At 44.3% G+C, this 72,089-nt stretch overlaps 1 protein-coding gene across 2 annotated transcripts; it reads right to left on the reverse strand.

Moving 5' to 3' along the window:
* Window positions 1–523: 523 nt before the first annotated feature.
* LOC139244624 (N-acylethanolamine-hydrolyzing acid amidase-like) lies at window positions 524–45,985 on the reverse strand. Of its 2 annotated transcripts, XM_070871044.1 has the most exons (11): window positions 45,618–45,982; window positions 38,585–38,749; window positions 37,030–37,156; window positions 35,351–35,441; window positions 20,290–20,366; window positions 18,390–18,562; window positions 11,678–11,740; window positions 11,495–11,561; window positions 5,829–5,857; window positions 1,249–1,339; window positions 524–1,164 (listed from the first exon to the last, which is right to left on the reverse strand). In XM_070871044.1, the coding sequence occupies exons 1-10, from the start codon at window positions 45,788–45,790 to the stop codon at window positions 1,270–1,272; spliced, it is 1,035 nt and encodes a 344-aa protein (XP_070727145.1). In that variant the 5' UTR covers window positions 45,791–45,982; the 3' UTR covers window positions 524–1,164; window positions 1,249–1,269. The 2 variants fall into 2 exon arrangements, with proteins under 2 accessions (XP_070727145.1, XP_070727146.1); XM_070871045.1 differs by lacking the exon at window positions 5,829–5,857 and having other exon boundaries at window positions 45,618–45,985.
* Between the last annotated feature and the right edge of the window lie 26,104 nt (window positions 45,986–72,089).

The following is a 72,089-nucleotide window of genomic DNA, read 5'->3' on the forward strand; positions in this document are numbered from 1 at the left end:
TGGATAGCTCTGGTGCACCAGCCTTCAACATTAAAGCTATGCTGTTGTCAGCACCCAGTGTCCAGTGCACTCAACGGCATCTTAATGGCACGTGAAGTGAATCAAATTGGCCGGACACTGGAATCTATGGTGGGGATCTCAGGAGAAGACCGAGTAAAGTTGCCCACTCTGTACTTGTGTCACGTGCTGGACTTCACCAGAGTTGAGGTTGGGGTAGCTCCTCCTCCTGTTAGTTGCCTGGTTATCCACCACCATTCTTGCTGTTTGACAGCTGCAATTACACTGCAGCTAGAGCCAAGCCAAAGCAGTACAAGACTACCTCATGAAGGTGGTCTTTGCATCACAAACTGTGTAATTTAACCGGGCTGACAGATAGTTCTAAAAGGTGAGTGTGGTCTTGAGTGCATGGGCTGATAAAATTGGGTCCACAGGCAGGTAATGTTCAGCATGTTAACTTTCCACCTGTAATGTGGAATTGAACGTTGCAATGATTGTTCTTCTGTAAATCACTTCTGGAAAAAACTATTTTTTTTTAATAAATTAAAATTTTATTCACTACAGTTTGACTAAAATTTTATACAAAAAATTTCCTCTTGTTTTACAAACATTTACTGGGTTAATAGATTTATGACCTGAAAGTTGTCACTTCCATTTCCCTGCATATCTTGTAGGAACTAAAGTGTACTCACAGTATATGTAATATTCTTTAGAGATTCAGATTTATCAAAAATTATTTATAGAAATTCTACATCTTCCAGCTGATTTGACTTTGTTGAGTCTGTGTGAATTGCTGTCAATAATCAGGTAGCATTAAAATTACATTTCAAATATGGCTCTAAAACATGTGAATTAGTAAAAAAAATTAATCATGTTATTTTTCAACAAGTCACTTCTATTAAATAGATAAAAATAGAAATCTCTTGGATCATAAAATTAGTATGAATTTAACTTGAAATTAATGAGTTGATCTGTTAATTTTTCAAACCAAAAGCTTTGGAAAAGGTCTGGTAGTGAGCAGCGTAAACTCAACTGCATCCAGGTGTGATATTTGTAAAAGAGCATTACATTCAGCAGAAAAATGGACAAATATCCTCAGATATTCCTCAATTGCCTTGTCTTCTAATTCAGTGCAGCAGTGTAATTGTTTTGACTGTTGCCGTCAGCCTATCAATAGCAACAGAAAGATTAAAATACACAACACATTTGGGAAGAATACCCAAAGTAAAATTAGATCTCAATTTTACTTACCAACTTCCAGAGTATTATGCTTTAAGTCCGAACCAATGTTCTGTAGTCATGCGGCTGAGCAGCGCACATTAATGTTGTATAGACAGTCAAACTAAAATTGAAATGTAATTTTAGAAAACATCACTAGTGGTTTCATCTTATAGGCTCAATTTTCCCCAGTATTTGCTCCGGTTTTTTTTTTGGAGTAGGCTGCTTTTTCTGGCCTAACTTAAAAATCCCCAGTTTCCCCAATCAATTTGCACCAGCGTAACTGACTTAGTTAAGTTTTTTTTAAAAGGTAAGATTTTTTTTCCTCAAAAGGGGGCGTTATCAGCCACCTACGCCAATTCTGGCCATTTAGGCAACTTTGACCAGCTAATAGTTATTCCAGTTCTACTTAGGCCAGCGTATGTGGCCACTCGCGAAAACCCTTGCGGAGAGTTAAAGAAGTTGGCGCAGGTAAGGAAATCGACGCAGATAAGTGCAGCAGATGCCCGGACAGCAGCAGCAGGAAAGGTAAGAGAGAGGGGGAGTGAGAGGTGGGGGAGGAAGAGAGAGGTGGGGGGAGGGAGAGGGGGAGCCTTACGGCTATAGTTAGGTGCGGGGACTGGGAGGTCACTCGGCCAGGGCTAGGGGCGGGAGAACACACTGGCAAGCCCTTCGGCCAAGGCTTGGGAGCAGACCGGGAGGCTGGCGGGGGGGAGGGGTGGGGGAGGAGGGAGCGAACTGGCCGACATCGGGGGTCACAGAGCGTCGGGAAGGCACTGGAGAGGCTCGGGGCGGGAGAGACTGTGTATTATAATCTACAGCTTCTTGAAATCTATTGCACTGTTACCTAACCATTACTTGTTGACATACCTCGAAGGTTACTCACTATATGAAGCTGAAGGAAGTCTCCCAGGAAGGAAGGAAAACTCCGAGCTCTACTGCGCATGCGCGGCCATTTCAGCGACGTCAAGAACATCACTTTTTCCCCCCACGTATGTGCAGAAGGCCCGGCTCCTTTTTGCAGTGCAGATTGCAGGCTCCACCCCCCACCCCCCCACCGCCCCCGAGGTGACTGGCCACGCTGCACGGCTGTAGATTAGAGGCCAAACATCGAGGAAACTACGAAGACTTTTTCCTGGCACATCTATTCATCAAATTAAGCAGCGCAACTTGGGCAAGTACGCCAGAAAACAGGTTCTGGGAAAATTGAGCCCTTAATAACTACAACATAGTGTCCAGTTCATAGATATGATAATAATTAGGTTTAGTAATTTTCTATCTATTGTAAAGGCGATCACACAAGAGCCGATTCTAACTATTGTATAATAGTAAGTTAATACAATCTTGAAAAAGAGATTGTTGGGAGCTTTGGAGAAGCTATACAATGGTGCATGCATGTAACTGATTATCTGCAGCCTAATATACACTTCAACAAGTTAACTCTGCAATAAAAAGTCTATATGCAAGGAACAAAAGATGTGTGTGTGTGTGTGTGCGTGCGTGTAGTCAGAAGGTTGCAGGTTCAAATCCTACTCCAGAGGCTTGAGCACAAAAATCTAGGCTGACACTCCAGTGCAGTACTGAGGGAATGGCCACACTATTGGAGGTGTATTTTTCAGATGAGACATTAAACTGGGGCCCTGTCTGCTCTCTCAGGGGGACGAAAAGATCCCATGGCACTATTTCAAAGAACAGCAAAGGAGTTATCCTTGGTGTCCTGGCCATTATTTACCCCTAAATCAACATTACTGAGACAGATTATCTGGTCATTATCACATTGGAGTTTGTCGGAGTTTGTGTGTGCAAATTGGCTGCCACATTTCCTACATTACAACAGTAACTACACTTCAAAAGTACTTCATTGGCTATAAATCACTTTGGGATGTTTTAAGGTCGTGAAAGGCGCTATATAAATGCAAGTTTTTCAAGTCGTTCTTTGACAGAAATTAATATGCAGCACAAGTGTTTGCTCTTATGTAGGTTAAGTTTGTAAAATGTTCTACAGCAAATCAAAAAAGAACTGCAGCTGTTAAATAGATTTTATTTAACACATATACTGCAGGGTACGATAACCAAGCATCTATCACCGTATGTTGGGACTAGATAAAATGAATTACATATACCCTTTGCTCATTTACATAAAACCTATGCAAAATATCAGTAAAACTGTGTGGGGGGGGGGGAAAAGGGTGGAATTAAAAGCCTGCAGCACTTAAAGCAGCAGTGGGCAAGTGTTTCCTCCTCCAGCTTTTGTCAGTATGTAGCCGTGTGCTGAATTCTTATCAAGGTATTAGTCGACCTCCTGTGACATTGTGCACGAGGAGTGAAAAGTAAGACTTGCATTTATATAGCGTCTTTCACAACCACTGGACGCCCCAAAGTGCTTTACAGCCAATGAAGTACTTTTTGAAGTCATCATTGTTGTATTGTAGGAAATGTGCTAGCCAATTTTGCACACAGCAAGCTCCCACAAACAATAATGTGATAATGACTAGATAATCTTTTTTTTTTTTTTAAACGCATCCCGTCTCTACCTCCTCCCGGTCTCTGCCCCTCTCGCCCCCAGTCTCTCTCTACCACCCCCCCACCCCCCTCTCTCTCTCTCCCACCTCCGATTTCCTCGCTCTCTCTCAGAAGGCTGCGAAAATGTTTGTGTAGATAATCACAGCGATATTCTAGGCAAAAGTCCTGGAGATAACCAAAAGTCCCAGGAATAGACTCAGGCTCGAGCAGCAGCTCCACGCGGTTCGGCCCCACTTCCGGCTTCCTCATATATTGCACTGCACATGCGCAACCAGGGCGAGTGCACATACGCAAAAAAGCCCGGGGTTCAGAAGGACACAAAAATGTTTGTGCACATAATCAATCCATTTTTTTTTGTGATGTTGATTGAGGATAAATATTGCCCAGGACACGGGGATGACTCCCCTGCTCTTCTTCGAAATGGGATCTTTTACGTTCACCCGAGAGAGCAGACGGGACCTCAGTTTAACGTCTCATCCGAAAGACGGCACCTCGGACAGTGCAGCACTCCCTCAGCACTGCACTGGATTATTAGCCTAGATTTTTGTGCTCAAGTCTCTGGAGTGAGACTTGAACCCACAACCATCTGACTCAGGCGAGAGCGCTACCAACTGAGCCACTGCTGCCAAGACCAAGTCTAGTCTTCAGGTGAAGTAGGAATAGAGGCCAGGGACAATTGGACCACGGCTGCAGATATAATTCAGTCCCAACTTTAGCATACATTGTTGTTCTTTTTATATTTTCCTTATAAATTTCCATGATAATATTTATAATGGAAACTGCCAATGTAAACTTATCACACTGTAATTACAGTCTCTTGCCAGTTGTGGGCTTGTAGTAGCTTCACTGGGGGAGGGTATAATTACACTGTGACAAGTTAAAATAGGCAGTTGCCATTACAAATGTGAACATAGGAATTTATAATCAAAAATTGACATAAAATACACCCAGATGCAAGATTTTTAATATATTACTAACGTATGGCATGATAAGTTGGAGAATATGGTTATCTGCTGCCTGTTTTGCTGTTCTTCTCCCTTTCTCTTCTCTTCTGCTACTCTTCCTTACACTTCTCTTTTTCTTCTTTTGTTTCAGGTCAGAGGTGGTGGGTGGTAGTATGTCTTGGTGTGGCGGGAAAAGGAGCCAACAACAGCTGCAGGCTGCATTGGAGTGGGGAGGTTCCAAACCATGTTTTGTTTTTCAAAATTATCACCATAACATATTTGTACACTTCATGTATCAGCTTGTTTAATGGACCTTCTGAGTAACTGGAAAAATGTCCTTCAGTTGGGAGCCCAATGGGCTTTGTTTAAAGCATTCATCATCATCATCAGAGGCAGTCCCTCAGAATCGAGGAAGACTTGCTTCCACTCTTAAAATTAGGTGGCTGAACAGTCCAATACGAGAACCACAGTCCCTGTCACAGGTGGGACAGATAGTCGTTGAAGGAAGGGGTGGGTGGGACAGGTTTGCCGCACGCTCTTTCCGCTGCCTGCGCTTGATTTCTGCATGCTCTCGGTGATGAGACTCGAGGTGCTCAGCGCCCTCCCAGATGCACTTCCTCCACTTAGGGCAGTCTTTGGCCAGGGACTCCCAGGTGTCAGTAGGGATGTTGTACTTTATCAGGGCATTCACACAATGGTCGAATACCGGTGTAGTAAAAATACACTTTTAAAGAAATCAGCTGGCCCAGGATGTATAAAGTGGAGGCCGGCAGTCAAGTTGCTGCTAGCAATAACAATGCAGAATGTAGACAATAATACACAATATATATGAAGCAGCCCAATAAATACCTGCCACTTGCGTCTAGTCATTACCAAAAGTGCTTACCCCCTGCCTCCCCCCATTGAGTATGATCTCCTAAATAATTCTGTGTATGTTGAACCCCAATTCCTTATGACCTACAAAAAAAGTGGCTCCCGAAAGGCTTAGAAAGCTAGATTTTACAAATCTTTGTAATGGGGACACAAATTTGTAAATGTTATCCTGTCATAACATTCTAAATGCCATTCAGTGCCATGGGCAGCATTCCCTTCAACATTATCCAAATCAAATATATTTAAAAATATACAATTAAGAGCAATACTCACTGATTTAATACTGGTTTAATAGAGAGAACCTACAACATAAATAACGCACTGTTAGAACACAAATAAAAAAAGCAAAAGGCTGCAGGTGCTGGAAATCTAAAATGAAAGGCTGGAAGTACATAAGAACATAAGAACATAAGAAATAGGAGCAGGAGTAGGCCATACGGCCCCTCGAGCCTGCATCGCCATTCAATAAGATCATGGACTCAGCTCCACTTCCCTGCCCGCTCCCCATAACCCCTTATTCCCTTATCATTTAAGGAACTGTCTATTTCTGTCTTAAATTTATTCAATGTCCCAGCTTCCACAGCTCTCTGAGGCAGAGAATTCCACAGATTTACAACCCTGTGAGAGAAGATCATGCCTCCTAGTTCTAGTCTCCCCCATCAGTGGAAACATCCTCTCTGCATCCACCTTGTCAAGCTCCCTCATAATCTTATACGTTTCGATAAGATCACCTCTCATTCTTCTGAATTCCTATGGTAGAGGCCCAACCTACTCAACCTTTCCTCATAAGTCAACCCCCTCATCTCCAGAATCAACGTAGTGAACCATCTCTGAACTGCCTCCAAAGCAAGTATATCCTTTCGTAAATATGGAAACCAAAACTGCACGCAGTATTCCAGGTGTGACCTCACTAATACCCTGTATAGCTATAGCAAGACTTCCCTGCTTTTATACTCCATCCCCTTTGCAATAAAGGCCAAGATTCCATTGGCCTTCCTGATCACTTGCTGTACCTGCATACTATCCCCTTTTGTGTTTCATGCACAAGTACCCCCGGGTCCCGCTGTACCGCATCACTTTGCAATTTTTCTCCATTTAAATAATAATTTGCTCTTTGATTTTTTTCTGCCAAAGTGCATGACCTCACACTTTCCAATATTATACTCCATCTGCCAAATTTTGTCCACTCACTCAGCCAGTCTATGTCCTTTTGCAGATGTTTTGTGTCCTCCTCACACATTGCTTTTCCTCCCATCTTTTTATCGTCAGCAAACTTGGCTACGTTATATTCAGTCCCTTCTTCCAAGTCATTAATATAGATTGTAAATAGTTGGGGTCCCAGCACTGATCCCTGCGGCACCCCACTAGTTACTGGTTGCCAACCAGAGAATGAACCATTTATCCCGACTCTCTGTTTTCTGTTAGTTAGCCAATCCTCTATCCATGCTAATAAATTACCCCCAACCCCATGAACTTTTATATTGTACAGTAACCTTTTATGTGACACCTTGTCAATTGCCTTCTGGATGTCCAAATACACCACATCCACTGGTTCCCCTTTATTCACCCTGTTCGTTACATCCTCAAAGAATTCCAGCAAATTTGTCAAACATGACTTCCCCTTCATAAATCCATGCTGACTCTCTCTGCCTGACCGAATTTTGCTTTTCCAAATTTCCTGCTACAGCTTCTTTAATAATGGACTCCAACATTTTCCCAACCACAGATGTTAGGCTAACTGGTCTATAGTTTCCTGCTTTTTGTCTGCCTCCTTTTTTAAATAGGCCAGGTCCAGTTAGTATCTATGGACTGGAGAGCATGTTTTGGATACTGATCCTTCAGAACTAATAAACAAGGTATATTAATACCATCAGACAGAGGGGGGCAAATTATATTACAATAAAAGTATAACACTGGAAAAATTATAAATGAGATGTAGCAAATGATCTCAGTCAAGTAAAAGACTGAAACAAAGGATGTGCAAATCACCAAGGAAATGGCGGGCTTGGGCTGTGAAATTAAAAGTAGTGTAAAAATACGAATGTAGCTAAAGTCTGAAGATTCCTAAAGTCAGCGTTCGGCCCAGCAGGTTGCAGGGTAACTAGGAGAAAGGTGAGATATTTTTCTTTAAGCTTGTATTGAGCTTTGTTGGAACAGTATTATGAGGTACAATGACAGAGAGTGGGAATGAGTTAGTGGCAAGCCACAGGTAGCTCAAGGTTGCATAGAACAGAGGTGTTCGGCAAAGCAGTCACCTAATCTGCATTTGGTTTTTCCCCAATGTAGAGGAGACCGTAGCATGAGCACCGAATACAGTTTATTTGTTCACGCGAAGTACACATAAATTGCTGTTTCACACGGATTTAATGTTTGCGGCCCTGGCAACTTTGTGGGAGGAGGTGAATTGGTAGGTGTTGTTTCTCCTGATTGTGATTGGGAAGGAAAGCTGGAAGAGGTGGTGTGGGAAGAATGAATTCGGGTGTCAGAGAGAATGGTTCTCCAGGAAGTGGAGATGAGAGGGGAGGGGAAGATGCGTTTGCTGGTCAGATTGTGTTGCAGGTGGTGGAAATGGAGGAAGATGATCTGACAAATGTGGAGGCTGGTGGGATGGAAGGTGAGGACCCTGGTGTTTATATCACAATTGAAAGATGAGGGAAGAGGGTCAGGGCAGCAGCATGGGAAATGCAACTAGCTCAGTTACGAGTCTTGTTCCCAACATCAGAGGGGAATCCTTGGCTGAGGAAAACGGAGGACGCTGCCAAAGTTCTGGTGCGGAAATTAGAGATCTGCCATTTTCATAACCTACAACATGATCTCACCAGCAAACAGATCTCCTCCTACCCTCCCCTCCCTGTTTTCCAGAGGAACTGTTTACTCCAGGGCATCCTTGTTCACTCTTCCACATCTCTATTTCCAGCTGCCTTTCCATTGCAAATGAATGAGATGCAGCACCTGCCCATTCACCTCCTCTCACAACACAATCCAGGGCCCCAAACATTTCTTCCATATGAGGTAGTGATTAACACATACTTCCTCTAATCTATTATACCATATTTGCTGTTCTCGGTGTGGTCTCCTCTACATTGGTGAAACCTAATCCAGATTAGCCAACCACTATGAGAAGCATTTCAGTTGTCTGTAACCTAGCGTTACATGTGGCTGATCACTTGAACTTTCCCCTCCCCTTCTCACTCAGACTTCTCTTTATCACTGGCTTTGTACACTGTTGCAATAAAGCTCAATATAAGCTTCAGGAACACTATCAAGTCTTTCTACTACACAGCAACAACCCTCTGGTCTGAACACCAATTTCAGACTTGAGTCATATCCTCATTTTCAAACCTCTTTTATTTCATATCCCAGGCTATTTACACATACATTGTTTCTTTAAAGTCTTAATGCTTCAGCCTATGTCTTGAGATGACATATTATGTCGTTCCACTCATGTTTCCTCTCTGCATTGTCTGTTTATTTTTTATTCTCCATCCCCATTTTCTGATTGGACTAACGCGCCCGTCTGCCTCTTTATTTTTCAGTTCTGAAGAAGGAGCCGCAACTGAAAACAAACTTGTCTATTCTTTCCACAATGCTAACTGATATGCTGTGCACTTCTGATATCTGATTTGTTTCAGGACACACGAATCACTGGTTAAAATCACTAGTGTGTAGAAACGACTTAAAAATAACAACCTCCTTTTTGTCCCCCCATAGAGCTGCAGTTTTTAAATTGTAGTTTTCACATTCATCAATCCTTTCTGCTATGCCTGACTGTAAACATCAATCCTCTGGTTCTGGTTTCAGGTAATTGTGACTAAATTCAATAAATATTTTCCACAAGTATTGTGTAGAAACATTTTTCAATATGATCTCACAAATTCAAAGTATCTGATAAAAGCTCAGGAAATAGTTTAGAATCTACCTGAAATCTTATTACTTAATTTTGTAAATTTATTTGCAGTATAAACAGCAGTGATTATTAGAGGTGTGCTACAATTGGTAAAGGAGAAAAAGAAATTGGCCAGGGTTGTGATCCTGATCCCTATTGCACTACCCTTGCTAGAAGTATTTGTGGACAGATAGGGGCATGGTAGTTATGTTACTGAACGAGTAACCCAGCAGCCCGGACTAATGATCCAGAGAATGTAGCAGTTTGAGAATTTGAGTTCAGTTTGAAAGAAAATCTGTCACAAAAATCTGGTACATAGAAACATAGAAAATAGGTGCAGGAGTAGGCCATTCGGCCCATCTAGCCTGCACCACCATTCAATAAAATCATGGCTGATCATTCACCTCAGTACCCCTTTCCTGCTTTCTCTCCATACCCCTTGACCCCTTTAGCCGTAAGGGCCCTATCTAACTCTCTCTTGAATATATCCAATGAACTGGCATCAACAACTTTCTGCGGTAGGGAATTCCACAGGTTAACAACTCTCTGAGTGAAGAAGTTTCTCCTCATCTCAGTCCTAAATGGTTTACCCCTTATCCTTAGACTATGTCCCCTGGTTCTGGACTTCCCCAACATTGGGAACATTCTTCCTGCATCTAACCCGTCAAGTGCCATCAGAATTTTATATATTTCTATGAGATCCCCTCTCAACCTTCTAAACTCCAGTGAATACGGGCCCAGTCGATCCAGTCTCTCTTCATATGTCAGTCCTGCCATCCCGGGAATTAGTTTGGTGAACCTTTGCGGCACTCCCTCAATAGCAAGAACGTTATTCCTCAGATTAGGAGACCAAAACTGAACACAATATTACAGGTGAGGCCTCACTAAGGCCCTGTACAACTGCAGTGAGACCTCCCTGCTCCTATACTCAAATTCCCTAGCTATGAAGGCCAACATACCATTTGCCTTCTTCACCACCTGCTGTACCTGCATGCCAACTTTCAATGACTGATGTATCATGACACCCAGGTCTCGTTGCACCTCCCCTTTTCCTAACCTGCCTACAGGTGCAACGTCCCGAATCCGGAACTCCGAAATTGTCCGAAAACCGGACAATTTCCGCATAGCTGATGGAGTTGTCCCGAATCCAGAGTTATTGTCCGAAAACCGGACATTTTGAGGCAAAACCCAAAATCCGGCACAGATTTCGTCGATGATTCTGGATTTCACTCAAGAAAATCAGGTCTGAAATCCGGAATCCTTGACTGAATCCGTGTCGGATTTCGTGCTTTGCCAGATTTCGCACTTTGCCGCTCAATACCCGGCACGGATTTGGTCGGGGATTCTGGATTTCAGACTATTGATTTTCTTGTGTGAAATCTGAAAATATCCAAAAACCAGAATGGACTCAGTCTCGAGGATTCCAGACATTGTACCTGTATCATAAAAGTGACCGTGAAGTTTTCAAATTGTTGTTAAAAATCCAACTGGTTCACTTTAGGGAAAGAAACCTGCCGTCCTTACCTGGTCTGGCCTTTATGTGACTCCAGTCCCATACCAACATGGTTACTCTTAACTGCCTTCTGAAGTGGCCTAGAAAGCCACTTAGTAGTATCAAACCACTGCAGCAGTTCAAGAAAAAGGCCTAACACCACTTTCTCAGGGCAACTAGGGATGGGCAATAAGTGCCAGTCTTGCCATCGACGTCCACATGCCAAGAATTATTATTTTTTTTTTTAAATTGGTCTCGGCTCTGAAGTTCACCGTAAATAATGGCCACTTGGATAAGGTACCAGAGGATGCTTGGTGCCTGTGGAACAGTAGGCCAGCGTGCAGTTAATGCCTTTCATAGAGGGAAAAGTAAAAACAATTGTCAAAAAGAAAATTATACAGATAGGAGAGTAATTTGTACCACAAGTATGCTCATTGCCCCTCCCTCATTTTCTTTCTCCTTGAACTGACATTTACACATTATCTTTAGCGTCCATTGCAGCTATTGTTAACAGTGTTAATAAAATACATTAAGTAGCAGTCAGATTCCACTGGCACTCACCTTAAACAGTGCCTGTAGATTGATGTTGTTTTGTCCTGTAGCATTGAGAGCACGAATAGCTGGTGTTCTTGAGAAAAGAACGCAACATATAAAAACGAAAGCATTATGAAAAGCAGAAGTACAAATTCTATTTTTTGTTAAAAGCAAACAATTGTATAGTTTTAAAGATGTGAGAATGTTCACCTTCGGTCATCGAATGGTGGCGGAGTTGTCCAGTGGTCATAATTTGTCTCCACTCTGTACCACCTATGTTAATGAGGAAAAAGCACAATTTGCCACAATATATGCATTCAGGATTAAGTTAAATGAAATTAAAGCAGCACACCTGTCAACCTACCTAGAAATAGAACATGAGCATATAATTATCTAAATACTACTATCTAAACCCTTTATTCAACATTTATGTTTCAGCCAGAACAATGAAAAACATAATCCTGATCCAAGCATACATTATTCCTCATGTATTGATATTTTACAACATTTGGTACTGTTGTAGGAGGTAGGCACCTTTAGAACATACCAGAATACTAGGCATTAGGCACCTGCTAGATATATCTAAACGCATATAAGTTTAAAGTGGACACACACATAAAATGGCTGCCCATGCATGATGGGAAATCAGGTAGTCAAGCTGTGAACTGTTGAACGTTCAATGACCAAGCAATAACCCTGTGAGGCCCACTGTAGGAATGCCTGGGATGTGGGAAGACAGAGATAAGAAGGAAACCATCTCCTGTGAACAAGGTCATAAACCAATTAATTCCCCAGGAAGAAAGATAAGAGGGAAACCATCTCCTGTAAACAAGGTTATAAACCAATTATTTCTCCCAGATGAAAGAACTAGGGAGAGAACCTATAAAGTCATCGATCAGCCCAAGCTGACAATAACCGAACATATGGTTCCCGGGATAATAGGGGAATTCTATTGGGTTAAAAGAACCTATATGTAATCTATAATCGTTGTGATTGGCTTGTGTCCAGCCGTGATGGGCTGTGTAGCTGTAGTAAACTGTTTTGTAACTGTTGTGAAACATATAAAGGTGCATGTAACCCTTTGTTCTGTGGAGAGAAACCTGGATACGGTCCTGAGTTTTTCCTCCCCGCTGAGCGTAATAAAAGCTGCATCAGCATTGGAACCGACTCTGAGTGTTGAGTGATTCTTCTACGAAAACACTAACGCTAACAATGGCGTAGTCGACGGGATTTCCCGGAGTCGCTGGACGCCCTTGGAAAAAACCCGGGTGAGTAAAAAAAAACAATTTTTAAGTATAAAGGGTGCGGAAGGTGGAAGCTGGTTGATCGACATGAGGAGACGGTCTAATATCTCAAACGCCTAGCCTGAGCCTGAATTAAGAGGACTTTTGTCCCACGTGACGGCCAGGAACCAAGTAGGCGTAGGGAACACATTTAGACCGTGGGATCGTGATACCGAGAGACATCTTCCGGACCCAGTAGTGTAATTTGAAATACCCCGGGGTAGAACCAAGCGGTGTACAGCGGCTAACGGAATCCAAACCTGTGAACAGGGTCGGACCAACGGGCTGAGCGGTGGTAGGTAGTCGTTAAGGATACGTAGAGCACTGCGGGAATTGCTTAAACGCGTTTTTAAGAATTGTATAAGTTTGTGTAACAGCAGAACTTGTGACCTGACAGTAGCCAAGAGACAGTTTACTACAAGTCGCGCTAGAAAGAAAGCGGACCTCTGAGAGTAGATTCCTAACGGTACTAGTCCTACCCAGGAATGGCCATGAAAACAAGTAAACTCGAGTGGGGACCAGAAGGGTCGCTTACCCGCCACCTGGCGGAAAAACAAAAGAAGCTAATTGAAAAAATGATTAAAGCAGGGTGGAATCCTCAGGAACTAGTTATGTGAGGAATTATTTAGATAAAACTTCGAATTCCCTGAAAGGTCATGGATCCAAAAATAGAGCCGGCCAAAACAAGAAGAGAGACTGTTGTAAATGTATGATCGTTGAGTGAGAAGTGTCTGTGTGATTTTTGACTGCAGAATGAATTTTTTTATGTTTTCATGTTCCGAAAGCCTGGTTGGAAGAGGAATGCAAGTGTCTGTTTATTTTAGAAACAGAGTGAAAGTCTTTTTTTAACCCTTTGTAATGTTGTCCTGTATGTGGGAAGTTTTAAGACATTTAAGTTAGAAACGCAGGTGTGGATTTATTCGGATGATAAGTTACGGAGCTAGGAAAATAAACAAATAAAGAATAGGTTTGTTGAGCAAAATATTTATTTGACATGCTCACTTACTTGCCGAAAGAAAACATGCAATGATTGATTGGGTTGAAAGACATAAATTTAGTCTCGGAATGAGATAAAGAATGCTTTAAAAAAAAAGAGCTTCTAAAAAAAAAAGTTTTAAATAAAGATTGAAATTACAAAGTTTGAATTGGGATTTTGAGATATTCAGAGAAGGCACAGGAAATACTGAGGTGGATTTAAAAAAAAAGAAAAAGATTAAATTAAATCTGATCAGGTCAAACTCCTGGGCAAGTGGCGAGCTATCTGCGAAGGTGTAAAAGGAACTTTTGGAAAATGTTAAAAAACAGCAAGCTTTAGTAACGACTTTGAAACTGGAGCATTTTGAGATAACGAAAGGCAGCACTCAAACTCTCAAAGCTGGACTCCATTCCAGTTATGGAGAAAAAGAAAAAGATAAAGACGCCACTTTGAAAGTAAACAAATGATTTTAAATTAACAACTTTATGGAGTTACGAACCCTCCGTGTAAAATACAAAACCTAATTTGAAGAAAGGAAAAAAAAGATGTAACGGACTAAATGGAAAAAGACATAACTTACTAAATACTAGTTGATGTTTGCTGTGAAAAAGATATTGGTTTAATTAGAAGAAAAAAAAACTGGAATAAGTAAAAAACACTCTACATGGATTCGAATTTTCAATTATGAAAAAGTTTCAATGCAGTTTGAAAAGATTTCCAAAATGGACAGTGTTTATCAAAAATGTCCCGAACAGTCTAAACAAGCAGGAGGGTTTTGAAGATAACGAGGAGAAAGAGAGAAATAAAAAAAAAACAGAATTGAATTTCAGTAAACAAAATTGCTATTGTATGTGTGGTCTTGTTTTAAAACAATTTAAAAAAAAATTCTTTGGCAAGTACTTGAATTAGAAGTTAAGAAAATATTGGAGTTTACTCTAATGATTTATGCTGTTTTTAACGGATTCCTAATTTCGAAGCCAGTTTTGAAGGCACAAAGACTTTTCTTTCAGATGATTACGTGAAGTCACGTAATGACATCATGTCTTCTTACAAACCTGGAAAGGAGTTAACCCTTTCCATTGACAGCCGTTTTATACTGAACATTATTAATTTGGATTTCTTAATAGGAAAAAAAAGACTCACCTAACAGAGGAAACAAAAATAAAAACAGAACTAGCTTATGTAATAATACTTGCCTGATACAATAAAGAAATAGATATTCAATAAAACAAATTGAAGAGTTAAAAGCTAAGATAAACAGGCTGGAAGAGATAACGGGACTAGACGGATAGTGCAGTGCGCAGCCATAGCACCATCACCTCTGGCAATAGAGCCAATGTACCCCACGGTGGGTAGGTGTAGTCCACAAACCCAACCTAACGGTAAAGCAGACAGCGATGTTTGGAGGAATATCTTTGGCCTTGGTCATAGGAGTTTGGGTAATATTTAAGTGGGTAAAGACACGGGCGCACGCCCTACAGATTCAGCTCGAAATGGTTCGATTATAACCTTGTGCTTCTGATTTTGCAGGGTGACAGGGACACTCGTAGAGCAAAAAACTTAACCCCTGGTGACGACCAGGCCGTCTGTTTAAAATTACAGATAATACTTACCGGAATGGGAATACGAAAGGCGCTACTCGTAATATGGATAGCCCTGCGACATGCACGTACCCTGGGCAACACCGACGGACAGCAGAGCACGCTGGAAATAAACAACTACCTGAACTATGGAGTCTTGTTTAATTTAACGGACGGAATGTGCATCCCAGCAGCCAAGGACTGGAGCAAGGACAGGACTTATTTTAATGCATGGTTACAAGTGAATCCTAATAAGAATCCTAATAAGAATAAGAGTATGTGTACAGTGCTCCACGGGTATAAGGAGCAGATGCATTAAACGGAGGGATGTCAAAGGGCCTGATGAATGTACTTTCGGCATAATTTGCGCGCCTCCGGGACAATCCCAGCAATCAGTCATCCGCAAGAAGGGAATGGGGCTGTGTGGGTATTACGAGGAGGCGGGGGCGGCTGCAATATCATTGTATGTATGTTTCTCACCCCCTCCGACACCGCGCCCCATAAGAATCACTACATTGCCCGAGGAACTGCCTTGCCCCATAACTACGAAGGGACCAGAGAATGGGATTGTAATGTACAGCGAGGGGGAACTGTTGTATGATAATGTTAGACATGAAATTGTGCCTGTTCTGATCAATATTTCAGGCATCCAGATGCCGGAATACTGTACAGAACAGTCAAGGAAGATGTACAATGTATTAAGTAAAGTTGTAATGCAGCAGGCTGCCGATGCAATGGGTGCCAGTAGGTTCCGGGGACAGGGGTTAGCCCCCAGGATGAAGAGGGAAATAGTTAATGATGTTGCTACCGTTTTCAATACAGGGACCTCCGTAGTGAACTCGATAGACATACAAGGATTAAATGAGAGGGTGGAACAGCTTAGAGGGGTGATGAAGGGGTTATTGGAGAGGGTGGAGCAAAACCAGGAAGACCAAGCCAACCTAGGAAAGGAGGGTGCCAAAAATCCAGCTGGATGGCATCTCAGTCCTGGAAGCTCACGCCAGAACCATCAATCACCTCATTGATAGAGAACAGGAAGATTTAGCTCAGTTGGCTAACCAAAGGGGGACACTGGATAATTGTACTCTGAAGGGACTGACCAGAGTATACCCAGCAATTCCAGATTGCCAGATGGGTAGGACTACCGGGATAGGGATAGTCCTGATGATCCCTATAGCCACGCCGGACTCAGGGCCGTTCCCCCTATACCAACGAGAGAATATCGGAATAATCCGGGAAAATGTCTCCATACGCTACTACCTGACCACCACCTCTGCCGTTCGTCGAAACAACATACTTACCGGGATTTCCCTAGCAGATTGCAAGCAAAAGGGGGAAATCACAGTATGCCCTCACCCGGTGGGCAGAGGGGAGCGAGACGAGTGCGGGTTTAACCGAACCGACGGGTGTGTACTAGAAATAGTGCCCGCACACATGCACTTCGCGAGGGCAGGCTACGGAGGGAAGGGAAGATACTGCGTCTCTACTACTGAGCGTTCATTCCAGTATAATGACCTGCAGTGCCCTATACCACAGCCAAACTTTTGCTTTACACCACTACGACCTGTCGCGATCGGGCAAGCGCATATCACCCAGGTTAGGCGCCGGAAGTCCGAAGTTATTGAGGTAACCGATCAGCTCCATGATCATTTACAGGCTTATGATGAACCAGATCAGGTCCTTATCCCACATCTAACCGAAGTATTACGAGAGTTGAGGCTCAGAGTGGGTCAATCTGTAAAACTATATCACCAACTGCAAACTAAAATCAAAGTACTGGAAGAAGATACCGAGGTAGACTTACAAAGTCAGAGTTGGTGGAGAAAGGTCTGGGACTGGGGAATAAATGTGAACATCCACCCATGGATTCGAATAATTTCACATATACTGGTCGGGATACAATTGATCTTAGCAATAACATGGGGCGTAATGGCCTGCCAGGCATGCAGACACCACGCACAACGAAGACGGACAAATCACCGTTCCCCGGATACTAAACAAGCCTGTTTTATAAGGGGGCAGGAGGATTTGGCCTTTGTCAATTCGATTTAAGCAACCGGGACTCCTGAAACCGCGTGACTGGCCAGCACGTTGAGGCAGGGAGTACCGGGCCGTGCACAAAATCTAATAAAGGTCAAATGGTCGGTTAAAAGGGGACTAGGACTAGTCCCTTTACCGAAAGGGGGAGTTGTTGTAGGAGGTAGGCACCTTTAGAACATACCAGAATACTAGGCATTAGGCACCTGCTAGATATATCTAAACGCATATAAGTTTAAAGTGGACACACACATAAAATGGCTGCCCAGGCATGATGGGAAATCAGGTAGTCAAGCTGTGAACTGTTGAACGTTCAATGACCAAGCAATAACCCTGTGAGGCCCACTGTAGGAATGCCTGGGATGCGGGAAGACAGAGATAAGAAGGAAACCATCTCCTGTGAACAAGGTCATAAACCAATTAATTCCCCAGGAAGAAAGATAAGAGGGAAACCATCTCCTGTAAACAAGGTTATAAACCAATTATTTCTCCCAGATGAAAGAACTAGGGAGAGAACCTATAAAGTCATCGATCAGCCCAAGCTGACAATAACCGAACATATGGTTCCCGGGATAATAGGGGAATTCTATTGGGTTAAAAGAACCTATATGTAATCTATAATCGTTGTGATTGGCTTGTGTCCAGCCGTGATGGGCTGTGTAGCTGTAGTAAACTGTTTTGTAACTGTTGTGAAACATATAAAGGTGCATGTAACCCTTTGTTCTGTGGAGAGAAACCTGGATACGGTCCTGAGTTTTTCCTCCCCGCTGAGCGTAATAAAAGCTGCATCAGCATTGGAACCGACCCTGAGTGTTGAGTGATTCTTCTAAGAAAACACTAACGCTAACAGGTACATTGGATAATGAGTGCTAATCCTACTTAATTAATTCTGATTCCCTTTAAAATATTGCCAAAAAATATGGCATCTCTAGCATTTATTTTTAGAAAAACATTACAGGCTGAAATATTACATTTTACTAGTGGCTGTTTTCACTGGTAAATAAACAATTTTAAAAAGGAGCGTTATTTATACATTCTGTACTTACTGTCCTTTCATAGGTATCAAAGGCCAGATGTCAACAGGCCCGCTGAGGTTTCTTGTTATAATCACGCCTTCATTTGATTTGACTCCACCTAAAATGTAGTACACGTTTGCAGTGATTGGATTATTGGCCAACATTTTCAAAGCTGCTTGAAAATCCGCAGCTTGTAGGAGAGTCTGAGGAAATGGGAAACATTGATTGTTCTTTATTAGTTTAGAGTTTGACATTTCCCTTTTACTGCCATTTCATTTCCTTTCTCTCTACTACCATCCCCCACCCCCAACAGTCCTGGAGCAATAGTCCAGATTTTGGGCCCAACTTTGCCCAACCCTGTTTTTCAGTGTACTTACCTTAAGTGCGCCGACTTTGCACGCTGGAAAGGGCGCTGGAAAAAAAGGGCCCCATCCTGGCCGCTCTTTGGAGTCCCCGAAGTCCCAGCGTGGCGTGCAGTCTGAAGTGGGGGGGGGGGGGGGGCGGAGCAACAGGCCAGTGCCGAAAACAGTGCCGGCACCTGCACGCATGCGCAGTGAAGTCCTCCCAGCGTGTCCTGCGAGCTGTGAGCTGGACCCGATGCTCGCAGCCCCTATCCCCGGCCGAAGGGAAGCCCCGATCTCGCCGCACCCTATCCCCGGCCGAGTGGCCTTCCGCACCGGCCGGCCGGCCCTGAGTTCCAGGTGAGGTAGGACTTTGGTTTTATTTTTTATTTATTGGTCGTGCTTGAGAATTTTGATTGGGGGGGGGGGAAGAGAAAGTGTGTATTGGGGTGGGGAGGGGGGGGCGGAGGAGAGTTTTGGGAGGGTCGGGGGGGGGGGGGGGGGGGAGAGAAAGTGTGTTTTTGGGGGAGGGGTGAAAGTGTTTTGGGGGGGGGGGGATTGTATACCAGCATCTCTCTCTCTCTGGCTACCCCCCCACCCCTCCCCTCTGTGACATCGCGGCCAGCTGTTCGCATTTCTCCGGTAGGATTTACTTCATTTTTATTAGTATTTTAATTGTTTGAGCTTTTCCTTGCAATGTTTGGTGCTTGGTTGTTGAGGTCCTCTCCAGTTCTCTTCACTCCCCTAACCCTGCCCTAATGTCTGCCGACTGTCTTCACTGCCCGCAAGGTTTTTCAGAGCTGGCCACATACGCTGATCTAAGTCGATTTGGAGTAAGTTTTTGCTGGCCAAAGTGGCATAAATGGCCAAAACTGGCACAAGTGTCTGGAAAAAAAAAAACTGACCTAAAAGAAAATCGTACCTAACTGACTTACTCTGGAGCAAATTTTGGGGGAAAATGGCATTTTTTAAACTTAAGCCAGAAAAAACAACTTACTCTAAAAAAAATTGATGCAAGTCATGGCAAAAGTTCGGCCAATAGTGAGTGGATAGTTGGAAAGTCTAAAATGTAAACTGGACATTAAAATGCTTGATTTCTAAAATACAAGTCAACTTCTTCCCTTTTACTTTGGTTGTCTTATGTTGTTTAGGTTTCGTAACATAAATCTTCAATAAATTTTCACCCTCACTAAAACAAATATCAGAACTTAAGCCATAGGTAGCAGCCTTGGCTCAATGGGGGCACTCTCACCTCTGCGTCAGAAGGTTGTTGGTTCAAGTCCGCCTACAGAGATTTGAGAGCATAATCTAGGCTGACATTTCAGTGCAGTACTGAGGAAGTGCTGTTAGAGGTGCCATTTTTTGGATGAAATGTTAAACCGAGGCCGTCTGCCCTCTCATGTGGATGTAAAAGATCCTATGGTGCTATTCACAGAAGAGTAAGGGAGTTCTCCTGGTGTCCTGGCTAATATTTATTCCTCAACCAATATCATTAAACAGTTTATCTGATTGTTAATATCAGTGCTGTTTGTGTGATCTTGCTGTGCGCAAATTGGCTGATAGACAAAAAAATAACAAAAATTACTTACATCTCTTATCAGCCAGCTGGGAGGAGGATTTCTCTTCAGAAGGGCAGCAATCATAGTTTTCCACCATTCTCCTCTAACTTTAATAAAAAGACAATGATAAACACATATGACTCTGGATTATGTATAAACGAGTCCTTTTTGAACCATACAGCAAGTACACCAGACTAATACATACTGAAGTGCTGGCAAGTTGCAAGAGATTTACACCAGGTCCTCTGGTATTAGATAACTTGTTCCGTGCTTCTGTAAAAATTACATAGGATATACAACACAGAAACAGGCTATTCGGCTCAACCAGTCCATGCCGGCGTTTATGCTCCACTCGAGCCTCCTCTCGTTTTTCCTCATCGAACTCTTTTCGCATAACCCTTTATTAACTTCTCCCTCTTACGCTTATTTAAACTCCCTGTGGTAATGAGTTCCACATTCTCACCACACTCTGGGTAAAGAAGTTTCTGAATGCCCTATTGAATATCTTGGTCACTATCTTATATTGATGGCCTCTAGTTTTGCTCTTCCCCACAAGTGGAAACATTCTCTCTGTCATCATCATAGGCGGTCCCTTGAAACGAGGATGACTTGCTTCCATGCCAAAAAAAAAGGGTGAGTTCATAGGTGTTTCGAATGAAGAACCTAAACTACATCCTCAAGGGTGGAAGATGCCTGTGCTTGGAATTTTTAATGTGTGGTGGCCGATGCACACCAGCCACCAGCATGTGTATCCACTCTATCAAAACCTATCAATTTTAAAGACCTCTATTAAGTCACCCTCAGCCTTCTCTTTTCAAGAGAAAAGAGACCCAGTCTGTTCATCCTTTTCTGGTATGTATACCCTTGCATTTCTTGTATCATCCTTGTAAATCTTTTTTGCATCCTCTCCAGTGCCTCTATATCCTTTTTATAATGTGGCGCCAAATTTTATGCAGTACTCCAAGTGTGGTCTAACTAAGGTTTGATACAAGTTTAGCTAACTTCTCTACTTTTCAATTCAATCCCTCTAGAAATAAACCCTAATGCATGGTTTGCTTTTTTTATGCCCTTGTTAACCTGTGTCGCTACTTTAAGTGATTTGTGTATTTGTACTCCCAGATGCCTTTGCTCTACCCCATTTAGATTTGAATTTTCCAATATATGATCTCCATAATTTTTCATACCAAAATGTAATACCTCACATTTATCTGTGTTGAAATTCATTTGGCAATTATATGCCCAATCTGCAGGTTTATTAATGTCTTCTTGTAATTTGTTGCAGTCTTCCTCAGTATTGACTATTCCTTCCCCACCCCGAATTTGGTATAATCTGGAAATTTAGAAATTGTGTTTTTGATTACAAAGTATAAGTTGTTAATATAAATTGTGAACAACAGGGTCCCAGCACTGATCCTTGTGGAACACCACTTCCCACCTTCTGCCACTCTGAATAGCTACCCTTTACTCCTACTTGCTGCTTTCTGTCTTGAAGCCAGCTAGTCATCCATTCTGCAATTTTGACTTTATTCATTCGCCTAAAATCTAGATAAATTACATGTACTGCATTACCCTTGTTTACTCTCTCTGTTACCTCTCCAAATGGATTCAATGAGGTTGGTCAAGTAAAACTTTCCCTTTTGAAATCCATGCTTACTATTCATTATTATATTTTTGGTTTCGAGATGTTCTTACATTTTCTCCTTTAGTAGGGATTCATTATTTTTCCTACCACCAATGGTAAGCTGACTGGTCTATAGTTCCTTGGACATAGAAAGAAACATAGAAATTTACAGCGCAGAAGGAAGCCATTTCGGCCCATCGTGTCTGCGCCGGCCAACAAAGAGTCGCACGGCCCTTGGTCAGCTGACCTGAAGGTTATATATACACACTAATGAACAATGGTAGAAAGGTAAAGAGCACCCAGCCCAATCAGTCCGCCTCACACAACTGCGACACCCCTTACACTGAAACTTTCTACACTCCATACCAACTGGAGCCATGTGATCTCCTGGGAGAAGCAAAAGCCAGATAAAAACCCAGGCTAATTTAGGGGGAAAAAATCTGGGAAAATTCCTCTATGTCCCATCCAAACGATTGAAACTAGTCCAGGAGATCACCCTGGCTGTATTCGATTCCCTGCAGTACTTACCATCATATTTGCGCCAGCCAACAAGAGGTCATCCAGTCTAATCCCAATTACCAGCTCTAGGTCCCTGCAGGTTACGGCGCTTTAAGTGACCATCCAACCATCTCTTAAAAGTGGTGAGGGTTTCTGCGTCCACCACTCTTCCAGGCAGCGAGTTCCAGATCCCCACAACCCTCTGCATAAAGAAGCCCCCCCTCAAATCCCCTCTAAACTTTCCACTAACCACCTTGAAACTATGCCCCCTCGTAATAGACCCCTCCACCAATGGAAATAGGCCCTTATTATCCACTATGTCCAGGACCCTCAATATTTTGTACAACCTCTTCTGTTCCAATGAGAACAAACCCAGCCTATCTAATCTGTCCTCAAAACTAAGATTCTCCATTCCAGGCAGCATCCTCGTAAATCTCCTCTGTACCCTCTCTAGTGCAATCACGTCCTTCCTATAATACAGCGACCAGAACTGCATGCAGTGCTCCAGCTGTGGCTTAACCAAAGTATTATACAATTTAAGCATATCCTCCCTGCTCTTATAGTCGATGCCTCGGCCAATAAAGGCAAACATTCCATATGCCTTCTTAACCACCTTATCCACCTGGGCTGCTACTTTCAGGGATCTGTGAACAAGCACTCCAAGGTCCCTTTGTTTATCTACACTATTAAGTGGCCTACCGCTTAATGTGTATACCCTTTCCTTATTAGCCCTCCCAAAATGCATTACCTCACACTTCTCTGAATTAAATTCCATTTGCCACTGCTCTGTCCACCTGACCAGTAAATTGATATCCTCCTGCAGCCCATGACTGTCCTCTTCATTATCAACCAGACAGCCAATTTTAGTGTCGTCTGCAAACTTCTTAATCATACTTCCTATATTCAAATCTAAATTGTAGATATAACACAAAAACAAAGGATCCAGTACTGAGCCCTGCAGAAACCCACTGGAAATATCCTTCCAGTCACAAAAACATCCATCAACCATTACCCTTTGCTTTCTATCTCTAAGCCAATTTTGGATCCAACTTGCCACTTTGCACTGGAGATCCCATGGACTTTAACCTTCATGACCAGTCTACCACGTAGGACCTTATCAAAAGCTTTGCTAAAGTCTATATAAACTACATTGTACACTACCCTCATCAACCCCTCTTGGTTACCTCCTCAAAAAATTGACATGTTCTATTTCCCTTCTTAAATATAGGTATTACGTTAGCTATCTGCCAGTCCTCTGGTACTACATCTTTCTCTAATGAATTATTAAATATGTGTACTAATGCCTCTGCTTTCTCTTCGTTAAATTATTTTAAAATATGCCAATGCAATCCATCCGGACCAGGGGTTTTATCCTGAGTCTGATTAGTTTATTTAATATTTTTCCTTTTTTATTTTAAATGCAGTTATCTAATTTCTAATCTCATCCAATGTCATGCTCACCTGTTCTGTCTCCCTGGTAAATACTGAAGCAAAGTAATTATTTAATATTTCTGCCATCTCTCAATCGCTGCCTGTGATATTATCCATCCCTTAGTGGCCGTATTCCCATCCTGACTTAACTTTTTTTTATTGATGTGCATGACAAATATTTAACTATTTTGTTTTATGTTATGTGATAATTTAATTTCATAGTTCCTTTTTGCCTTTTCTTTTGACTTCTCTCCACACTCTTTTTATTCTTCCTTGTCATGCTCTCCCCTGTCCATGTACGTAGTGAATGCCTCTTTCAGTGCTCTCAATTTTTCCCTTATGTCTTTATTCATCCATGATGTCTCATTAGTTTTTAGCGTGTTCTTGTTTTTAGTGGAATATATTTTTCCTGGATTGTTGAACATCATTTCTAATGTTTCCCCACTGCTATCCTACATTATTGTTTGCCAATATCGTTGTCCATTTTATTTTCCCAAATTCTATTCTCAACCCCTCAAAATCGGCTTTTCTCCAATCTAATACCTTGGTCTGCATCATACTTATGCCCTCCTCAATGATTATCTTAAAGCGTATTATATTATGGTCACTATTACCTAGATGTTCCCCAATTTTCAATTCTTTTATCTGCTCTGGTTCATTCCTAGCTCCAATAGCAAATCCTCCCTTTTTGGGCTTCTTACTTATTGGGTTAGAAAGATGTCCTGTACACATTGTAGGAACTCCATTCACTTTTCCTCTTTACTTACTTCTTTTGTCCAATTAATACCGGGGTAGTTGAAATGCCCGATGATTATTATTCTATGTTTTTTACTTATCTCCCGAATTTGTTTGCACATTTCTTCCCCCACCTCCCTTCCATGGGGCCGAAGTTTCGGCATCTGGTGAAAACGGCGCACCTCCGAGACTTACATGACCTGCCTGGGCTCGAAGGTGCGCCGGAATATTCTGCAGCAATTCTCCGGGTCCTCCTGGATCATGGCGTGGAGTGGCGCGGCGCACCTTCGTGGGGAGGAGACTGCCTGCAGGGGGGCGGGGCTAGGGATCATGCCTTCTTCTCAGAGCTGGCAGCGTTGCGCAGGCACGCTGGAGCATGTGCGCCTGCGCAATGGCTCAGGAGAGCGTGGATACAGGGGGGGAGAGAGTGTGATTACCGGGGGGGGAGAGAGCGTGATTACCGGGGGGGGAGAGAGCGTGGATACCCGGGGGGGGGGGGGGGGGGGGGGGGACGTGGATACCGGGAGGGGAGGGAGGGGGCACACGTGGATACCGGGAGGGGAGGGGGGGGGGCACACATGGATACCGGGAGGAGGGGGGGGTGGCACGTGGATACCGGGAGGGGAGGGGGGGGGGGACGTGGATACCAGGAGGGGAGGGGGGGGGGGACGTGGATACCGGGAGGGGAGGGGGGGGGGGACGTGGATACCAGGAGGGGAGGGGGGGGGGGACGTGGATACCGGGAGGGGAGGGGACGTTGGTACCGGAAGGGGAGGAGATGTGGATACCGGGAGGGGGTGGGGGGGACATGGATACCGGGAGGGGAGGGGGGGGGGGGGACGTGGATACCGGGAGGGGAGGGGGGGGGCACACATGGATACCGGGAGGGGAGGGGGGGGGGGGGACGTGGATACCGGGAGGGGAGGGGGGGGGGGGACGTGGATACCAGGAGGGGAGGGGGGGGGGGGACGTGGATACCGGGAGGGGAGGGGGGGGGCACACATAGATACCGGGAGGGGAGGGGAGGGGGGACGTGGATACCGGGAGGGGAGGGGACGTTGGTACTGGAAGGGGAGGAGATGTGGATACCGGGAGGGGGTGGGGGGGACATGGATACCGGGAGGGGAGGGGGGGGGGGGACGTGGATACCAGGAGGGGAGGGGGGGGGGGGACGTGGATACCGGGAGGGGAGGGGGGGGGCACACATGGATACCGGGAGGGGAGGGGAGGGGGGACGTGGATACCGGGAGGGGAGGGGACGTTGGTACTGGAAGGGGAGGAGATGTGGATACCGGGAGGGGGTGGGGGGGACATGGATACCGGGAGGGGGTGGGGGGCGCGTGGCAACCGGGGTGGAGGAGCATGGGTTGGGGGGCACTCAATGATCGAAGGGCCGGAGGAGAGAGCAGGGGTGCCTCCTTCCAGCCTCTCCCTCACACCCCCCACCCACATCCTCCCACACACACACCCCACCCCCACCACACACACACCGCCCCCCCCCCCCCCCCCGCACCCGTCACTGTCAGATACAGAGAGAGAGAGAGAGACACTACAGAGAGAGACACTGACAGAGACACCTTCCCTTTCACATAAAGATAGGACTTCTATTTTTTATTGATTGATTACTTATTACTTTGGTCTTGGTGCTTTAGGTGCAGGGTTCCTTCTATTTTTTATTAATTAATTGCTTATTACTTTTTGTGCTTCATTTAGTGCTTGGTGCTTTAAATGTACTTTGCTTCTTTAATGTTGTTGTGAAGGTGTTTATGGAAAATCCTCTAACTTCCCTTACCCACCGCTGTTGTGATGTTGATGTGTCCTTTGTGTTTAATGCTTCCCACCCCCCTGTCTCTGGCTGTGCCTGCACTAAACTTAACTCTAGGTAAGGTTTTTCAGAACTTACAAAAGTGGACACTTACTCCATCCTAAGTTAGTTTGTAGTAAGTTTTCACTGCTGAAACTTGCAAAACTGGCCTGAGTGGCTGGACACACCCACTTTTGAAAAAAATGTACCTTACCTAAAGCCAACCTAAACTAACTCACTAGAACTGGAGAAAACTAATATCCGAGAATTGCAATTTCTAACATACTCCAAACTAAACTAGTTGCTCCAAAACACTAGGAGCAACTCCACCCAAAACTTGGGCCCATGATGATATGTAAACCACCCCTATTAGTCTGATTGATCATTTATTATCTTTTATCTCTATCCACAGGAATGTTATTTTTGTCTTGCTGATAGCTGTGTCATTTTTTTTTCCTGCCATTATGTTATCCCGAATAAGTAGTTACCCCACCTCCACTTTTTAACCTCTCTATCTTTTCTAAATATGTTATACCCTACAATGTTTAATTCCCACTCCTGATTTTCCGATAGCCATATCTCAGTAATCCCGAGTATATCTGGTTCCTCGCAACGTATTATTGCCTGCAGTTGCCCTGTTTTATTGAGGACACTGTGTGCATTTCTATACAGATAGTTTAACTCATTTTTAATACCAGTTCCTCACACTTTAGTTTTAACCATCTTTTTACACTCCTGTTCTTTAACTCTATTTATTTCCTGACCATTAATGTCCTCCGTTACTTTATTCTTTCCAATGCTCTCCTTTCCATACAGGCATACAGGTACAGCAGGCGGTGAAGAAGGCAAATGGCATGTTGGCCTTCATAGCGTGAGGATTTGAGAATAGGAGCAGGGAGGTCTTACTGCAGTTGTACAGGGCCTTGGTAAGGCCACACCTTGAATATTGTGTACAGTTTTAGTCTCCTAATCTGAGGAAGGACATTCTTGCTATTGAGGGAGTGCAGCGAAGGTTCACCAGACTGATTCCCAGGATGGCAGGACTGACATATGAAGAAAGACTGGATCGACTAGGCTTATATTCACTGGAATTTAGAAGAATGAGAGGGGATCTCATAGAAACATATAACATTCTAACGGTATTGGACAGTTATATGCAGGAAGAATGTTGCCGATGTTGGGGAAGTCCAGAACCAGGGGTCACAGTCTAAGGATAAGGAGTAAGCCATTTAGGACCGAGATGAGGAGAAACTTCTTCACTCAGAGAGTTGTGAGCAGGTGGAATTCTCTACCACAGAAAGTTGTTGAGGCTGGTTCGTAAGATATATTCAAAAGGGAGTTAGATGTGGCCCTTATGGCTAAAGGGATTAAGCGGTATGGAGAGAAAGCAGGAATGGGGTAGTGAAGTGCATGATCAGCCATGATCGTATTGAATGGTGGTGCAGGCTCGAGGGGCCGAATGGCCTACTCCTGCACCTATTTTCTATGTTTCTATGTTTCATGCTTTGTTTCTATTTAGGCTTGTTTCATTTCTTATAGATCCATTGTAATTACCCACAGCCAAGTACTAAAATATGATTCAAATATCAGCAGCTGATAAGAGTGCAAAAAGCATTAAACTGGGTTGTGATGCCACACAGGGTTCTATTCTGGGACTGCTTTCCTTCACGGTGTACATTGAATTCAGTATTAGTCAGTGTAAGCTGGAATGTTTTGATTAAAAAAAGTAATACGAACATATGAACAATGACGCACAGGTAAAGATCCTCTGGTCCATTGAGCCTGTCCCACACAATTGCGATAACTTGCTTTTCACCATGTATACACTCCCCCCAAAACCATGTGATCTCCTGGGAGAGGCAAAAAAAAACATACATAGGCTTATTTGGGGGGAAAAAATATGGGAAATTCCTCTCCGACCCATCTAGACAAACAAAACTAGTCCAGAAGATCCGCATTTAATATAATGATATTTTAAATAGGAAAAGGTTGGAGGATGTAGAAAAGCAGAAAGATTTGGGGCTTCAGGTTCACAAGACATTAAAAGTAATACCTCAAGTAACATTTAAAAAATCTAATGGAATCCTGGCTAATCATGGCACATCTACGACGTTGGCTCCTCCAAATGAGCATAGTATGTTGTAAAAATACCCACTAAATACACTTGATTGGTTTGCTGACATTTTTGACACGGTTATAATTAAAGACAATTGTGATTTTAGCCGAGTTCATGAGACCTTTTTATGGCAACCATAACTACCAAAGTAATTATGATTGGTTGCTTTATAATTATATTTTTCTGGGAAACAGAATTGTTCCAAACAAATAAGTAAATTCAAGCACAGAGATATAGAATATAAAAATAGAGATGCAATGGTGAGGCTAGCTGGTGCAGCGGCAGGGGCAGAAGGTAAACAAAGAAGTAGAAAGAAATCGAAAGGTGACGTCACAGCCAAGTGGGTAAGTGATTGGCTGGTGGATTAGTGAGTATTTAATCTTTTTTTCTTCTTTTTATTTCGTTATCAGTAGGTAACCTTTGACATTGTTGTCAAATTAAGTAATTTGAGGGTTAAGTCATGGCAGGAGAGCCCAGACACGTCATGCTCCTCCAGTGCTATGTGGGAACTCAGGGATGCTTCCAGTGTCCCTGGCGACTACATGTGCAGGAAGTGTATCCTGCTACAGCACCTGACAGACCGCATTGCGGCACTGGAGCTGCGGGTGAATTCACTCTGGAGCATCCGCGATGCTGAGGATGCCGTGAATAGCACGTTTAGTGAGTTGGTCTTACCGCAGATAAAGGTTACACAGACAGATAGGAAATGGGAGACCAACAGGAAGAGCAGTGGAAGGAAGGTAGTGCAGGGGTCCCATGCGGCCATCTCCCTCCAAAACAAATACACCGTTTTGGGTACTGTAGGGGGGGGGATGACTCATCAGGGGAGAGCAGCAGCAGCAAAGTTCATGGCACCATGGGTGGCTCTGCTGCACAGGAGGGCAGGAAGAAGAGTGGGAGAGCAATACTGGTAGGGGATTCTACTGTAAGGGGAATAGATAGGCGTTTCTGCGGCCGCAACCGAGACTCCAGGATGGTATGTTGCCTCCCTGGTGCAAGGGTCAAGGATGTCTCGGAACGGCTGCAGGACATTTAGAAGGGAGACGGTAAACAGCCAGTTGTCATAGTGCATATAGGTACCAACGATATAGGTAAAAAACGGGATGAGGTCCTACAAGCTGAATTTAGGGAGCTAGGAATTAAATTAAAAAGTAAGACCTCAGGAGGTAGTAATCTCAGGATTGCTACCAGTGCCACGTGCTAGTCAGAGTAGGAATTGCAGGATAGTTCAGATGAATACGTGGCTTGAGGAGTGGTGCAGAAGGGAGGGATTCAATTTCCTGGGACATTGCAACCGGTTCTGGGGGAGGTAGGACCAGTACAAATCGGCCGGTCTGCACCTGGGCAGGACCGGAACCAATGTCCGAGAGGGAGTGTTTGCTAGTGCTGTTGGGAGGGTTTAAACTAATATGGCAGGGGGATGGAAACCTATGCAGGGAGACAGAGGGAAGTAGAATGGGGGCAGAAGCAAAAGATAAAGAGAAGAAAAGTAAAAGTGGAGGGCAGAGAAACCCAAAGCAAAAATCAAAAAGGGCCTCATTACAGCAAAATTCTAAAGGAGCAAAGTGTGTTAAAAAGACAAGTCTCAAGGCTTGTGCCTTAATGCGAGGAGTATTCGTAATAAGGTGGACGAATTAACTGCGCAGGCAGCAATTAACGAATATGATATAATTGGCATCATGGAGACATGGTTCCATGGTGACCAAGGTTGGGAACTCAACATCCAGGGGTATTCAACATTCAGGAAGGATAGACAGAAAGGAAAAGGAGGTGGGGTAGCGTTGCCGGTTAAAGAGGAAATTAATGCAATAGTAAGAAAGGACATTAGCTTGGATGATGTGGAATCTGTATGTGTGGAGCTGCGGAATACCAAAGGGCAGAAAACGCTAGTGGAAGTTGTGTACAGACTACCAAACAGTAGTAGTGAGGTTGGGGACAGCATCAAACAAGAAATTCGGGACGCGTGCAATAAAAGGTACAGCAGTTATCATGGGCGACTTTAATCTACATATTGATTGGCGTAACCAAACTGGTAGCAATACGGTGGAGGAAGATTTCCTGGAGTGTATTAGGGATGGTTTTCTAGACCAATATGTCGAGGAACCAACTAGAGGGCTGGCCATCCTAGACTTGGTGATGTGTAATGAGAAAGGACTAATTAGCAATCTTGTTGTGAGAGGTCCATTGGGGAAGAGTGACCATAATATGGTAGAATTCTTTATTAAAATGGAGAGTGACACAGTTAATTCAGAGAATAGGGTCCTGAATTTAAGGAAAGGTAACTTCGATAGTATGAGACATGAATTGGCTAGAAGACTGGCGAATGATACTTAAAGGGTTGATGGAGGATAGGCAATGGCAAACATTTAAAGATCACATAGATGAACTTCAACAATTGTACATCCCTATCTGGAGTAAAAATAAAACGGGGAAGATGGCTCAACCGTGGCTAACAAGGGAAATTAAGGATAGTGTTAAATCCAAGGAAGAGGCATATAAATTGGCCAGAAAAAGCAGCAAACCTGAGGACTGGGAGAAATTTAGAATTCAGCAGAGGAGGACAAAGGGTTTAATTAGGAGGGGGAAAATAGAGTATAAGAGGAAGCTTGCTGGGAACATAAAAACTGACTGCAAAAGCTTCTATAGATACGTGAAGAGAAAAAGATTAGTGAAGGCAAACGTAGGTCCCTTGCAGTCAGAATCAGGTGAATTTATAATGGGGAACAAAGAAATGGCATACCAATTGAACAAATACTTTGGTTCTGTCTTTACGAAGGAAGACACAAATAACCTTCCGGAAATACTAGGGGACCGAGGATCTAGTGAGAAGGAGGAATTGAATGAAATCCGTATTAGGCGAGAAATTGTGTTCGGAAAATTGATGGGATTGAAGGCCGATAAATACCCGGGGCCTGATAGTCTGCATCCCAGAGTACTTAGGGAAGTGGCTCCAGAAATAGTGAATGCTTTGGTGATCATTTTCCAACAGTTTATCGACTCTGGATCAGTTCCTATGGACTGGAGGGTAGCTAATGTAACACCACTTTTTAAAAAAGGAGGGAAAGAGAAAACGGGTAATTATAGACCGGTTAGCCTGACATCAGTAGTGGGGAAAATGTTGGAATCGATTATTAAGGATGAAATAGCAGCGCATTTGGAAAGCAGTGACAGGATCGGTCCAAGTCAGCATGGATTTATGAAGGGGAAATCATGCTTGACAAATCTTCCAGAACTTTTTGAGGATGCAACTTGTAGAGTGGACAAGGGAGAACCAGTGGATGTGGTGTATTTGGACTTTCAAAAGGCTTTTGACAAGGTCCCACAGAAGACATTGGTGTGCAAAATTAAAGCACATGGTATTGGGGGTAATCTACTGATGTGGATAGAGAACTGGTTGGCAGACAGGAAGCAGAGAGTAGGGATAAACGGGTCCTTTTCAGAATGGCAGGCAGTGACTAGTGGGGTGCTGCAGGGCTCAGTGCTGGGACCCCAGCTATTTACAATATACATTAATGATTTAGATGAAGGAATTGAGTGCAATATCTCCAAGTTTGCAGATGACACTAAGCTGGGTGGCGGTGTGATCTGTGAGGACACTAAGAGGCTGCAGGGTGACTTGGACAGGTTAGGTGAGTGGGCAAATGCAGTATAATGTGGATAAATGTGAGGTTATCCACTTTGGTGGCAAAAACAGGAAGGCAGAATATTATCTGAATGGTGGCAGATTAGGAAAAGGGGAGGTGCAACGAGACCTGGGTGTCATGGTACATCAGTCATTGAAAGTTGGCATGCAGGTACAGCAGGCGATGAAGGCGGCAAATGGTATGTTGGCCTTCATAGCTAGGGGATTTGAGTATAGGAGCAGAGAGGTCTTACTGCAGTTGTACAGGGCCTTGGTGAGGCCTCACCTGGAACATTGTGTTCAGTTTGAGGAAGGATGTTCTTGCTATTGAGGGAGTGCAGTGAAGGCTCACCAGACTGATTCCCGGGATGGCAGGACTGACATGTGAGGAGAGACTGGATCGACTGGGCCTGTATTCACTGGAGTTTAGAAGGATGAGAGAGGATCTCATAGAAACATATAAAATTCTGACAGAATTGGGCAGGTTAGATGCAGGAAGAATGTTCCCGATGTTGGGGAAGTCCAGAACCAGGGAACACAGTCTAAGGATAAGGGGTAAGCCATTTAGGACTGAGATGAGGAGAAACTTCTTCACCCAGAGAGCTGTTAACCTGTGGAATTATCTACCGCAGAGGGTTGTTGATACCAGTTCATTGGATATATTGAAGAGGGAGTCAGATATGGCCCTTACGACTAAAGGAATCAAGGGGTATGGAGAGAAAGCAGGAAAGAGGCACTGAGGTGAATGATCAGCCATGATCTTAATGAATGGTGGTGCAGGCTCGAAGGGCCTACTCCTGCACCTATTTTCTATGTTTCTATGTTACATCAGTAAGTAAACTTCAAGAAGACCACAATGGAGTACGGTATGCATCATTTGGAGTTTTGAGCTCCATGTTATAGAAAGCATGTTGAGGCACAGTGCAGAGAGGATAGAGCGCAAATACATTAGAGTTCTGCCTGATGTCAAGAAATACAAAAATGAAGATAAGTGATTGAAGGAAAGGGAGATAGAATGTTATGGGAGCAGGGCAGGCATGTGGACTAGAACAACTACTCGTGTGAAGGATAAATACCAACACTGACTGGTTCTGGCGATTGTCCAGTTTCTGTGTTGTACTATTTAATTGTATATTACCACATATAGTATAATATTGCTCCAATAATATGCAGTGGAAAGAACAAGGAGATCACTGGAGCTAAATCACAGTTGAACACCACTCGAGTTCAAATTATGATGTAATCAAACAAAACTTCTGCCTGCAAAACAAACAAAAACTTGTTAATATTGGGCCAATAATTGCAGTTGCCGGTTTCCTGTAGACGGATGCCTCCAACCAAAATGTTTTTTAATGAAAGTAGCTGTTGGTCCTGGAGGGAACGAACACTTCTGGTCCTAGGCCTAGATGCACAGCCCGGCGCAGAGGCCCACGCATTTTGCATGCAGGAACATTCATTTCTCAGTGTGTTTCTGCCTTGAAAAACACCCAGCCTATGTGCTACTTGTTTTGTAAGATGCCTGTAGGGTTAGTGTGACTTGAATCACAAGGATAAAACCGGATGTCTGCATAGTTATCAGATATGCACATTTTTGGCCATATGTTGCAATGCACACATTGCATAAATAAGTAGAATCATGGGGCAGAAGGAAATTCATGGGGCAAATTTACACGTTAGCAAATGCTAATGAGCTGCATTTAAAATGGGTCACTCTAATTTTCAAATAGTGTGTACCAGGCCTTGTTTAGTCACATATGACACAGCTGTGCTGCTAACAATGTTGTACATAGTCTCAATGGTATACCTTAACTAAACTTTTGACATGGTTCTGATTTTAACTCCAAGTAGTTTCCCTGCTCAGGCCTGAGTTAAAATTACAGTCGGGTCTCAAGGATGTCATCAGACCGCAGCATGCACATGTAAAGAAGGACCCTGTTGGCACGAGTCCTTGCTGCCTGCTCAGGAGAGGTTAAAAATTGCAGATGTTGCGATCATGATGGCTTTCGGACAGGCAAGAGCCAGGACGATTTTAACTGCCCACCCACCAGGTTTCTGTTGAGCAAGTAAGGTTGAAATTGCCCCCATCCTCTTTCCTAGTGGAGCACTGCCTTGCTTGTACTATCTACCATATGTTGTAGTGTCTGGGAGTAGCCCATCGTTCGTATTTTGAGCAATGCTACTAATATTGTCATGACCTGGTATGATTCTGTTAAGTTAGAAGCTGTGGAATTCCTCCCAAGCTATGGTGGAACAAAAGCAGACATGTTTTTGTAATATAATGTAATTACATTTGTTTTACAGTCTGAGGGGCTAACTCACATCACTCCAAACATTTGAAAATTAACATCTTGTCATATTTATCAAGTCCAAAAGCTAGATTGCAGAGTCAGGTTTAAAATATTATAATTGGCAATATGACTAAAGAGTAGCACAGGTATATTGGGCTAGAGTTTCCCTAACCTGCTTGTCTGGCGCCCTCACTTGAGGTGCGCCGTTTTTGTCCGCCTCCAAGCGCGCCGAAAAAAGATGTCGGTATTCTGGCCACTCCCCAGCCTCTCTTCGGTCGTGAACAGTGCCGGGACCTCTGCACATGCGCGTTAGAATCTGCGCGCATATGCAATAGCTCCTGTCATTCCGAATCTGTGAGTGTGCGCTGCAGGCTGTGTGGGAGGGGCCCGAAGCACGCCGTCCCTAGTCCTGGCCGAATGGGCTCCCCGCCCGCTGCGTTCCCTAAGGTAGGACTTCTATTTTTTATTTGTTATTTACTGATTGATTTTGGTGCTTTAGGTGCAGGGTTCCTTCTATTTTTTTATTTTTATTTATCGATTGCTTATTACTTTGGTCTTGGTGCTTTAGGTGCAGGGTTCCTTCTATTTTATTTGTTAATTCATTGCTTTTTACTTTTTGTGCTTTGTTTGATGCTTGGTGGTGCTTTAAATGTGGTTACTTGCACCGATTCCTTAACTCCTTAACTGAAGGTTTTTCTGTGCGGACAGAAGTGGCAACACACGCTGGCCTAAGTTAGTTTGGAGCAACTATCTGCTGGCCAAACGCCTAAAACAGGAGTAAGTGGCTGGGAATGCCCTCTTTTGAAAAAAAAACGTAACTAAAAAAAAATCTAACTAATTCACACACTGGCGCAAATTAAATGGCCAGAATTGCAACTAAAAAGATAGTCCAGAAAAATCAAGTTGCTCCTAAAAAGAAGAGCAACTCCTGGGGAAACTTAGGCCCATTAACTCAGAGAAACAAAGTTCAACATACCTCTTGCATTTCCAGAAATGGTAAACTTGTTTGGACTTTGCCCAGTCCATAAACCTACAAAACCAATGAATGTTGTTCCTCTGTAGACAACCTGAATGAAAAATGTAAATAAAAATAGATACACAGTTTAGATTTCAGTAGTGGAAAAACAGCATTTCTCTGCAAAATATGAGCAACCAGTTCAACAAAAAAACTGAACAGCTCATCAGCAAGGAGATAAATGTTCTAATGCAGTGAATGACTATTGGCAAGGGAGAAGAAGTCTAAATTAAGTCAAAATAGTTAACATGTTTGGTTTTGCATTGTCTTGGAAAGTGTGTTCGTTGTATTAATTCCATCTCTGCCTGCTATGAAACTACTAAATACATTTTCCAGTAAGAAAAAAAAAATCATATTTCAGAGCATTTTCACAACAAAGAACATTTCAATGTTATATGCACATTATATATTATTTGTAAGAATACTAGAGTTAGCCATGCAAAACAGGTAAAATAAACACGAGATGATCATGGATATAAAAGAAATAACAGATTACCAAATGAACAACAATGCGATATTGTGCACTGGGATAATTAGATAAATGCAGGTTAACAATTTAGATATTATTTAGGATTTTCAAAATTACACTCACTCAAGCCCACATGGAATTCAGTTTTCTGACTTAAGTACATATCCAGATTAAAGTCTAGCATGTTTTAGGCTATTCCAAAATGTTGATTCAAAAGAAACCTCAGCCTTTCCATTATAGGAATAGATGTGCAACTTGTTTTCAGAGGCCTGAATTTAAAGCCAGTTCAGACTGATGATTGAAATCCTCTCATCTCTGCTGGATCCCAGTGAAATAACTCAGTTACTGGAGGGCATTGACCGCAAAGCTGCCCAGAATTCAGCAGAAATTGCCACTAAAATGTCAACCGCACTCAGCGATACCATAAGGGTGTTTGATGTAGGAAGTGGAAAACTTCACACTGATGCATTACAGAATGTTGTTCTAAAGTTGGAATGTAGGCACATTGCTGGGCAAGGATAAAAATAGCTTTACCCTTAATCTAGATATAGTACACCTAACCTTGAGGTGTTCAATTCCCCAGCACTCACAATTGCACAGAAACAAGCCATTCAGCCCATCAAGTCTGCACCAGTGATTTTTCTCCACTTCAACCACCTCTAATCCCACCCTCCTGCTCACTGCCTCTACGCTTGAATATTCCTCTTTTTTCAAGCAACTATCTAATTCCCTTTTAAAATTACTGATAGACCAGTATTGAAACAGAGTCTATCACAAAGAATTCCATGTTCTAAACACCTCCATACAAAGAAGCTTTTTTCTAACTTCCCCATTAATTCTTTCATTTGTGGCTTCTAGTTTGCCATCTCACTGACCAATGGAACAATCTATCATGATTTACCTCATCATGGCCCTTCATAAACTTGAAGATCTCTTTCAGATCACCCTTTAACCTTCTCAGCTTTAAGAGAAAGCTCTAATTTATTTTAAGTCTCGTCTGTGGTAATAATACTATCTCTTACATTGATGAACTCAGAAATTCTCAAAATTTATCTGAAAAGTGTAAACATATATTTTATTCCTAATGTACCAAACGGAGATATTCCACTATATTTTTAAAACAATTTTTCTTTTTAAAGTCCACATATTGTAATTTTAATGCATCACCTACCTGACCATTCTTTACAAATTGTAGGTCAACTGTGAAAGATCTTAAAATATCACTGAATTCATAGTCCAGATTTCTACCGTGGTAAATATTTCCTCTCGAGTCTTGAGCAACAATGCTAGTGCAAAAGCTGAGAGCAGTGACATGAGTTACACATCAATTCAGAAACCAAACCGAGCAGTAGTGACACAACAATTTGCATTTATATGTCTTTCATGTAGGAAAATGCCCAAAACCCTTCATAGAGATGCAATAAAAAAATAATTGATGCACAAGCAAATTATGGAGATGTTATGATGGGTGGCTAGAAACTTGCTTAAAGAGGTGGGTTTTGAAAATGGTCTTAAAGGAGGAGCGGGAGGTGGAGAGTAGAAATGTTTGGGCCGAGTGTGGGTCCTAGGCGTCACTAATAGTGGGGCAAAGAGAGGGGATAATGTAAAACAGGCTAGAGTCAGAGGGATAGTGTGTCAATTTTATTCAGAGTGCTCAGAGTCCATTTTATACAGGGAGCTTAGAAGTATTTTCCTACAAACAGGGTGATACAAGGAGAAAGTGAGGAAGAGATAGTAGCCTAAATTTTCCAATAGGTATTGTTTTAACACTGGTGTTAATCCATTTATATGAAATGGGTTAATACTGGAATTAATATCCCAACTGAAAAATCGAGGTCAACGTAACCTACCTCTACAGGACTCTGCTTGTTCATATCACACTTTTTTTCTTAACCTTTATTCAGGTTGGACGTCCTTTATCCAGGACTCCCTTATCTGGCACCACCCCTCGTCCAGCATGATTCCGGCAGCAGAACACGGCCGACCCCCCACCCCAACTTTGGGGCCGCGGCGACACCCACTGGGGCCGTGGCGACACCGGCTGGGGCCGCACCGACACCTCCTTCGCGGCCCGCTGACCCCCTCCTCCTGCCCCCAACCCCCTCCCCAACCTCAGGCCGCTGACCTCCCCTCATCCGGCAAAATCCCTTATTCGGCACAGGCCAGGATCCGAGGGTGCTGGATAAAGGAGGTTCAACCTGTACTGTAAGGTATTTGCTATCAGGCCATTATTATTATCTGACATCCTATAGTTTTTTTTATATCTGGGAAGAAGGCTTCAATGGAAAAAAATGTGAATGTTCCAAAGTAAATTATTCCTATGCAAATATAGTTTCAACTCCTGGTCTATTTGGATAACAGCTTGACTTTCTTTATAAAAAAAACTGAGGTAGTTAAGGTGTAAAATGTAACAACATTTCACAGCTTTGACTGTTACTACTACTACTAGGCAGTCCCTCATGATGAGGATGACGCTCTTCACACCAAAAAAAGGATGGGCACACAGGTGTTACAATGAGTTACATCTTAATGGGTGGAAGATGCCTGTGCGTGGATGTTTTTTAACGTGTGGTGACCGAGAAGCGGTGCAGCATATAACAAGAGGGGTCGGGGCTCAGGAGCAGCGCAGCATTTAACAGCAGTGGGGTCGGGGCCTGGGGAGGCGCAACAGAGCTTGATCTTCAGTCGTCTGACTGTTAAGTCATTATGTGTCAAAGTACACTTACCCAGAAATTTCATAAACAAGATTGATAAGAAGTCCATCTCCAAGGCTTAAACCAAGGGCTTTACTTATTCCCTGAATTTCTGCTTCATAGGGCTGTGGTATTATCAGGCCTAGCTGGGCTGCTAGCTGTTCAATAATGGGAATCACCCACTTCGGAGCGACAGAACTGTAACACAAAGATTCAATTGTTTCATGGGTATTTTTCATTATTTGTCTTAAAACACAGTTGAAAAATAAACCTGTACGAACAATTGCATTTGTTAAATAGAACAGCTTGCTCAATGAATAGTATTAACAGTGATTTACATAAACAGACTTTGTCCCTGACAATACAAAAGCTGATCTTTCTTATAACCTGCTCTTGGCAAAGGTGCATGGCCGTGGATTACGGACTATCCTACTTGCAGCTTTATGCTTATTGATTTAAGTTGCCTTGTGCTATCCTGACAAACTCTCTTTGAAATATGTGTTACATAGAGACCAAAAGATTAAAGCAACAAAATGTTAATTTACAATTAATTCAAAATATGAAGCACAAATGCTTGGGAAATACTGAAAGCATAAAACATACGTACTGTACTAGGAAAGTCTGTAATGGCTCAATTACCTTTTCTAAACAACTTCTTCAGATAGAATATAAAAAACTCTTGTTTTGAAAGACAAACTTCTGGTTAAAAGACGGCAAAATCAATTGGATTTCATATTTTTGTAAAACTTATGTTATTAATGTAACATATTTGCCTAAAATTTCCTGTGGCAGGGCAACAAATGGCGCCCACTGTTAGTTAGACCTGCCCCTGCCCATTTAATATTGGCGATATTTTGCATTGCAAGTTGCTGGAAGTGCAAGCGACTGTGTGTCTTATTAACCAATCAGATTGAAGGAGTGTGGCATTAACAATGTAAGGACTGAAAAGGAAGTGTAAATGCCTGAAGTTGCTGTGGGATTTGTGCACAAATAACGGCAAATGCTAATAGCCTTGCCGTTACTTTGACAGCAAATTTTGCGTCATTAATGTATTACTCATTGTTGGGAGTAAAATGGAGACTTCCACCTGCTCACATACCAGAATTTCAAAAAAGCTCAAATACTGTTATAATCTATTACATGTCAAAATTCTACACTTTTATTAATTATTTGAAGCACAGTTTTCAGACAACACTGACAATGCTACATACATATAAGTACATTATGCAAGTATTGACCGTGACAGAATTTACACAATGCAACAAAGAATTATAAAAAATATACAAATCTATACAATGGAGCAGACAAGTTCTTTTATATAAAAGGTACCTTGATGGAAACAAACCTATCTGATCAGTTACTCATAATACACCATCTGATACACAAATTAATAAAATAATTTCAAACTTTGGGTTAGCATACCATCACGAATGAATCATTGTCTAGTCATGTTTAAGATAATGTAGTTTAGCTTCTGAAACTATAGGCAACTAACTACATAAAAAGGCTTACATTTATATAACACCTTGCATGACCACTGGATGTCTCAAAGCACTTTACAGCCAATGAAGTACTTCTTGAAGTATAATCACTGTTGTAATGTAGGAAACACGGCAGCCAATTTGCGCACAGCAAGCTTCCTCAAATAGTAACGTGATAATGACCAGATAATCTGTTTTAATGATGTTGATTCAGGGATAAACATTGGCCAGGACACCGGGGATAACTTCCCTACTCTTCTTCGGAATAGTGCCATGGGATCTTTTACGTCCACCTGAGAGCAGACAGGGCCATGGTTTAATGTCTCATACGAAAGACGACACCTCCGACAGTGCAGCACTCCCTCAGTACTGCATTGGAGTGTCAGTCTCGATATTTGTGCCAAGTCTCTGGAGTGGGAAAATTGCCTAGTTTATTGACTTGCCTGAGGGTGGAGGCGGAGAAAAAGAATGCATGAGACTACAAGTCTGGGGAATAGGAAGATACGTGGTAAATGTAGTTTAATAAAAACAAATGTGAAGTGGTACATTCTGGCAAAAAGAGGAGAATGGAAATATATTCTAAATGGTAAAATTCTCAATGGAGTGGAGAGTACCAATACACCGTCTTTAAAAGCAGGATTAAAGATGAAAGTCATTAAAATGGAAAATGTAATTCTGAATTTTATATATAGGAGCACTGACTATAAAAGCAAGGTGATAATGATGAATCTATACAAAGATTGGTTATGTCAGTTGGGAGTATTATATGCAATTTTGGACACCATATAACAGAAAAAATATTGAAGACATACTTTTTAGATTCACTAAATGATACCAGAGATGAGAAAATATTGTTAATATGACAGACTTGAATACTAAGGCTGTAATCACTGGAGCAGAGAAGTTCCTGGGAACTTATTTTAGAAGTGTCCAACATGAAAGAGTTTGAGGGAGTAAATAGTGAATGACTATTTCTACTGGTCGGCAAATTGGTAAAGCACATTACATAGGATTAACTGGACAGGAACAGGCCATTCGGCCCAACCAGTCCATGCCGATGTTTAAACACCACTCGAACCTCCTCCTGTCTTTCCTCATCTAACACTATCGGCATGGCCCTTTATTCCCTTCTACCTCATATGCTTATCTAGCCTCCCCTTAAATGCATCTATACTATTCGCTTCAACCACTTCCTGTGGTAGCGAGTTCCACGTATCTTGGGTGTAGTGCTTGAAAACTGAAAAGGAGGAAGTTATATTTTTTTTAGTCAAAGGGCTAATAGAATATGGAGTGCAATTCCACAAGTGACAATTGGAGCCAATTTAATCACAATGTTTAAGAAGGAATTAAATCAACACTTGGAAGATATTAGAAGGAATAGGGAAACAAAAGGAAATTGGGACAAAGCAGTTAGTCTGGCATGGATATAACAATGGCACAGGCATGATGGGCTAAAATGGCCTCCTCTCTGTTTTTTGTTTTAGGATTCTACTTTCTAGACAGGTGCTACTTCATGGAAAATAAGCTAAAAAGCATTGGCATTTTGCAGGACATAATAACACAGAACATAAATGAGAATTGGTTAATTCAAACATTGATTGTGCAATATTATACATTCATATTTTCTTCCCAGTATAAACATAAAAACATTGATACTACGAATCAACTTGTTTAAAAAGGAATTCCATTCAGTATAGATAAATGCTTCTAGCTGTAACCCTAAATCCGCTTACTATCAATTCACTAACCAGTGAAAAGAACACTCTTGAATTCCTTCATAATTTTGATGAGGAGGCTAGATAAACTTCCTGCTTTTCAGGCTTCTGGCACTACACCTAAAATATGTGGAACTCACTACCACAGAGAGTGGTTGAAACAAATAGTATATAAATACATTTAAGGGGAGGCTAGATAAGCATATGAGGGAGAAGGGAATAGAGGGTCATACTGATGGATGAGGACTGCTATTAGATTTCCTGTAAACATAGGAAAAATGAATGCTACTGAAGAACTGTCACAATATATTACTACACAACTTTACCTGCACCAACAACTTGGCCCCAATTTCTCTTGATCCGTTATCAGTACCTGATTTACCTGCATGCTACCTTTTAGCATGGAAGATCTCACAGAATAAATTAACTTTGGAAACATGTTGCTACACACCAACATAGGCAGTAAATAATGCTAAGCAACATTCTACTCCAAACAAGTACAAATCTTAGAGGCTTTAGGAAAATAAAATCAAAAGCATAACAGACCACAAATGTGAGATGGTACCATGTATAAAACATATGAAAAATAAAATGAAGAGATGATGCACTGTAAGTATAACCTAACAGAAGAAAAGAAATGGTACAAATTGCAACAAATGAGAATCAATAAAATTGCATTACAACACAAAAACAATGAACACCCTACCAACATAAATTAGAGGGGTCAGGGTGTCGGAATGTGCCAAGTATAAATACATAACCATACTCAATAACAAATAGAAGACTTTCTGATTACACCTGAACATCCATCCAAGTGCAGAAAGCCAGCACAGACTCGATGGGTTGAATGACCTCCTACTGTGTTGTAAGGATTCTATGATTCACAGAAAAACTTTACCTAACTCCCCTATTGAGAGTAAATAGTGAATGATTATTTCTACTGGTCAGCAAATTTTTAACTAAGCACCTTATATAGGATTAGATAGGATAGACAGCACAGAAACAGGCCAGTTAAATAGAAACAAAATAGAAATAGAGACAAAAACATTGGCCTGGAAATTGTGGTCAGCAGTGAAGCGATGGCAATCACTGCTAACGTCGAAGAAAGCTGCCCATAAAGATCTTGTGATCTTTGTGGAGAAAACCTCAGCTTTCTCGACCTTAATTTGATTGTAGCGCAGTTGAAAGAGGATCCCCAGCGGAAAGCAGCAGTGATGTCATTAAGTTGTCTATGCAGCCAATCACATTGAAGAATAATCACAGACAGCAAACCAGGAAATAAAATGCACTTTTTCAATTCACTTTTTAAAATTTTTTATAGAGAGTGAAATAAAGATTGGGACATACACATGTGGTTAAGATAGAAGCTGAAATATAAACAAACTTTAAAAATATTTAAAATCTAGTCATTTTTATCAATAGAGAAATTTGAATTTCCACAAATATAAAATTAATTTTCAGGGCTAGAACACTTGTTCAGCAGTCAATACGCCATTAAAACCCCTGTTACACCTCTTTCAACAAGGCTTAACTTTTTATGGGATGTTTAACAGCGATATTAGAGCGGAAATGGGAAGTTTTTGTCAGTTCATGTGATTTCACTGATTGCCGGCTATAGAAACATAGAAATTTACAGCACAGAATGAGCCCGTTTCGGCCCATCGTGTCTGCGCTGGCCGACAAAGAGCCGCACGGCCCTCGGTCAGCAGCCCTGAAGGTTACATATAAACCAATGAACAATGATCATTAGCGGAAAGGTAAAGAGCACCCAGTCCAACCAGTCCGCCCCACACAACTGCGACACCCCTTATATTGAAACATTCTACACTCCACCCCAACTGGAGCCATGTGATTTCCTGGGAGAGGCAAAAACCAGTTAAAACCCAGGCCAATTTAGGGAAAAAAATCTGGGAAAATTCCTCTCCGATTCATCCAAGCGATTGAAACTAGTCCAGGAGATTACCCTGGCCGTATTCAATTCCCTGCAGTACTTACCATTATATCTGCACCGGCCGACAAGAGGTTATCCAGTCTAATCCCAATTACCAGCTCTAGGTCTGTAACCCTGCAGGTTACGGCACTTTAAGTGCCCATCCAACCATCTCTTAAAAGTGGTGAGGGTTTCTGCATCCACCACTCTTCCAGGCAGTGAATTCCAGATCCCCACAACCCACTGTGTAAAGAAGCCCCTCCCTCAAATCCCCTCTAAACCGTCCACCAGCCACCTGAAATTATGCCCCCTCGTAATAGACCCCTCCACCAATAGAAATATGCCCTTACTATCCACTATGTCCAGGACCCTCAATATTTTGTACACCTCAAGAGGTCTCCCCTCAACCTCCTCTGTTCCAATGAGAACAAACCCAGCCTATCCAATCTGTCCTCATAACTAAGATTCTCCATTCTAGGCAGCATCCTAGTAAATCTCCTCTGCACTATTTCCAGAGCAATCATGTCCTTCCTATAATGCAGTACTCCAGCTGTGGCTTAACCAAAGTATTATACAATTTAAGCATAACCTCTCTGCTTTTATATTCTATGCCTCGGCCAATAAAGGCAAGCATTCCACATGACTTCTTAACCACCTTATCCACCTGGCCTGCTACTTTCAGGGATCTGTGGACAAACACTCCAAGGTCCCTTTGTTCATCTACACTATTAATTGGCCTACCGCTTAATGTGTATACCCTTTCCTTATTAGCCCTCCAAAAGTGCATCAGCTCTCTGAATAAAATTCCATTTGCCCACCTGACCAGTAGATTGATATCCTCCTGCAGCCCATGACTTTCCTCTTCATTATCAACCACACAGCCAATTTTACTGTTGTCCGCAAACTTCTTAATGATACTCCCTGCATTCAAATCAAAATCGTTGATAGAAACCACAAAAAGCAAGAGACCCAATACGGAGCCCTGCGGAACCCCACTGGAAACATCCTTCCAGTCACAAAAACATTCATCAAACTATGGGGAGTTCCACATCGCAGCTTGCGGTGAATTAGGGAATGACTGACCACAACTTCAGGATTTCTGTGTTTATCTGCGCAGTCGCTAAATCCTGAAGTTACAGTCAGTTTCAGAGAGATAATGACGGCCAACGCTGACAGTTTTGGTGTCACTACCACCACAAAATTCGAGTCATTAAAATCCAGGTCACAAGTAGTAATATCAATATAAACAGAAAATGCTAGAAATCTCAGCAGGTCAGACAGCATCTGTGGAGCGAAACAGAGTTAACATTTCAGGTTGATGACCCTTGTCTGATCAGTTGAGATTTCCAGCATTTTCTGTTTTTATTTCAAATTCCAGCATCCGCAGTATTTTGCTTTTGTAGTAGTACTATCAACTTCACTGCTGCCTTGGAGCCCACTTTATAATGTATTCTTCACGTTTCCCACATTACAACAGTGACTACACTCCAAAAAGTACTTCATTGGCTGTAAAGGCTTTGAGACATCCAGTGGTCGTAAAAGGTGCTATATAAATCCAAGTCTTTTACACAAAATATGAATTCCTTATCCTTTTTCCCCACCACTGGGGAAGTCATGGCAGACAGCGGGCCCTGCATGATTAAGCCAACAGGCCAGAAACAATCTTCGGATTTATTTTACCAGTAGCTGCAGGGGGTAAAATGCCACCGCTTCCGTGGAGTGGGCGGCTGAGTTTAGGTTTGTGGCAGACCCTTCATCAGGAAGGATGCTTCTGACCAAGGGTGCACACACCTGGAACCTGGACTCGGCTACCTGTTCTTCTAGCCAGATGCTGACTGGATGTTTTCGATTTTTTTTGTTTCACACTTTGCTGTGGAGCTCAGGCCACTAGTCTCGGGAACAGCGGCAATGTGGCTGCGCAGAGCAGCGCCAGTCCTCACCGGATAATCAGGCGTACGATCCTCCGGAGCTGCGCCACGTCGTAATGTCTCAGCACCGGCTCCCAGCGCTGGGCGGCCGGCGTGTCCAAGCTCACATTGAAACGCGGAGGAGAAAAGTCGCCCTGGCCAGCAGTGAATAAACAAAGGATCAGTAACTGCAAGAAGAGCAACATTTTAACAGCGACAGGAAGAAGGACGCAATAACTTCTGCTCAGTAATGAGGAAGTCACTTTAGTATTGCCTCCAGTGGCAGGAAGTCCAACCTCCTTCTGGCACCAGCACAAATTCAAAATTTAATCCATTCGTGTCACACACTTCAAAGAAACTCTCCACTCGCTTCCATTGTCTCCCAACCTAATTATTGCGAAATCAGGAGTTGCTGGTTGCTCTATAGGCAGTACACACTCTTGGTGTGTGTGATCCCACTATCTGCCGCTCCTCACTGAAGCCCCTCTGGTCATGTGGGGAATGGTTCTTCAACGTTTTTGGTTGAAGGACCCCTTTTCAAATGGATTAGTAATCAGGGACGCCCCATCTAAATTATAATACTACAATACGATAAACTCCTTGCACATTTACATTTCTGAATGTAAAGTTCATGAGTGCCCTGTTAAAGGGACTTGCATACAATTTTGCCAGGGCTGTCCGATATAGTGATTGGTGATGTGAAAACTTTTATCTTCCCTGTTATGTATGGAGAGTCAGACTGATCACTGTGAGCTCAAAGTAAAGTATGACAGTAGTCTTTTATTGCAGGTCTCCAGAGTGCCTCTCCAACCTGTGAGGCCTCTTAAATACCTGTGCTCTCCCTTGGGACTCCAGGGGATGAGCCCTCTGGTGGCTATACAGAGTATATACAAGTTTACATATATAACAACACTACCCGCCCCCATGCGCCCACCCCCCCCCCGCCGCCAAAGTCAGTAGTGTAATTATTTACAATGTGAGTCGATCTGGGGCCCTTCTTGCCCTGGTTGATCGTTTCGATGTGAAAGCTGTTGAATCAATTGTTGGGTCCTCACTAGGCTGCTGTGCAGCTGGCCTTGCTGGGCTACCTAGTGTGGTTGGCCCTGCTGGGCTGTTGTGGATGATGGGTTCTGCTTCGTGGTCAACCGTGGTGCCGGTTGCCACTGGTGTGTATGTTGGGGGGGTCAAAGAAGGTAGAGTCCAAGGTGGGTTGCTCAGGATAGTCCGTGAATCTGAGTTTGATTTGGTCCAAGTGTTTCCGGTGAATGAGTCCATTTGAAAGTTAGACCCGAAACACCCTGCTCCCCTCTTTGGCCTTGACAGTGCCAGGAAGCCACTTGGGACGTTGTCCATAATTCAATACAAATACAGGATCATTGATTTCAATCTTGCGTGACACATTTGCGCTATCATGGTATGTACTTTATTGAAGCCGCCTGCTCTCTACCTGTTCATGGAGATCAGGGTGAACTAACAAGAGCCTTGTCTTAAGTGCTCTTTTCATGAGCAGTTCAACAGGTGGGATCCCAGTGGGGTCTCGTGCGGTAGCTAAGCAGGACTCGGGATAGGCGAGTCTGCAGTGAGCCTTCCGTTACCCTCTTCAAGCCTTGCTTTATGGTTTGCACTGTTCTCTCTGCCTGACCATTGGACGCTGGTTTAAACGGGGCAGATGTGACATGTTTGATCCCATTGCGGGTCATGAATTCTTTGAACTCAGCACTGGTAAAACATGGCCCATTGTCGCTCACCAGGACATCGGGTAGGCCGTGTGTGACAAACATGGCCCACAGGCTTTCAGTAGTGGCAGCGGACGTGCTAACCAACATTATCTCACATTCAATCCACTTGGAGTATGCATCTACAACCACGAGGAACATTTTACCCAAGAACGGGCCTGCATAGTCGACGTGCACCCTAGACCACGGTTTGGAGGGCCAAGACCATAAACTTAGCGGCGTCTCTCTGGATACGTTGCTTAACTGCGAGCATGTATTACATCTGTGAACGCAGGACTCTAAGTCCGCATCGATACCGGGCCACCACACGTGGAATCTGGCTATCGCTTTCATCATTACCTGGGTGGGTACTGTAGAGGTCACTGATGAAGGTGTCTCTGCCTTTCTTGGGAACCACTACTTGATTGCCCCACAGAAAGCAGTCTGCCTGTATAGACATTTCATCTTTACGCCGCTTTATCTCTTCCTGCATTTCCACTGGAACACTGCACCAGCTCCCGTGAAGCTCCCTAGTTTTTGACTAGGGACAATAAGGGGTCCTGGCTTGTCCAGGTTTTGATCTGCCAGGCAGTGACGGGTGATTGCTCATGCTCAAATGCTTCCATAACCATGGCTAAATCTGCAGGCTGCGCCATTTTCACCCCTGTGGTGGGCAATGGCAGCCTACTGAGCATTGGCGCAATTTTCTCTGCCTGGCCTGTGGCAGATGGCGTAGTTGTATGCAGATAACGTGAGCGCCCATCTCTGGATGAGGGCTGATGCATTGGTATTTATCCCTTTACTCTCGGAAAACAGGGATATAAGTGGCTAATGGTCAGTTTCCAATTCGAATTTTAGCCCAAACAGGTATTGATGCATTTTCTTTACCCCATAGACATACGCTAATGCTTCTTTCTCAATCATGCTGTAGGGTCTCTCAGCCTTAGACAGACTCCTGAATACGTAAGCAACCGGTTGCAGTTTCCCAAAATCATTAGCTTGTTGCAATACACACCCGACACCATATGACGACGCATCACATGCTAGTACCAAATGCTTACATAGATCATACAACACAAGCAATTTGTTTGAGCATAACAATTTTCTAGCTTTTACAAAGGCATTTTCTTGGCTTTTGCCCCAAATCCATTCATCCCCTTTACGTAGTAAGACATGCAGTGGTCCTAATAGTGTGCTGAGACCCGGTAAGGAGTTACCAAAATAGTTCAGGAGTCCCAGAAACGACTGCAGCTCCATCACGTTCTGTGGCCTCGGTGCGTTCTCGATTGCCTCCGTCTTTGAATCTGTGGGCCTGATGTCATCCGCCGCGACCCTCCTCCCTAAGAACTCCACTTCAGGCATCAGGAAAACGCACTTCGAGCATTTTAATCTGAGCCCCACGTGGTTGAGTCGACTAAGAACCTCCTCCAGGTTCTGCAGATGCTCGACTGTGTCCCGACCTGTGACCAAGATGTCGTCCTGGAAGACCACGGTGCGGGGGACTGACTTCAGTAAGCGTTCCATGTTTCTCTGGAATATCGCCCCCGCTGATCAAATTCCAAACGGGCACCTGTTATAAATGAAAAGACCTTTGTGCTTGTTGATGCAGGTGAGGCCCTTCGATGATTCGTTCAGTTCATGCGTCATGTAGGCTGAAGTCAAATCCAGCTTCATGAACGTCTTTCCTCCTGCCAGCTTTGCAAAGAGGTCGTCGGCCATTGTCGACGGGGTATTGGTCCTGCAGGGAGAAACGATTGATAGTTACTTTGTAATCGCCACAGATTCTGACGGTGCCTTCTCCCTTGATGACAGGAATGATCGGGCTGGCCCACTCGTTGAACTCGATCATTGAAATGATGCCCTCTCATTGCAGCCGGCCGAGCTCGATCTCTACCCTTTCTCTCATCATGTATGGTACTGCTCTCGCCTTGTGATGGATGGGTCACTCCCCCGGAATTAAGTGGATCTGCACTTTTGCTCCTTGGAATTTCCCGATGCCTGGTTCGAACAGCGAAGGGAACTTTTTTAAGACCTGAGCACCCGAAGTGTCGTCAGCGGGCGATAGCGCTCGGACATAGTCCCAGTTCCAGCGTATCTTTCCCAGCCAGCTCCTGCCGAGCAGCGTGGACCATCGCCCGGTGCCACCCAGAGTGGTAGCTTGTGAACCGCTCCATCGTAGGAGACCTTTACAGTGGCACTGTCGATTATGGGAATCAGTTCTTTTGTGTAAGTTCTTAGTCTCGTATGAATTGGAATTAAGACTGGCCTTGAGGCCTTGCTGCACCACAATCTTTCGAAAGTCTTTTTGCCCATGATGGACTGGCTCGTGCCCGTGTCCAGCTCCATTGACACTGGGAGTCCATTTAGTTCAACATTCAGCATTATCACGGGACAATTCGTGGTGAATGTGTGCACTCCATGTACCTCTGCCTCCTCGGTCTGAGGCTATGGTTCATCTTGATCCTCTCTGGATCTGTCCTCCTCTGCAACATGGTAGTTTGCAGGTTTAACAGGATTTGCAGCTCGCCTGCACATACGTTGGAGGTGTCCCATTGTTCCACAGTCCTTGCAAACGTACCCTTTGAATCGGCATGAATGGAAACGATGATCACCCCCCGCAGTGCAACAAGGTGTTAATGGCCTTGCATTCATCACCCTTGATGGTGGACTCTGAGACATCTGCAGACGTGTAGCTGCAGGTACATGTGACCTGCCCTGTACGTTGCGATTTGAAAACAATATCACTTTGTTCACAGTACTTGTAGCAGCATTTGTGTGCTGAGAGATTTGCTTTGTATTGTCACTGGTGGCAATGAACGCCTGGGCTATCGCTATGGCCTTACTCAAGGTTGGGGTCTCTACAGTCAAAAGTTTGCGAAGTATGGTTTCTTGGCCAATGCCAAGTACAAAAACATCTCTGAGCATGTGTTCCAAATGTCCTTCAAATTCGCAATGTCCTGCAAGGTGTCTTAGCTCAGCGACATAACTCGCCACTTCCTGGCCTTCAGACCTTTTGTAGGTGTAGAACTGGTACCTCGCCATCAGAACGCTTTCCTTCGGGTTCAAATGCTCTCGGACCAGTGTGCCCAAATCATTGTACGATTTCTCCGTGGGTTTCACTGGAGTAAGCAGATTCTTCATGAGGCCATACGTTGGTGCCCCACAGACGGTGAGGAGAATCACCCTTCGTTTGGCAGCGTTCTCTTCCCCATCTAGCTTGTTGGCCACGAAGTATTGGTCGAGTCGCTCCACAAAGGTTTCCCAATCATCTCCCTCCGAGAATTTCTCCAGGATGCCCACTGTTCTCTGCATCTTTGGGTTTGCCATCTGTGTCTCGTCGCCAGTTGTTGTGTAATGAGAAAGAGTCAGACTGAACACTGTGAGATCAAAGTAAAGTGTGACCTTAGTCTTTTATTGCAGGTCTCCAGAGTGCCTCTCCAACCTGTGAGGCCTCCTTAAATACCTGTGCTCTCAAGGGATTATGGGATCCCTTGGGACTCCAGGGGATTAGCCCCTGTACAGAGTATATACAAGTTGATATGTATAACATTCCCTTCAGCTGAAAGGTAACCCTACAGGTTCAGCAACATCATGCCTGGTGAATACTTCACCGCATGACACCACCCTGCTCTTCCTGGAGTGGGATTAGGTTAGTTTGGTGGCTCCTGTTCGGAACACTGGCAGTGTTTCAGGTGTAACCCTCCAGCACCCACCTACTCACTCCACTGCTGCTGAGTGTTTCAGGGTTTGTTTCCTCCCCTTCTGCTGTTTACAGGCCTGTGTGCACTGGAATATCGTTGACACGCTGCCTGGTGCATGGCCTTTCTGCCATCCACCAGTAACTGGGACCACGGCTTTAGTCCGAAGATAGAACTAAGCTCGGCAGGAGCGGGAATTCGGGCAGTCGAGTGGCCTATAAAGGCCCGAGAGTCGGAGGAGGCGGCCACAGGAGCGGGAGTTTGGGCAGTTGAGCGGCCTATAAAGGCCCGAGAGTCAGAGGAGGCTAGCTGGTGCAGGGGCAGGGTCAGAAGGTAAACAAAGAAGAAAGAAGAAATCGAAGTGGGACATCACAGCCAAGTGGGTAAGTGATTGGCTGGTTCGTGAGTATTTGATCTTTTATTTTTCTTAGCAGTAAGAAACCTTTGGCATTGTTACAAATTAAGTTAATCTAAGGGTTAAGTCATGCCAGGAGAGCCCAGACCCGTGTCATGCTTCTGCTGTGCTATGTAGGAAATCAGGGACAGTGTCCCTGACTACTACGTGTGCGGGAAGTGTATTCAGCTGAGAAGTTCCTGACAGACCACATTGCGGCACTGGAGCTGCGGATGGATTCACTCTGAAGCATCTGCGATGCTGAGGATGTCATGAATAGCACATTTAGTGAGTTGGTCACACCGCAGGTTAAGGTTGCACAGCCAGATAGGGAATGGGTGACCATCAGGAAGAGCAAGGGAAGGCAGATAGTGCAGGGGTCGCCTGCAGTCACCACCCTCCAAAACAGATACACCACCTTGGGTACTGTTGAGGGAGGTGGCTCATCAGGGGAAGGCAGCAGCAGCCAAGTCCATGGCACCAGGGGTGGCTCTGCTGCACAGCAGGGCAGGAAAAAGAGTGGGAGAGCTATTATGATAGGGGATTCTATTGTAAGGGGAATAGATAGGCGTTTCTGCAGCCGCAAACGAGACTCCAGGATGGTATGTTGCCTTCCTGGTGCAAGGGTCAAGAATGTCTCGGAGCAGCTGCAGCACATTCTGGAGGGGGAGGGTGAACAGCCAGTTGTTGTGGTGCATATAGATACCAACGATATAGGTAAAAAAACAGGATGAGGTCCTACAAGTTGAATTTAGGGAGCTAGGAGTTAAATTAAAAAGTAGGACCTCAAAGGTAGTAATCTCAGGATTGCGACCAGTGCCATGTGCTAGTCAGAGCAGGAATCGCAGGATAGCTCAGCTAAATACGTTGCTTGAGGAATGGAGCAAGGGGGAGGGATTCAAATTCCTGGGACATTGGAACCAGTTCTGGGGGAAGTGGGACCAGTACAAACCGGACGGTCTGCACCTGGGCAGGACCGGAACCGATGTCCAAGGGGGAGTGTTTGCTAGTGCTGTTGGGGAGGGGTTAAACTAATATGGCAGGGGGATGGAAATCGATGTAGGGAGGCAGAGGGAAGTAAAAAGGGGGCAGAAGCAAAAGGTAGGAAGGAGAAAAACAAGAGTGGAGAGCAGAGAAATCAAGGGCAAAAATCAAAAAGGGCCACATTACAACATAATTCCAAAAGGACAAAGAGTTTAAAAAAAACAAGCCTGAAGGCTCTCAGTCTCAATGTGAGGAGCATTCGTAATGAGGTGGATGAATTAACTGCGCAGATAGCTGTTAACGGATATGATGTAATTGGGATTACGGAGACATGGCTCTGGGATAACCAAGTCTGGGAACTCAACATCCAGGGGTATTCAATATTCACAAAGGATAGACAGGAAGGAAAAGGAGGTGGGGTAGTGTTACTGGTTAAAGAAGAGATTAACGCAATAGTAAGGAAGGACATTGGCGTGGATGATGTGGAATCTATATGGGTAAAGCTGCGAAACACCAAAGGGCAGAAAACGTTAGTGGGAGTTGTGTACAGATCACCAAACAGTAGTAGGGAGGTTGGGGACGGCATCAAACAGGAAATTAGGGACGCGTGCAATAAGGGTACAGCAGTTATCATGGGTGACTTTAATCTACATATTGATTGGGCTAATCAAACTGGTAGCAATATTGTGGAGGAGTTGTTCCTGGAGTTCCTCGACTGGGTCTTGTGTAACGAGAGAGGATTAATTAGCAATCTGGTCGTGCGAGGCCCCTTGGGGAAGAGTGACCATAACATGGTAGAATTCTTTATTAAGATGGAGCGTGACACAGTTAATTCAGAAACTAAGGTCCTGAACTTAAGGAAAGGTAACTTCGATGGTTTGAGGCGAGAATTGGCTAGAATAGACTGGCAAATGATACCTAAAAGGTTGACGATGGATAGGCAATGGCAAACATTTAAAGATCACATGGATGAACTTCAGTAATTGTACATCCCTGTCTGGAGTAAAAATAAAACGGGGAAGGTGGCTCAACCGTGGCTAACAAGGGAAATTAAGGATAGTGTTAAATCCAAGGAAGAGGCATATAAATTGGCTAGAAAAAGCAGCAAACCTGAGGACTGGGAGAAATTTAGAATTCAGCAGAGGAGGACAAAGGGTTTAATTAAGAGGGGAAAAATAGAGTACGAGAAGAAGCTTGCCAAGAACATAAAAACTGACAGCAAAAGCTTCTATAGATATGTAAAGAGAAAACGATGAGTGAAGACAAATGTAGGTCCCTTGCAGTCGGATTCAGGTGAATTTATAATGGGGAACAAAGAAATGGCAGGCCAATTGAACAAATACTTTGGTTCTGTCTTCACGAAGGAAGACACAAATAACCTTCTGGAAGTACTAGGGGATCGAGTATAGAAACATAGAAAATAGGTGCAGGAGTAGGCCATTCGGCCCTTCTAGCCTGCACCGCCATTCAATGAGTTCATGGCTGAACATGCAACTTCAGTACCCCATTCCTGCTTTCTCGCCATACACCTTGACCCCCTAGTAGTAAGGACTTCATCTAACTCCTTTTTGAATATATTTAGTGAATTGGCCTTAACAATTTTCTGTGGTAGAGAATTCCACGGGTTCACCACTCTCTGGGTGAAGAAATTCCTCCTCATCTCGGTACTAAATGGCTTACCCCTTATCCTTAGACTGTGTCCCCTGGTTCTGGACTTCCCCAACATTGGGAACATTCTTCCTGCATCTAACCTGTCTAACCCCGTCAGAATTTTAAACGTTTCTATGAGGTCCCCTCTCATTCTTCTGAACTCCAGTGAATACAAGCCCAGTTGATCCAGTCTTTCTTGACAGGTCAGTCCCGCCATCCCGGGAATCAGTCTGGTGAACCTTCGCTGCACTCCCTCAATGGCAAGAATGTCCTTCCTCAGGTTAGGAGACCAAAACTGTACACAATACTCCAGGTGTGGCCTCACCAAGGCCCTGTACAACTGCAGCAACACCTCCCTGCCCCTGTACTCAAATCCCCTCGCTATGAAGGCCAACATGCCATTTGCTTTCTTAACCGCCTGCTGTACCTGCGTGCCAACCTTCAATGACTGATGTACCATGACACCCAGGTCTCTTTGTACCTCCCCTTTTCCTAATCTGTCACCATTCAGATAATAGTCTGTCTCTCTGTTTTTACCACCAAAGTGGATAACCTCACATTTATCCACATTATACTTCATCTGCCATGCATTTGCCCACTCACCTAACCTATCCAAGTCGCTCTGCAGCCTCATAGCATCCTCCTCGCAGCTCACACTGTCACCCAACTTAGTGTCATCTGCAAATTTGGAGATATTACATTTAATCCCCTCATCTAAATCATTAATGTACAGTGTAATCAGCTGGGGCCTCAGCACAGAACCTTGCGGTACCCCATTAGTCACTGCCTGCCATTCTGAAAAGTCCCGATTTACTCCTACTTTTTGCTTCCTGTCTGACAACCAGTTCTCAATCCATGTCAGTACACTACCCCCAATCCCATGTGCTTTAACTTTGCACATTAATCTCTTGTGTGGGACCTTGTCGAAAGCCTTCTGAAAGTCCAAATATACCACATCAACTGGTTCTCCCTTGTCCACTCTACTGGAAACATCCTCAAAAAATTCCAGAAGATTTGTCAAGCATGATTTCCCTTTCACAAATCCATGCTGACTTGGACCTATCATGTCACCTCTTTCCAAATGCACTGCTATGACATCCTTAATAATTGATTCCATCATTTTACCCACTACCGATGTCAGGCTGACTGGTCTATAATTCCCTGTTATCTCTCTCCCTCCTTTTTAAAAAAGTGGGGTTACATTGGCTACCCTCCACTCCATAGGAACTGATCCAGAGTCAATGGAATGTTGGAAAATGACTGTCAATGCATCCACTATTTCCAAGGCCACCTCCTTAAGTACTCTGGGATGCAGTCCATCAGGCCCTGGGGATTTATCGGCCTTCAATCCCATCAATTTCCCCAACACAATTTCCCGATTAATAATGATTTCCCTCAGTTCCTCCTCCTTACTAGACCCTCCGACCCCTTTTATATCCGGAAGGTTGTTTGTGTCCTCCTTAGTGAATACTGAACCAAAGTACTTGTTCAATTGGTCCGCCATTTCTTTGTTCCCCGTTATGACTTCCCCTGATTCTGACTGCAGGGGACCTACGTTTGTCTTTACTAACCTTTTTCTCTTTACATATCTATCGAAACTTTTACAATCCGTCTTAATGTTCCCTGCAAGCTTCTTCTCATACTCCATTTTCCCTGCCCTAATCAAACCCTTTGTCCTCCTCTGCCGAGTTCTAAATTTCTCCCAGTCCCCAGGTTCGCTGCTATTTCTGGCCAATTTGTATGCCACTTCCTTGGCTTTAATACTATCCCTGATTTCCCTTGATAGCCATGGTTGAGCCAACTTCCCTTTTTTATTTTTACGCCAGACAGGAATGTACAATTGTTGTAGTTCATCCATGCGGTCTCTAAATGTCTGCCATTGCCCATCCACAGTCAACCCCTTAAGTATCATTCGCCAATCTATCCTAGCCAATTCACGCCTCATACCTTCAAAATTAGCCTTAAGTTCTGGACCATGGTCTCTGAATTAACTGTTTCATTCTCCATCCTAATGCAGAATTCCACCATATTATGGTCACTCTTCCCCAAGGGGCCTCGCACAATGAGATTGCTAATTAATCCTCCCTCATTACACAACACCCAGTCTTAGATGGCCTCCCCCCTAGTTGGTTCCTCGACATATTGGTCTAAAAAACCATCCCTTATGCACTCCAGGAAATCCTCCTCCACCGTATTGCTTCCAGTTTGGTTAACCCAATCTATGTGCATATTAAAGTCACCCATTATAACTGCTGCACTTTTATTGCATGCACTCCTAATTTCATGTTTGATGCCCTCCCCAACATCACTACTACTGTTTAGAGGTCTGTACACAATTCCCACTAACGTTTTTTGCCCTTTGGTGTTCTGCAGCTCTACCCATATAGATTCCACATCATCCAAGCTAATGTCCTTCCGAACTATTGCCTTAATTTCCTCCTTAACCAGCAATGCTACCCCACCTCCTTTTCCTTTTATTCTATCTTTCCTGAATGTTGAATACCCCTGGATGTTGAGTTCCCAGCCCTGATCATCCTGGAGCCACGTCTCCGTAATCCCAATCACATCATATTTGTTAACATCTATTTGCACAGTTAATTTATCCACCTTATTGCGGATACTCCTTGCATTAAGACACAAAGCCTTCAGGCTTGTTTTTTTAACACCCTTTGTCCTTTTAGAATTTTGCTGTACAATGGCCCTTTTTGTTCTTTGCCTTGGGTTTCTCTGCCCTCCACTTTTCCTCATCTCCTTTCTGTCTTTTGCTTTTGCCTCCTTTTTGTTTCCCTCTGTCTAGTGAGAAGGAGGAACTGAAGGATATCCTTATTAGGCGGGGAATTGTGTTAGGGAAATTGATGGGATTGAAGGCCGATAAATCCCCAGGGCCTGATAGTCTCCATCCCAGAGTACATAAGGAAGTGGCCCTAGAAATAGTGGATGCATTGGTGATCATTTTCCAACAGTCTATCGACTCTGGATCAGTTCCTATGGACTGGAGGGACCTAATGTAACACCACTTTTTAAAAAGGGAGGGAGAGAGAAAGCAGGTAATTATAGACTGGTTAGTCTGACATCAGTAGTGGGGAAAATGTTGGAATCAATTATTAAGGATGAAATAGCAGCACATTTGGAAAGCAGTGACAGGATCGGTCCAAGTCAGTGTATTGTATAGGGTTAATCACATCGGGTTAATTATGATATTCCGACATTTACAGTGTGTTTTCTGCTTCATGCCTCGTGGAATGTTGTTGATGCAGAGAGAGAGAGAGAGAGAGAGACCTTGATGCGCACACCATCTTGTTTATGGAACGATCGGCGCTTCGAGGTCTCAAGCTTTGTGGAAGAACAGCTGGGGCCTTACAGATTAGGAGTTGGCCATAAGCCACATGCACCCATGTTTGTTCAATGGTATAAAGGAACGGAACTGTCCAATAGCTCTTTGAACTTCACCTTGGACTGTGATTCGCGAGCAGTGCCGGGACCCCCAAGGCTCCTGACCAGCCGTTGTTGCAGAGTTCCCGACGGGCCGAAGGCTGTGAGCTTTGTTGCATCTTATCATACTTCTCTATTCTTTGTAAACTGTATTATGATTCTTTGCTCTCAGTAAACGATGTTTTATCTTCAGTTCACTTGTCTTGTCTCTTATTTAACATTCATCCACATCCCGAACCTGGATCTATTATTATCGATCCAAAACAGTCAGCATGGATTTATGAAAGGGAAATCATGCTTGACAAATCTTCTGGAATTTTTTGAGGATGTAACTAGTAGAGTGGACAAGGGAGAACCAGTGGATGTGGTGTATTTGGACTTTCAAAAGGCTTTTGACAAGGCCCCACACAAGAGATTGGTGTGCAAAATTAAAGCACATGGTATTGGGGGTAATGTACTGACGTGGATAGAGAACTGGTTGTCAGACAGGAAGCAGAGAGTCGGGATAAAAGGGTCTTTTTCAAAATGGCACGCACTGACTAGTGGAGTGCCGCAGGGCTCAGTGCTGGGACCCCAGCTCTTTACAATATACATCAATGATTTGGATGAAGAAATTGAGTGTAATATCTCCAAGTTTGCAGATGACACTAAACTGGGTGGCGGTGTGAGCTGTGAGGGGGACGCTAAGAGGCTGCAGGGTGAATTGGACAGGATAAGTGAGTGGGCAAATGCATGGCAGATGCAGCATAACATGGATAAATGTGAGGTTATCCACTTTGGGGGCAAAAACGCGAAGACAGAATATTGTCTGAGTGGCGGCAGACTAGGAAAAGGGGAGGTGCAACGAGACCTGGGTGTCATGGTTCATCAGTCATTGAAAGTTGGCACACAGGTACAGCAGGCGGTGAAGAATGCAAATGGTATGTTGGCCTTCATAACTCGGGAATTTGTGTATAGGAGCAGGGAGGTCTTACTGCAGTTGTACAGGGCCTTGGTGAGGCCTCACCTGGAATATTGTGTTCAGTTTTGATCTCCTAATCTGAGGAAGGACGTTCTTGCTACTGAGGGAGTGCAGCGAAGGTTCACCAGACTGATTCCCGGGATGGCAGGACTGACATACAAGGAGAGACTGGATCAACTAGGCCTTTATACATTGGAGGTTAGAAGGATGAGAGGGGATCTCATAGAAACATATAAGATTCTGACGGGACTGGACAGGTTAGATGCGGGTATAATGTTCCCGATGTTGGGGAAGTCCAGAACCCGGGGACACAGTCGAAGGATAAGGGGTAAGCCATATAGGACCGAGATGAGGAGAAACTTTTTCACCCAGAGAGTTGTGAACCTGTGGAATTCTCTGCCACAGAAAGTTGTTGAGTTCAGTTCGTTGGGACATATTTAAAAGGGAGTTAGATGTGGCCCTTATGGCTAAAGGGATCAGTGGGTATGGAGAGAAGGCTGGGGTGGAGTACTGAGGTTGAATGATCAGCCATGATCATGTTGAATGGCGGTGCAGGCTCGAAGGACCGAATGGCCTGCTCCTGCACCTATTTTCTATGTTTCTATGTCAGTGCAGGCCTTCGACAAGGCTGTCATGGTGACTCCTTCCTACCCTCCCTCAGCCCCCACCCTGCGAATCCATTCCCGGTGTCTGCAACCTCATCTCCTTTCTTGGGATTCTCAGTCAGTGTGAGACCCCGCTAATCCGGTTACCTGTCTGTTTCCAGAACTGCCTCGACCACAGTGCCCACTCGGTGATCACTTACTAGTGTCTCGCTCTGCCAGTGACCAGGCCCCTGGGCCTGACATCGAACTCCCCAGTGCCCAAACTTTTGACTGTACCACTAGAATGTACGACGGAAATCAAAATAATGGGCAACAGCACATTATTTTGCGGACCCTCAAGGAAGTGCATGTGCGTATGTAGGAGGGGGAATGGTGATTTAGAAAAAATTGAAGGGGGAAATGAGCACTGATGGTATAAGCTCGTGTCAGGACCCACAAAGGGCAACTTGTGGCAATAATGGCCCAGAATTTGCTGGAGCGGGCTATCTAAGCCACATGCTCTGTTTGTTAGAATTATTTGCTCACCCTTCAGCTCAAAGAAATTTTGCACTGCAATTGCTGGCACCTTCACTCCTATCCCCATGCTGCAACTTGAGGATGCTGATGTGGGGGAGAACGCTTGACAGCAACAAACCTCCCTTGGGAGCCCGACCTCCTCTCCAACTCCTGACCCCTCTGGCTCTGTGCGAAACACTCATGTGACAGGCAGCCGCCAAGCTGCTACTGCGGAGGCTGTGAGCCGGGACTCGCAGTCTAGAGTCCGATGTGTCAGAGGATGAGGAACCACTGGGAGGTGGGGGAGATGTGTTCCGGTCTCCTGTAAGACAAGAGTAGACATCAGGCTCAGTTTGAGGATATCTGGGAGGGGGACTTCAGGAGTCCAGATGAGAAGGAAATTGCTTGTGGAGCATGGCAAGTACTGGAGATCTTGGGCAGAAGCTCGACCACATTGGGTAGGATGTGAGTAACTTTGCAGGCTCTCAGGTGCAGTAGAACTGTATGCAGCTATTACGGATGTACTGCAGCTGCTGCCAGTGTACCCTAGCACCACCCCCACCACCCCACTCCTGCTTACTGGCTCTCACCACGGGTTACAGGGTGCCGGCTGCTGAGGATGAGCCACAAGCTGCCCCTCCACAGGGCGCAGCTACCTGTAGTTGCAGCGCAAAGTATCTCCATGTCCCCTCAGAGCAGCATTAGCAACCCAGCTCCCAACTGCCTGATCCTGATACACAGGTCAGACACAGAGGCTGTGCCCTTAGCACAAGAGGGGTTTGTTTATGAGGAGGGGGGCGAGGCGTAGGAGGGAATACATGTCCCTTTCATGCAGAGTCCATCTCCTCTAGCTCAGTCTCAATAACAGCTGACCCTCAAGTTGTTAGATTTATTGCAATTGTTCTTGTTCTATTGTTGATGTGTTATTTATTAATAGTTAGTTTCAATTGTTACTCTTATAATGGTGTATCATGTATAAGATGCACTGCAGCAACTTGTCACGGCTTCTTTGGCAGCACCTCCCAAACCCACGACCTCTACCACCTAGAAGGGCAAGGGCAGCAAGCGCATGGGAGCACTATCACCTGCAAGTTGCCCTCCAAGTTACACGCAATCCTGACTTGGAAATATATCGCCGTTCTTGTTATGTATGCAACTATGTAATACTTGCCACCAGAGGGCGCGACTGTTTGGAGTCCTAATGGTCACCTGCACACACATACAGGGCCAGTATAAAAGGTTGGCTGCCATGTTATTTAGGCACTCTGGAGCTGTAATAAAGAAGACTAAGGTCACACTAAGTTTAGCTCACAATATTCAGCCTCGTGGAGTTCTTCTATACATAACAATTGGCGACGAGTAACAGAATACGAACCTTCATGCAACCATGGCTGCCGTTGGAATATTAGAGATATTCATAGAGGGTGATGATTGGGAAGCGTTCATCGAGTGTCTCGACCAGTACTTCGTGGCCAACGAGCTGGAAGGAGACACTAATGCGGCCAAGCGCAGGGCGGTTCTCCTCACCGTCTGTGAGCCTAAAATATACGGCCTCATCAAGAATCTGCTCGCATCGACAAAACCAATGGAGCAGGAATATACAGAGTTGTGCACGCTGGTTCGGGACCACCTCAACCCAAAGGAGAGTATCCTCATGGCCAGATATTGTTTTTACACGCACCATCGCTCTGGGGGCCAGGACGTGGTGGATTATGTTGCCGACCTGAGACACCTCGTGGGACCTTGCGATTTTGGAGCTGCGTTGGGGCAAATGCTGCGGGACTTTTTTGTGCTGGGCATCAACCACGAGGTCATTCTTCGGAAGCTGCTGGCTGCCGAAACCCTAGACCTAAGCAGGACCATCGCGATCGCCCAGGCTGCATGGCCACAGACGTTAACACCAAACAGATATCTTCTCAACATCGAAGCTCACCGGCAAGTACTGTGCATAAAATGATGTCGCTAGCAGGCCGAACTACATATATGGCAGGGCCTATACATTTGCGGCTGTAAGACCTGTGATGACTCAGAGTCCGCCATCGGGGGTGAATGTGAATCCATTAGCACCGTGTTGGCGCTGTGGGGGTAATCATCGGGTCCATCAATGTCGATTCAAGCACTACGTGTGCAAAGGCTGCACAACGATGGGGCACCTCCAGCGAATGTGCAAACGTGCTGCGACATACCACATGGCAGAGGATGATCGATCCGGTGCGGATCACGCAGCACAGGCAACTCAACCCGAGGAAGAAGTGTATGGGGTACATACCTTCAAAACCAAGAGCCCTCCTATAATGCTGAAAGTCAAATTAAATGGAGTTCCAGTATCCATGGAGTTGGACACGGGTGCGAGTCAGTCAATAATGAGCCAGAAGGTTTTCGAGAAACTGTGGGGCAATAAAGCACAAAGGCCCAAACTGAGCCTGATTAATGCAAAGCTGTGTACCTACACCAAAGAGCTCATACCAGTCATTGGAAGTGCAGCAGTGAAGGTATCGTATGATGGAGTTGTGCATGACGTATCATTGTGGATTGTTCCAGGCAATGGTCCAACGCTGTTCGGCAGAAGCTGGCTAGAAAAGATTAGATGGAATTGGAACGACAACAAAGCACTATCTTCAGTGGATGATGCCTCGTGTGCTCAAGTGCTGAGCAACTTTCCCTCACTATTCGAACCAGGCATCGGCAACTTCACAGGTGCCAAGGTACAGATCCATCTTGGCCCCGATGCACGGCCCGTCCATCACAAGGCTCGGGCGGTTCTGTACATGATGAGAGAGAAAGTCGAGATCGAACTGGACAGACTCCAACGTGAAGGAATCATATCGCCAGTTGAGTTCAACGAGTGGGCCAGTCTAATTGTGCCGGTGTTGAAAAGCGATGGCACGGTCAGAATCTGCGGAGACGACAAGGTAACGATTAACCGAGTCTCACTACAGGACCAGTACCTGCTGCCCAAGGCGGATGACCTGTTCGCAACATTAGCAGGGGGCAAGTCGTTCACAAAATTGGGCCTAACCACCGCCTACATGACACAGGAGCTGGCTGAATCTTCGAACAGACTGACATGCATCAACACACACACAAAGGCTGTTTATATAGCACAGGTGCCCTTTCGGGATTCGCTCGGCTGCAGCCATTTTCCAGAGAAACATGGAGAGTTTGCTGAAATCTGTTCCACGCATCGTTGTGTTTCAAGACAACATCCTGATCACTGGTCGTGACACCATCGAACACCTACACAATCTGGAAGAGGTTCTAAGTCACCTAGACATAGTGGGACAGTGGAGAAAGATTGCAGCAGACGGCATCAGGCCCACGGACTCAAAGACAGAGGCCATCAAGAATACACCCAGACCACAGAATGTGACGGATCTGCGTTTGTTTCTGGGACTCCTCAACTATTTTGGTAACTTTCTACCTGGGTTGAGCACATTGTTAGAGCCTTTGCACATGTTGCTACGTAAGGCTAATGACTGGGTTTGGGGCAAATCTCAAGACACAGCCTTTGAGAAGGCCAGGAACCTGTTATGTTCAAATAAGTTATTTGTACACTATGACCCACGTAAACGTTTAGTGCTAGCTTGTGACGCTTCATCGTATGGGGTCGGCTGTGTGTTACATCAAGCCAATGTATCAGGCAACCTCCAACCAGTTGCATACGGGTCTAGAAGTCTGTCTAAGGCTGAGAGAGCCTATAGTATGGTCAAGAAAGAGGCATTAGCATGTGTCTATGGGGTTAAGCAAATGCACCAATATCTATTTGGACTTCGATTTCAGCTTGAAACTGACCACAAGCCATTCATTTCGCTGTTTTCAGAGAGCAAAGGTATAAATACCAATGCTTCGTCCCGCATTCAAAGATGGGCACTAACATTATCCGCTTATGACTATATTATCCGCCACAGACCAGGCACTGAAAACTGTGCCGATGGTCTCAGCTGGCTACCATTATCCAACACTGGGGTTGAAATGGCGCATCCCGCAGACTTGCTACTCGTCATGGATGTTTTTCAGAGCGAGGGGTCACCAGGACCAGCCAGGATCCTGTGCTATCATTAGTAAAGAGTTGCGTCCTAAATGGGAACTGGTTGGCCGTCCCTAGGGAAATGCAAGATGAAATTAAGCCGTTTCACCGAAGCAAAGATGAAATGTCCATCCAGTGGGATTGTCTCTTATGGGATAATCGCGTGGTTTTTCAAAAAAAAGGCAGGGAAATGTTTATACGCGACCTACACAGTACCCACCCAAGCATTGTCATGATGAAGGCAATTGCCAGGTCGCATGTTTGGTGGCCAGGCATTGACTCGGACTTAGAATTATGCGTGCATCAGTGCAACACTTGTTCGCAACTGAGCAATGCACCAAGGGACGCCCCACTGAGTCTGTGGTCATGGCCCTCCAAACCGTGGTCCAGGATCCACGTAGATTTTGCCGGCCCCTTTCTAGAAAATATGTTTTTAGTAGTTGTGGATGCTTATTCCAAATGGATTGAATGCGTAATCATGTCATTCAGCACGTCCACAGCCACCATTGAAAGCCTCCGGGCCACGTTCGCCACCCATGGTTTGCCCGACGTCCTTGCCAGCGACAATGGACAGTGTTTCACTAGCTCGGAATTCAACGAGTTTATGACCCGCAATGGCATCAAGCATGTCAGGTCTGCCCCGTTTAAGCCCACATCTAATGGTCAAGCAGAGCGGGCAGTCCAAACAATCAAGCAGAGCATGAAACGCGTGACGGACGGCTCCCTGCAGACTCACTTGTCTCGCATTCTGCTCAGTTACCGGACGCGACCCCACTCGCTCACCGGGGTTCCCCCGGCAGAATTGTTAATGAAGAAAGCCCTCATAACCAGGCTCTCTCTAATCCACCTGGATCTTAATGATCACGTGGAAACCCGGCGACACCGACAGAACATGTACCACGATCGCACGGCTGTTTTACGTGACATTGATGTTAACGACCCTGTGTTTGTCCTAAATTACGCTCATGGTCCCAAGTGGGTTGCTGGCACTGTTTTAGCCAAGGAAGGGAATAGGGTGTTTATAATCAAACTGTTAAATGGCCAAATGTGCAGAAAGCATTTAAATCAGACCAAATTGCGATTTACTGACTACCAGGAACGACTTGAAGAGGACATCACCATCGACAATCCACCAACACACACCCAACCAGCAATTGACCTCGCTGTCAATCACGAGGATGAACCCACCGTTCCTGACAGTCCGGTCAGACCAGCTGCGGTGTAGTGCAGCAATGGTCCGACCAACTCACACACACCAGGGTTTGAACTTAGACGATCAACCAGGGAGTGAAGGGCTCTGGATCGCCTCAACTTGTAAATAACTTGTACCGACGACTTTGGGGGGGAAGTGATGTTATGTATGTAACTATGTAATACTTGCCACCAGAGGGCATGACTGTTGGAGTACTAATGGTCATCTGCACACATATGCAGAGCCAGTATAAAAGGTTGGCTGCCATGTTGTTTAAGCACTCTGGAGTTGTAATAAAGAAGACTAAGTTTAGCTCACAGTACTCAGCCTCGTGGCGTTCTTCTATACACAACAGTTCCTTCATTGTTGCTGGGTCAAAACCCTGGAACTCCCTCCGTACCAGGACTGTGGGAGTACCTTCACTACAAAGACTGCAGCGGTCTCAAGGGCAATTAGGGATAGGCAATAAATGCTGGCCTTGACAACGACGCCCACATCTCGGAACAAATAATTTTTTTAAATTGTTGTTATTGTTGTTGCTGCTCTTGTTAAATGATTCTGGGAGCTCAATTGCAACTTTTTGAAAGTTTGAAAATGTTTTAATAATTTGAACATTTACAATTGTTGTCAAAGGAGAAATCACTATTTTTAAATTGACTATCTCAATTTTTGTTTGAACTATCGCAATAAAAGTTTCACTGTTTAATCTTGCCTGTCCTTTCTAGTGTGCCATCCTGGGGTGTAGGGGGTGGGTGGGGGGAGGGATGTATTTGCATAGTGACCAAGTAAATTACGCATTTAACTGTGTCAAGCCTTAACTATCTGCAGCGGGTTTAATTTGTACTTATGGTGTAAATCCAGCAATTTTGTGACATTCAAAGATTGTCGATGAAGAGGTTGACTGCAAGATCCTGTTTTTGAGAGGCCAATGGCATAGCGGTGCAAATCGTCCAGTAATTTGTGGTGAGTCGCAACTCATGGCATATCTCTTTTTCACCACAAATTGGTGGGGATTTTTTACACATTAGTAACTGCGAGCGGCTTAAACTTGCTGTCATTTTTCCAGCAAATTCTGGGCCAATGTTCTAGACAACCAAATCCACTGTCACATATAAGGATTTCTCATCACTAACTGTTTATAATACTGTAACAGCTGTCTATGTAGCTCACTGCTGCTCCAGAGCACCATCTCCTTGAAACACCCTCATTTTTGCCACAAATTCACTTCACATCTGCACTGCTGCACCATTGGACCTTGCATATAGGCTGTTCGAAACCCTTCCATTGCATGGCTAGAAGTTCTGGACTGTGGAAAAGACTATTTGGACGTGTCTTATATTGCGATTATTGAAGAAAGACCAAGGTATCCTTCGTCCTTTTCAACGTGATCCTGAAGAACTGTGTCTGGCTGGCTTCAATGAGGGCCTCTGGGTATTGATAAGAATCAATAATTGGAAATAGATGGCCCCTATATCTTTCAATCGATACATCTTGAATTGAGCAAAGTCATAACACTGCACTTTGGAGCAGCCGCTGTTATATCTCACTGGTTAACCTGTTGTTCAAGCTGGTGAGTAAAGTGCACAACATCTCCAAGTGAGTCTACCAGTGACACAACTGCGAGAAAGAGGAACTCAATACTTTCAAAAATGCGCAATCTAAGGCTGTCCCTTAAAACACATCACCGATGAAGATATTAAAAAGGAATGATTGAGAATAGGCAACTTTGCCTCACTCCTCTTTCAAGGAAGGCAGACTTGGTGAGTCTATAAAGTTAGCCCTCCATGGACTTTGAAGCAAGAATACACAGCCATGACAAAATCCAAGTTTCACCTATGTGCTCCCAGCTTCTTCATGGAGCACGAAGTTGATGCTTTTCAAAAATCAATGAAAACAATGCGAGTAGGTTTTTCTTCAAGGTTATGATGTTCCACAATTTTATAAAGTCACAATCTGCCCTACAGATTCCTAATGAGAGCAACATCCTGAATATTCCTTTTTGTTTACTCTATAGAAACACAGAAATTAGGTACAGGAGCAGGCCATTCAAGCCTTTTGAACGTCCAAATACACCACATCCACTGGTTCTCCCTTGTCCACTCTACTAATTACATTCTCCAAGCCTCCAAAGCATCAGATATGTGTATCAAACAAGCTGAAGAACTAACTAAAAACCTACTGCTCAGTAATTTTTGGACTCAGTAGCATATGTCTTTTTGTGGAACACTGAGGGTATGTATTCCTCTCATTCATGACTCTTCTGTTGATGTCCATTGCTTTCAAATTCTCTGGTCTCAATTATCTCCTCTACATCATGGATGCCTTTACACTTCTATTCCTCTACAAGATGAACCCTCAGCTTCTTCCTTGAACAGTGCCCTAAACAATTTCTATTGAGATGTCCGCCTTGAGTTAGTGACAAGACTCATTCCTGATTCAGAAAAATCGCAGGTCCAAGCGCCACTCCAAAGACTTGAACACATATATGGGCTAGTCTTTCCACTATGATTGCTACTGCCCAAAAATGGGCGATATTTCTGGCCTTAGTGCTTTTTTTTATTTTTCAGGATCGCTGGAATATCGCCCATTTTAAAAACCGTTAGTTTCGCCTTTTTAATTTGGACGATAGCCTTAGCGATGTGAAATGGGTGATAGCGATGTATTCAGTCGTGCAAGGCTGGCGTCCATAGTAACGGCTGTTCTACGCATGCGTGGTTTTTTTTCAGGCAAAGAACTTTTTCCGCGATTCGGGAGGTCAGGGATCATCTGATCATGCTTAGAAGGCAAAGGGAGGGAGAGCGAGAAGGAAGGTTTTTGAGGAGGCATTTTTTGAAGGAGTTGAGAAGCATATAAGATGGAGATGGACCACAAGGAGTTGGGAGAGAGTGTGGAGGAGATTGTAGGGAGAAGGAGGGCGAAAGTCTTCTCAGAAGCAGCGAATGAGGCCTTAGTACATGAGGTGGAGACTCGGTGGGGCCAATTAACCCGAGATGGGCGTGGGAAACCTCCCCCTAGATTTACCAAAGAATATGGGTGGATATTGCCGCTGTTGTCTCATCTGTGGCCCACCATAGACAGACCTATGCCGCTGGGACAGTCTTGTTTCATCGGCAAGAGTAAGTATTAAATTATTACATTTATAATTGTAATGATGCACTGACTCATTAATTAGAATGTAAATCTGCTGGATTGTAATTAAGCTGGATAATCTTGGGTAGCTTCCCTGTTAAGATTTGGACTGGAGTCGGGACCTGCGCCCTTTAACTCTAATTTTGCTGAGATGCCTTAAGCTGAATCGACAGTATTAATTATTTAAATGCTTTGATCGAAAATTAGGGCCAAAGGAATGACTGGAAACAGACAGACTGCAAACACTCAACATTTCTACCACTTTAGTTTAGAAGGAGAATTATTAAATTATGTCACTGCTTGTGTGCTGTGAGCAACTCTTTAACTTGGGCACCATCTCCTTTTTGGTTAGGTTGGTGGATGGGGGCATGACTGAGCATTGAGGGGTCCGATCAGCTTTGCCCAGACTGTGTGAGTCTCTCTGGCTGCTGTTAGTCACACTGTGACAGTGACTCAGCCTGGACTGGGACAGGGGGTGGGGGGGGGGGGAAACTGCTTTGGCTCACTGTATGCCCTGGGACACTTTGGGACATTAGCTCCGGCCACACAGAGGTCTCCAAGCACAGCCCAGGGACACGGTACCCCCTCCCATTATGGTCCTATCATTGCCGAGCTCACGAGCTCAACAGCGGTCCTGATTACCCCCCCCCTCGGGGACCTCCATCGATTCCAATAAACCGCCTCCCTCTCCTCAGGAGCCGAATGGCACGGCCCATGGATGGGGCCTTTCCTGGAGATTGTACACGAGATGTTTGGTGTCAAGCATTAGTTCCTAAACACGATCGTATTAAATATTTTCTATGAACGTAGATGTTATAACCATGCATCCACTGAATACAAACCGTATTAGCATATGACGCTAATGTTAACGATGAATAGCATCCCAGAGTACTTAAGGAAGTGGCCCTAGAAATAGTAGATGCATTGGTGGTCATTTTCCAACATTCCATGACTCTGGATCAGTGCCTATAGATTGGAGGGTAGCTAATGTAACCCCATTTTTTAAAAAAGGAGGGAGAGAGAAAACAAGGAATTATAGACCGGTTAGCCTGACATCGGTAGTGGGGAAAATGCTGGAATCAATTATTAAAGATGTAAAAGCAGCGCATTTGGAAAGCAGTGACAGGATCGGCATGGATTTATGAAAGGGAAATCATGCTTGACAAATCTTCTAGAATTTTTTGAGGATGTAACTCGTAGAGTGGACAAGGGAGAACCAGTGGATGTGGTGTATTTGGACTTTCAAAAGGCTTTTGACAAGGTCCCACACAAGCGATTAGTGTGCAAAATTAAGGCACATTCGATTGGGGGTAATGTATTTAACTTAACTTTAATAAAATTATTCTTGTATCAAACTTTAAAGTTTTCAGTTATGATCATTTACAAAGTTTAAGATCACTTACAAACTCTAAGATCACTTACTAACTTTTAAATTTATAAATTTACATAACTTACAAAAATCTCTTAATTTGAGAACAGTAACAATAATAACCACAATAGCAGCAGCAGCAGCAAAGAAAGGCTGCACCCATCTCTCCTCCACCTTATTCTAAGACCGCCCGCCGCGCTTGTTCTTGGTGACTCCATCACCCCTGCTGCAGGTGGTGGCACAATGTTTCTGGGGTTGGTACCAAGCTTATTCTTTCTAAGATCCTGGATGGTGCGCACCTGTTGCGGGGGACGGGGCCAGCAGGCGGCAATGTGGAGGGCATGGCTTGGGGCTCTTCAGAGGCTGGTGTGGCGATTGGAGTGGGAGTGGTAGTTAATTCTGTCACTGGGCATGGGGTCTGGGCATGTTCCCTTATTGCAGCAGCTAACTCCAGCATGCCTTCCCTCAAGCGCCCTGACTATCTCAACGGCCTGCAGCATTCCCTCCCTCATGTTGAGCAAAACTGTCTCAATAACTGTGACATTCCCTCCCTGATGTTCGCTAACAGCGCATCAGCTACCTGTGACATTCCCTCCCTCATGGACACTGACATGGTTTCAGCTGACTGAGATATTCTCTCACTTATGGTCTCAGACATAGTTCCCATTTTTCGTGAGATTCTGTTACTTGTCCCGACAGGCCCACTATCTCATCTCCCACCCCACTGATGGTGCCCAGGAGTGATCGGGTAAGGTCAATGGTCTCCCCACTCATTGCCATCATCTGAACCACATCTGTTACATCCTGCACCGCAGGAGAGCGCGGTTGAGCTCTCCTTCCCCTCCTCCCCAATGGGTGTGGCTTACACCCTACCACTGAAACCCGCAGCCTCGGACATTAGGAAACCATGGAATGTCCCACTATCAAACCACTAGTCACTGAAGGGGCTGACACCTCAATGGATGGCACCTGCACCTCCACCAAAGTCAGTAAAACAATGCGGGCTTCATCCATCTCCATCCCCTCCCCCTCACCCCCATGCTCTTAGTCTGGAGGGTGGCATTGGATGTTCTCTTCAGGCTTGTCCTCGTCTGAATCTTCTTCTGCATCGTCTCAAATTCTGAAAAATATAACAGAACAAATGGTTAGCAGCAGAGGGGGCAGGGTGGATGGCATGAGTAGGCTCACACAGCGCGGGGCAGCAGGCTGATTTGAAGGACCACGATGAATCATAGCACATTGCATCAACCGAAGCATTGCTGACGGAGGCATCCCCAGGAATCGAAGCATGGATAGCCTGTGCAGTACTTAACATTCAGCAAAGTCAGACCGTGGAATTTGCAGGACTTACCCTCTCCCTCGAGTGTGGGCCCAGCTTGTGCAGTGGTGGTTGTTTTTCTCCAGGCAGGACCCATCAAGGCAGCAACTCTCTCTTCCAATGGTGTCAGTGGCTGCAAATTTGCCGGGCCTCCTCCTGTTCGAGTTCTTTCTCATTTGTTGTGTGCCACCTTCCTCTGCAAAGATGAAAATGCAACTTTTTAGAGAGGTGTCTTTCTGCTGGGTGGGACATACACAGTTGGTCACATTTACAATTGCAATTCCATTGAATAAATGAAAATATTACTTGCATTAACTACTTGACCAAGGTCTTGCCACTTCTTTTTACAGTGACCTCCAGATCTCGTGGTGGTCACCATTGCGCAGTAATCTTCTGCAACTTGATTCCAGCATTTCTTAATTTCTTTGGGTGGAACTTTTATGTGACCTCTGCTGGTGTCCAGCTCCTGCCATCTGGTCTCAATCACAGTAACTGGTGCCTCCACTTCATCCTGTAAGAAATTCTTGGTCCTTGCACCGTGTTGCATCTTGTATTGCTGCAGATCCAATTTTTCCAATGCTCTTACACAGCACTCCTTCTCACACAACTGGCTCTTTAAAAATAACCAATTGGCAACCCAGAGCTGTACAGCGCATGTACGTCAAAAATTTCACTTTTCCCCCCGCGCATGCGCAGACAGCAAGTTCCACCCTCCGAGGCGACCGGACACGTTGCGCGGTGCCAAATTTGCATTATACATTGAGGAACATAAGAATTAGGAACAGGAGTAGGCCATCTAGCCCCTCGAGCCTGCTCCGCCACTCAACAAGATCATGGCTGATCTGGCCGTGGACTCACCCCAAACTTAGGCAAAATAATTCTGCCGCATTTCTGGCCTAGAAAAACAGGCATAACTCTGGCAATACACCAGAAAACGGGCTTGAGCAAAATTGAGCCCATAATCTAGGCTGATACCTCAGCTCAGTACTATCAGAAGTGCCACCTTTAGACTACTGTCCCTTCTGCTCTCACAAGTGGATGCAAAAGATCTTATTACACTATTTGAAGAACAGGAGTGCTGTCCTTGTGTCCTGGCTAATATTTATCTCTCAACCAACAATATTAAACACAGATCATCTGGTCATTTATCTCACTGCTGTTCGTGAGAATTTGCTGTATGCAAACGAGCTGCTGCGTTTCCCTATATTGCAAAAGTGACTATATTCAAAAGTACTTCATTGGCTGTGAAGCGCTTTGGGACATCCTGAAGATGTGAAAGGTGTTATATAAATGCAAGTTATTTTATCAACACTTCCTCTGTTGACTAAATTAATTCTCACCTGAACAACTTCTTTTAAGGGAACACACTTTGCCCATTTCAAAAGTGTCACTATGGGAACCCACATGTATCTATATTTGTCTTTTCATAGTTTATATAGAACATTCCTTGTTCCCAATTAACTCGGCCCCATTCCATGACCTCTTTCCCAGCCACTTGCCCGTGCAACTGTAGATGTGGGCACTTGCCCATATACT

This window comes from Pristiophorus japonicus, chromosome 2 (genome assembly GCF_044704955.1).
Source record: "Pristiophorus japonicus isolate sPriJap1 chromosome 2, sPriJap1.hap1, whole genome shotgun sequence".
Classification (NCBI taxonomy): Eukaryota; Metazoa; Chordata; class Chondrichthyes; family Pristiophoridae; genus Pristiophorus; species Pristiophorus japonicus.

Coding starts and splice junctions, on each gene's coding strand:
- LOC139244624 (XM_070871044.1), bottom strand. CDS start 45,790: ATGTTGCTCTTCTTGCAGTTACTGATCCTTTGTTTATTCACTGCTGGC. Junction 37,157..38,584: donor CTTGTTTATGAAATTTCTGG/GTAAGTGTACTT, acceptor CACTGCTCTCAG/CTTTTGCACTAGCATTGTTG. Junction 35,442..37,029: donor AATTTGTAAAGAATGGTCAG/GTAGGTGATGCA, acceptor TTTTTCATTCAG/GTTGTCTACAGAGGAACAAC.